Source organism: Cucumis melo, chromosome 8 (assembly GCF_025177605.1).
Source record: "Cucumis melo cultivar AY chromosome 8, USDA_Cmelo_AY_1.0, whole genome shotgun sequence".
NCBI lineage: Eukaryota > Viridiplantae > Streptophyta > Magnoliopsida > Cucurbitales > Cucurbitaceae > Cucumis > Cucumis melo.
The window spans coordinates 8,438,405-8,489,448 of NC_066864.1; the positions used below are offsets into that span (position 1 = coordinate 8,438,405).

The 51,044-nt window shown below is 34.3% G+C and overlaps 4 protein-coding genes and 1 non-coding gene across 19 annotated transcripts; 1 reads left to right on the forward strand and 4 right to left on the reverse strand.

The window, feature by feature from the left end:
- Window positions 1-2,624: 2,624 nt before the first annotated feature.
- LOC103500871 (protein ROS1C) lies at window positions 2,625-25,380 on the reverse strand. Of its 11 annotated transcripts, none has more exons than XM_017047406.2 (20): window positions 25,282-25,380; window positions 24,580-24,949; window positions 22,421-24,103; window positions 21,901-22,311; window positions 13,002-13,092; window positions 11,534-12,923; window positions 11,350-11,424; window positions 11,134-11,218; window positions 10,952-11,054; window positions 10,806-10,874; window positions 10,639-10,675; window positions 10,476-10,558; window positions 9,348-9,803; window positions 9,123-9,159; window positions 8,971-9,034; window positions 8,106-8,245; window positions 7,965-8,030; window positions 7,722-7,836; window positions 7,599-7,637; window positions 6,184-6,808 (listed from the first exon to the last, which is right to left on the reverse strand). In XM_017047406.2, the coding sequence occupies exons 2-20, from the start codon at window positions 24,857-24,859 to the stop codon at window positions 6,660-6,662; spliced, it is 5,373 nt and encodes a 1,790-aa protein (XP_016902895.1). In that variant the 5' UTR covers window positions 24,860-24,949; window positions 25,282-25,380; the 3' UTR covers window positions 6,184-6,659. The 11 variants fall into 11 exon arrangements, 10 of the variants coding, with proteins under 10 accessions (XP_016902889.1, XP_016902890.1, XP_016902895.1 ...); XM_017047404.2 differs by having other exon boundaries at window positions 25,195-25,343; XM_017047405.2 differs by lacking the exon at window positions 25,282-25,380 and adding an exon at window positions 25,152-25,279.
- Window positions 25,381-27,292: 1,912 nt separating this feature from the next.
- Window positions 27,293-30,398, reverse strand: LOC103500870 (splicing factor U2af small subunit B-like). Of its 4 annotated transcripts, none has more exons than XR_540160.3 (7): window positions 30,061-30,356; window positions 29,844-29,930; window positions 29,678-29,759; window positions 29,116-29,242; window positions 28,563-29,019; window positions 28,337-28,443; window positions 27,293-27,586 (listed from the first exon to the last, which is right to left on the reverse strand). XR_540160.3 is itself a non-coding variant. In XM_008464310.3 (6 exons), exons 1-5 carry the CDS (start codon window positions 30,295-30,297, stop codon window positions 28,605-28,607), a joined length of 948 nt encoding a protein of 315 aa, XP_008462532.1. In that variant the 5' UTR covers window positions 30,298-30,398; the 3' UTR covers window positions 27,293-27,586; window positions 28,563-28,604. The 4 variants fall into 4 exon arrangements, 2 of the variants coding, with proteins under 2 accessions (XP_008462532.1, XP_008462533.1); XR_007823213.1 differs by having other exon boundaries at window positions 27,293-27,649; XM_008464310.3 differs by lacking the exon at window positions 28,337-28,443 and having other exon boundaries at window positions 30,061-30,398.
- A 29-nt stretch (window positions 30,399-30,427) lies between these two features.
- On the forward strand, window positions 30,428-30,510 carry TRNAL-UAA (transfer RNA leucine (anticodon UAA)). Its single transcript has one exon. It is a non-coding gene; the product is annotated as a tRNA-Leu (tRNA).
- A 1,777-nt stretch (window positions 30,511-32,287) lies between these two features.
- Window positions 32,288-37,836, reverse strand: LOC103500869 (enolase). Its single transcript, XM_008464309.2, has 16 exons — window positions 36,745-37,836; window positions 36,373-36,436; window positions 36,079-36,143; window positions 35,941-35,988; window positions 35,662-35,748; window positions 35,469-35,549; window positions 35,091-35,192; window positions 34,922-35,002; window positions 34,320-34,394; window positions 34,124-34,186; window positions 33,958-34,035; window positions 33,281-33,475; window positions 33,019-33,158; window positions 32,881-32,932; window positions 32,744-32,800; window positions 32,288-32,638 (listed from the first exon to the last, which is right to left on the reverse strand). The coding sequence occupies exons 1-16, from the start codon at window positions 36,808-36,810 to the stop codon at window positions 32,558-32,560; spliced, it is 1,335 nt and encodes a 444-aa protein (XP_008462531.1). The 5' UTR covers window positions 36,811-37,836; the 3' UTR covers window positions 32,288-32,557.
- Window positions 37,837-44,157: 6,321 nt separating this feature from the next.
- On the reverse strand, window positions 44,158-49,680 carry LOC103500866 (glucomannan 4-beta-mannosyltransferase 9-like). Of its 2 annotated transcripts, XM_051089105.1 has the most exons (10): window positions 49,278-49,597; window positions 49,017-49,170; window positions 48,824-48,922; window positions 48,478-48,730; window positions 46,065-46,175; window positions 45,837-45,973; window positions 45,590-45,703; window positions 45,263-45,462; window positions 44,983-45,177; window positions 44,158-44,669 (listed from the first exon to the last, which is right to left on the reverse strand). In XM_051089105.1, the coding sequence occupies exons 2-10, from the start codon at window positions 49,161-49,163 to the stop codon at window positions 44,507-44,509; spliced, it is 1,419 nt and encodes a 472-aa protein (XP_050945062.1). In that variant the 5' UTR covers window positions 49,164-49,170; window positions 49,278-49,597; the 3' UTR covers window positions 44,158-44,506. The 2 variants fall into 2 exon arrangements, with proteins under 2 accessions (XP_050945062.1, XP_008462529.1); XM_008464307.3 differs by having other exon boundaries at window positions 49,017-49,680.
- Window positions 49,681-51,044: the final 1,364 nt, after the last annotated feature.

Genomic DNA, 51,044 nt, shown 5'->3' on the forward strand with positions numbered 1-51,044 from the left:
ATACATTACTTTGGGCGGAATGAGGAAAGGTGATTGGAGTGGCGGTGAAATTTGGAAAAGAAAAGGGTAAAAATGGAGTTGTAGTCAGTCAAGTCAATGGTTGGTTGCTTCGTTTTGTACAAACTTTTAGTCAAACTTTGAAGTTTTAATTAAAAGGATAAGAAATAACTCAGAAGGCACTGAATGGGCACTATAATTATACCACACCGAAAGTTGCAATTCCAATCTATTTTCCCCTCTGCTTACCTACCTACTTCTTCTACGACATATTTACAAACAAAGATATAGAGACGGTTTCTATCGTATCAATTATCATTGAATTAAATTTATTTTAATAAAATTAATGTAGAAAAATAATGATATTTAATAATATTTTTAAAAATAATATTTACTCCATTAAAGTGTTAAATCTAACTTGTGTTATATTTGAATTTTTTAAAATTTTATGAATAATGTTTAAATGTTGAAGTTTCATTAAAAGTTAGAGAAGATTATATTTAATAGATGAATAAAGTTATAAAATTTCATAGATAAAAACTGAAGACATTTGGAATTTATTAGTGCAAAAAGAAAAAAGAAAAAGAGAAATGGAATAAAGAGTTCACACCATGGCGGCGAAGGTGAGGGGTTTTGGTTACATGGGAACTTGTCGCCGCCGATTGCTTGCTTTAAACGGCACATAAAATTGTTTTCTCTCTCTTCTGGTCTGAAGCCACGGCTGAGGTGGTCGGGGGTACCACCGCCGAAACAGGGGCAAGCCTGTAATTTGAATTTGTTGTTTGTGTGTCATTCAAAGTAGACCGTCATCAAAACACTCGCCTTGTCTGTCTTGCATTATTACTCCATACTTTGCATCTCATTCCCTATCCCATACCGTCTTTTTACGGCGCCATTTCATGTTTTATATCCAAGTAAACACTTTAAGTTATTAAACTTGTAATTTTATATCAAAACTTTTGTCCTTTTAAAAACAAATGAAACTAATAAACCTACACAGTTACTATCAAACATGTTTTTTTTATATTCTATGTAGCTTTTCTTTTATTTGTTTAGTTTTGAGATGGTCAAAATAGGACGTAAATTAAAAGTTCAATATTAGACACTTTTAATATTTGGGAATCTCTTTAAACTATTTTAAAGCAAATGACCTACTAAACACTTTTTTAAACTCACATGGACTTTTTAGACTAATCTGAGAGAGTTCATACTAAATTTGTAATCAGTGTATAATTTAACACTTGCTTCAATTTCATATATTTATGAAAAAACTGCAAGAGATTATTGATATAAAGTTAAAATAACATTTTTAATTTTGTTCAATTTTATACCATTCACTTTATTTGTCCAATTTTCAATATTTTTTTATTATTTATTAGCTTTTTTGCTATACAATTTAAAATCAACTTCAAGATACTAAACTTAAGATTTATTAAAAATACGCATAAGTATTGCGATGAAAATAGCATTTTAAAACTTATATCAATGATTTTTCATTTGTCCGAAGTGTGTTAGGTTGTTTGTATCACAAAGATGGGATAAGTCGGATTCAAACAAGTTATAGTGAGATCATGTTGAAATGACATTGGACCAAACATGCAAAATATATCATAAGTAGAGTATATCCATTATTTTCGTATTGATCAAATTTTATATTGTTGGTGGGTGTACTCTATATAAGTTGTTTAGAAAGCTAACTTTTGTATTTTAATCCATTTTTCTATTGCTTGGTTGTTGCAATCTTGTTTGTTATAAGATTTTTGTACTTTTTCATTCTTTTTTGGGTTTTCTATGTACCCATTCCCATGATTAAATGATACGTTGAATCTAATCTATTGTACTTTTTATTTTGGGTTTGTTTGGCTGTACGTTTGATCTAAGGTTTGGAATTTACATATTAAGATTTTATTCGATTCTAAAATTTTCATATTTAATTATTGGTTCCTCAAGAGAAGAAAATTTCCCAATTGGCATTATACTATTATACTATTATTAGTTGGTTCCTACCATTACATATGGCTACATTATGTAGAAACAAAGACATCTATCCCTACATGATACCTTTTTTTTTTTTTCAATTAATTATAGTTTCTTGAAGGTTTTATTAGTAAACTTAAAAATATCAAAATGTGTAGGCAGTTTTTTTTTCTTAAATATTGATAATTGGTCACCTTAAACTAATGATAATAAAGAAGTTATTAGTTCATAGCTCCTAGGGTTCTATCTTTCTCATTCCAACTTTCTAAAAAAAAAGTTTGATTAATGATTTGCCCTGACAAGATCAGCATAATGTTGCGTTAACCTTTAAAACAGTTCTGACTTATTATGCTTACCTCACTTTGTCACATTACAATCTCCTCCTGTTATATTATTTCATTTACAATCACTTGGTCCTCAGTATTTTAGTACTAAAGCTGAAAGAAAATTTTGAGGTCGGAAATATCCCTCATGAATAACGAACATCCTTAGCAGTTCATATTTTTCACTCAACCACATGGTAAGTCCTTAGCTTTAACACCCTTGATCAATCATTCAAAGACTAGGACCATTAGCTGGGAGGTTTGGTCTCGCTTCGAGGGAAAGAAGACTCGTCATCTTTTTCTTGGTTTTAAAATAGAAATCTAATGTGATGATGCTAGAAGTAAATAGATTACCCAAACCGAAGGTAATTCATGTTATTGATACAGACTAAATTAATACAAAATACAACTTGATTAGATCTATTGCCAATTTCTACAGAGAAGCAGGTCACTATGGACTTTGCTGTCGAAGGGTAAGACAACGGATAGACAGTAAGATGATTGGTATAGAACACTCCTAATTTATGGGTTATGCTTTTTGACAAATTTACACAAGTTGATCTACTTACCGTCTGGGTTGTCTGTCTTACCTTTAATTCTAGTCATCTTGCTAGCTGGAAAATGTAATCTGGCTATCAGAGGACGAGGTGCCCTTGTTTTTTGATCAAAACCTCTTACACAAACGTAACCTGCAAATTGTCGTCACTCATTTGTGAGAAATACGAAATGTATTATCCTCTTCTGTATAGCTTCAGAGGAAGTCTTGAATTTAAGTAGACTTGAGGCAACTAGCTGTTTGGGTTGTGGAAAGTTTATACTTTTTATAAGGATGTTCCTCATACTTCTATCTTCTTCAAACTTATCTTTCCAATTTCTCGGATGTCAGTAAATTAACAGTTGTGATTCTGGTTAGAGAATGTGTTATTCCTTTTTTCTTTAATACCAAACGTTAAAGGTACTCGGATTTAGGCTGTTTCAATTCAGTCGTGCTTGGTTTATGTTATATTTTCATTTATTGAAGTTGGGTTGTTTATATATGAAAGAGGATGTATTAGGAATTGAGCGTGGATAGAAGAGTGGTGAATTTTTTTTTTTTTTTTCGGGGGGGGGGGGGGGGGGGGGGGGGGGGGGGGTGCTCTAATGTAATATCTATTTTCTGGCACACCAAGGTTTAGAGAAAGAAGGATTGGCCACTTCCAGGGCTATGCGCTTAGTGCTTCAGGTGATTCCAACATAATTTAATGGTCTCATGAAAACTCGAACATAACTCTATCAGTTAATTGATTCATTTGGCCTCATAACCAAAGTGACTCGGTTGAATTTGCAGCACATTTTTTCGTCTAGTTTTAAGTATCCAAGGTCAGCATTCAGACCATTTGCCCACTTTTTCGGGAACTAGAAACCTATTTTTGTGTGGGGATTCCCTGTTTAATTTACCAAACTCATATTTCTCCTCCACACTGATGTAGTTGTAGCTTGAATTAACTAAAGAGGCTCCCAATACTCAGCCACCCAATATCAGTCCCCTCAATACCTCTATCTTAGCCAACATGCATGGCTGATGTTAGCGTGTTAATACCCATCCTATATTATCTATATGTTGGACAATTAACGAAAACTTTATAGCAGAAACTGAAAAGATTCTCTTAAAAGTTCAAGCAGGCCAAAATGACCTCAACGTTTGGGAATCAAAATAGAAAATAGAATGATTTTAAGTTCATGAAACAAGATAAGATTTAAACCTAATTCTTTTTATAGGAAAATTTTCAAAGACAAAATATTTTACTATTGAAGCATAAAAAATAAACCTTGGAACCAATTGCGACTAGTTGGGTGCAAGGTTTTGTGGAGGTAGAAGGTAGAGTACAACTTACGAGAAAGGCCCATAGAAGGTGAAGATGATGGTTTATCAGTGAAAGTACATTAAGCTTGAGTTTTTCATGTGGTAGGTCTGCAGGAGCCTGAATGGATATGTTGACCTCCTTTTCTGTCAAATTTGATATCTCATGATCAAACTAGTCATTCTTTAACGCCTTCTCTTTTAGGATAAAAGCCTAAGGTCTTAGATTCTTTTTGTCTCATTTTTTCGGCTCTTTATGGTCGGAGGTTTCGCTAGACAACCACACCATTATGAGAATCTCAAATAAAAACGGCTGAGGAAGATGAAGAAGTTGATTTTGGCAGGAAGTAACCTATTTCGTTATTTTCCACTTTCAGGTTGACTTCCATGATATCCATCCGTTCAAGTCACCACGCTATGAACAGGAAAGTCGCAAACTTTGATCCATCCACTCTAGGAGGGTACTATTTGTAGTATTCATAGTGGTTTCAAGATGAGTAATGGAGTTGGTAGGATCCAACTTTTTGCCAACCATTGAATGATCCCAAGATCTTTGCTTTAACGTTCATTTGGATGGATGTAAGAATGCTGAACCCGTCATCGTGACAATTTTTCCTCCTTGGTACTGTTAGTGATATATAATTAAATTTTCCCTCAACCACAAGCTTAAGTTTTTGGGTGAATTGGTGGTTTAATATGGTATTAAAGAAGGTGGTCCAGGGGGAGGTCATGCGTTCAAATCCTTGCATTGTCGTTTCATCCCTGGAGAGTATATTAGTACACCTAAATTAAGAACAAAGAAGTAAAATTTTAGATAAGTATTTTAAACCAAGCGTTTTGAAGACTATTTGCAAAGTTCTGTTGTGAGTGTTTTCTTCTTAAATGTTTTTAAATGATTTCCGGTTCTTATTTATGTTTGATTTGAACTAATGATTTCCATTGCAAATGTTTTAAAGAGATGATTATGAATGGTTTCTAAACCATTGGTTACTTCCTTTTAATGAGCTATTTTTATGTGCCATAAAGAGTAAAGGTCACCATAGGTGTATGGGGCTACATGGTGATGAGATTCTGGTTAATACGTTGAAAGGAACGTGTTACACTTAGCAGCCTGGACAACAAGGACGAATTTGTATATCCTCAGATGCTGTTGTTACAGTAGTCTAAACGCAAAGTTACGTAACCTAGCGTAGAAGATGATTTAGGATCCTTGGCGAAAGGAATGTTGGTAACTAATGGGCGTTATACGAAATGAATGTTTATATATGAAATTGTGATGTTATATGTAAAGATGGATTTAAATGTTTTTGATTTGTTTGGCGAAATAAAGTTTATAAAAGATGTTTGCAAAAAGGATTTATTAAAAACCTCCCTCAGTCCATGGACTTATGTTTTAAAATTCATCTTTCAGGGAGCAGACGTTAAAGGCCAAGTAGGGAAAGTTGGGAGACTTGCTAGGCGAGAAGGTTGCCAAGGGGTTTTAGCTTAAGTTTTAAAATTGTTGTATTTATGTTTTTAAATGTAAAGCTGTTGTAATTACTTGGATAAAGATTAATAAAGTTTAGTTTGATTTATCTTCTCTACGTTTTGTTTGCATATCGCGTAAAGATTTTTTATAAGGTATAAGTTAGGTTTAAGATAGGTCATGAGGCAATTAAGCAAAGCTTAAGAAACTGAAGACTGAGTGTCTTTGACGTTTAGAAGCGTCAAGGATGCTCAAGTCGCACCATGTCTCGCATACCAAGCTAGGGCGTGTGTGGGGCGGGGTGTGACAGCTTTGTTCATCGGACTTCTCTTTGGTGGCATGTTTTGTTGAAGTAAAAGACACTAACTAGTCTGGAAGATTCGTGAAGTATCTAACGTAGTGTAATTACAAGACATTTCTAGATTTATCTAGAAGTATGTAAATAAATATATTATAAGAAATGTTCTAGAAATAACCTAGGATTTCTTTAGGATCCAAGGAATTAGAAGTCCTTTGGATAGTGATAATGACATTGGAGATATCTAGTATAGTATAGATCCAAGAGAAATTCAGAAAAATCCTTAGCTTAAACTCAAGATCTCGCACTTATGAATAGGAGTTGCATCTCCATTTGTAAAGAAAACGAGCAAAGAGAGGATGAAAGAAAAACAAGAGAGTCAGAGAGAAACTTAGAGTGAAAAATGGTCGAGTGTCTCAAGGTGTCGACCTTTGTAAATTCTTAATAAAAGTTTTGTTCTTTCAAAGAGATTCTCTCTTTCTTTTGTGCTGATTTCTTCCACATGTTACACTTTGGTATTAAGAACAACTTCCTTGTAGGTGGCTCTGTGACTGCCTTTAATGGGTGCTGCAACATTTAATTTGTAAAATATGGCAAGGCTCTTTCTTTGTTCTCCTGCAGGGACCAATATGTCCTTCCTTTGTTCACCTGTAGGGATCAATATGCTGACTGTTTCCATTGTAGACTTGTAGTCGAGCTTAATTAACTCTATTGAGTAGCCATTCTTGATTGTTTTTTTCGAGTCATGCAATATGATCATCAACTCTTCGTTCCTTGAAGAATTCTGTTTAAGTGGCAAAGTGCAAGAGAGGACTGAAAGTATCCATGATCATCGCTCTGAGCTCCAATGCAGTGAAATGGAGAAGGCTTTGTCTTTGGATGATTGGGTGAGTCTGACTCTAGAGCCCCTGGAAGTTTGATCAACTCGATCAAAAAAGTTTTCCTTTGGATGCTTGACACTCTACTTGGTTGTGGTTTAGTCAACGTGGAATTTGGGGGATTAAACAGTGGTGTGTTTCATTGGCCACAAGAAACTGTAGGTACAACAGTTGGAGTTGGCCAGATGAAACTGAAGTTAAAAGTACATATGATTCTATGAGAGGTGCTTTTTAAACAAAAGAACCAATTTTAGAAGTTATAGATTGAGAACCAAATATCATTTTAACACGTCAATGAGTTGTAAAACACAGATGTCGAATCATATTTTCATCAAAATTTTGAGACCTAAAAACAATCAAGAAATTACTTCTTCTTCTTTTTTTTCAACTTCCATTGAGGAAAATAAAATGAAGGAATACAAAGGCATAAATAAAAACAGCCCAACAAAACACCCCGAAAGGGGGTCCAACTAAAGGAAACGTTTCCTAAAGAATAATTACAAAGAAGCTTCGAAACCGAAGCTCAAAGAGATATTGAAATCTACCCAAATCCCAAAACTCCCAAGGAACTCTTTCCTCCCTCTAAACACCCTATCATTCCTCTCCCCCCAAATATCCCAACATATAGTTTAGGAACGATGTTAGAAAGAGAAGTGTAAGTTGTCAAATTAATCAACTAGTCTATAAGCATGTATGATGCATTGGAAACTTTGAGCTTCTTTCACTTTGTAGGAAATAAATTCAATGAATTTGATTAAATATCCTCCTAATTATCAAAAAAAGTTCCAAAAGACTCTTCTATAGACTTAGATATTGTTACCTTTCCAGAAGCAGCCTTGAATCTCTTCGGTCGATAAACCTAGTAAATGAAAAATGCATTTCTCAGAGACACTGACACTAAAAGAGAAATGATAAAGAAACCATAGCCTTTTACAATACACACCCTTGAATATTGTTGGTATGGATGTTCCAAAGTACACTGTCCGCCTTGAGAGCTTCCATAACCAACTCCTAGGAACATCAATTGGGTTAAGGCTAGAATCATGATCAGCAAATACCTGCATAAGGATGAGTTCACTGTTAGTTTGGCTTCACGTATCTACACAAACAACATTCATGCACATCGCAATACTTAAAGTTAGTGCTTCATGTGAAATAATAAAGCCATGTTAGAACTCCTTATTACCTCATTAACTTGAAAGTAAGTTCCATTAAGCGGAAAGCTTCCTCTCATTGCTGTTCGACATGGGATCTATCATTGCAATTGGTTAGCTATTAGCTTAGTCAGATATTATGGGGATAATTGTGTGTATTAGCGGCCCCTCACCAGAAGTGTTCCTCTAACCACTTCGGAATCAGCTTCTCTAACACTATTACATGAGAAACCTTCTTTTTCTCTGCACAGTCCACCACCTTCTTGAGAACTACAATGCGTATGTAGTTGTTCAACAGAATTTGCTGTCTCTCCTGATGAAACAACAACCATTTTATTTTATTGGGATAGAAAATGTATAAATAAATATATCCACACCAGCTAATCTGAGCATAACTTGGTGGATAAGGCACCAATTAACATCTTGATAATCGATGATTCCATCTCCACCTAATTGAACTCATTTCTTTTAATAATAATAAATATATATTCCATGCCGAAAAAAAAACTACCAACCTCAACTTTAGGGGTTGAGATGAACCATCACAAAAAAAAAAAAAAAAAAAAAAAAAAAAAAAAAAAAAAAAAAAAAAACTCTCTCTCTCTCTCTATATATATATATATATTAGAAAAACTACTTTCGTCAAGAAAAAATTGAAAGATTACATGGGCACAAAAAAAACAAGTCCACAAGAAAAGGGGAAGCTCTCTTTAGAAGGAGGGAGTCCAACTAAGTGAAATAAATCACAAGAAAAGGGGAAGCTCTCTTTTGAAGGGGGACTCCACCTAAGTGAGTTAAATCAATTTCAAGTAATCATGGAAAGGCCGTGGTAACAAAAGAAGTTCTTTAAATCCATGTATACCATTCACATAAGAAACCTTTTTGTTCCACTTGTCCTCAAAAAGTCTATTGAAATGAAGCAGAATTATTGTATACAATTGTTTGGTTAAAGTAGAGAACATTGATGAATAAGTTCAATATTCTTTTAATATCTTCTGACAGAGTCTGGACAGCATGTTAGTCAATTTTTATTTTTACCTGGTGTCCATATGGCAAGAAGGTAGAAGCATGGATCATCAGGTTCGCGCCGCTCCAATTGTAACTGTAATTACAGAGGAATTAAAACAATCAGACAATTTTAAGCACAGCATGAATCAACACTTCAGCTTCAAGATGTAGAAGTAACTAACCTTTTCTAGAAGAGGATGGGAGTCTGGAAGTTCATAACTGCATGATGGTAAAATACAATCATAGCCTGATTCAGGAATTGATAGTAATACTAGTAAATCTAACAATTGTTCTCCACATTCACAAAATATTTCAACACCATTTCGTTTCTCCAGTTACTCCTTTATCTGACAAGACATCTCCTGGTTAACGATTTTATCTTTTAGAACTTGGAATTGTGAACTTACACTTGATGCTCTGTTCTCAGTCGACTGATATTTTTAAGCTTAGGCATGGGAATTGATGCTGCTTCTGGACTTAAGAGGACAAGCGCCTTTGACATGCTACCTTCCTGAAGTTCCATATTTTCTTGCATGTAATTCTGTACGTGCTTAGTGAATGCTTCAATATTAAGCTTTATGGTAGGAATCTCATCAGGGTCTTCGTATAAAGTATCCTCAATGTCAATTTCAGAAATCTGTGGGCATTCTGGCTCCGGTGTCTCTGGTTCTTCAATAATAGGATCCTTGTTACTTCCTCCAGATTTCACGCTGATTAATTGCTGATTACTTTCAATTGGCTCTGATTCCTGAGTGAGAGCCAACGGTTGTTGATGAACAACTACGGCCTGGTTTATATCAGCTTTTCTTTCACTTGCATTGATCAAACTCTTTTCTTCTGGCGCTGGAAGTGAAAGCCTCGCACTGCATTAATGTCACTTAGTAACTTGATTTGTCAGTACTTATATTTTATATTGAGCAAGGATTTTCTCAACTACTTTTTTCTCCCAATTTTACTTGAATGGTTGTAAAGAGAAATTGAGCCAACAAGCTAAAATATAAACCTAAACTGAAAACGATGGTAAAACAAATGAAAAAAATAAGAAAAATGAGAGAACATAAGCTTGTAAACAACAGGCTGATAATAGCACCTGTGATTTATTGGAAGAGAAATAGAAAACCTTGAAACCTATATTGCAAAAGCCAAACCTTAAAACCTAATTTTATATTGATTTATTTAACATAATATGAGAAGAAAAAAAAGGAAAAGAAAAAAATAATTTCACATAAGATAAAATCAAAAGAATTTATCGCACCATTTAAAATTGGACACCACACAACATAGTTTTTTATTACTTGACCAACAAACAACTTTAACGCAACGACCATTTATAGCCATTTTCACACGTCAGGTCCTAAAGTGTGATTCTAAAACTTTAAGAAGCAAATAGACAATAACCTCAAAACCAAAATATATTTTGTCCAAAAAAATTACAAGTCGAGCACACTCAGGAAAAGGCTGGGAGAACTTGCCCATAACATTAAAACATCAAACAGGCTATATCTAACTCATCCAAAGAGGAGAGAATTGCAAACCTCGCAAAAGCACTGGCAAAATGCCTGCACTCTCCTCTCATTGGACAAGCATTGCAATTTGGTTTGCTTTTTGTGCAGAAGACCTATACCAGAGGATGCTGCTTGGTTCATCTCCAGTATGACAGACAACTTATCAGAAAACAATACACTGAAAAATAATTACCTTTCCAAAAGTAATCATTTGGTAATGCAGCTCATACCTATGACCATAACATTAAAGGTCAGTTAAGGGACCAGTATTGATGATCGATTTTTGTTCTATTGACGCCCCTGGAAAATCATAAAAAGAAATACAAATCTATCAAATAGGATATAAAGGGAATATCTTACAATGTTCTTTGGTCAAGCTTGCACAGTCGAGGCCAGAGATACTTTTGAATGGATTCAAGAACTGGGTATCTGCAAGGATACAAAACATTATTCAGTGTTCTAATAGCATACTACTTCTAAAACTTTTAAGACACAAGTTCTCATACTGATTACTGACAGCTCCAAAAGATGCAGTTGCAGTGATTCTGGCAGTGGCTGAAGAGGTACCCATCCTAATCTTACAGCTATGCGTCCAACATTGGTATCCACCTGTTGGGAGAAAGTAAAAAAACTGTAGGCCTTTACATCTGTTCTAGCAGCATTGTAAAAACCACTCATTTGGACTTACCGGAAAAGCAACTTGCTGCAGAGTAAGAAGGCGTACACACTCCACGCTTTTCAATCCCAATCCCCTTATGCTGAGTAAATACTCTCTATATGTTTGAAATAAAAAAGCCTAAAGAATTTAGTACCTTTCAAACAGTATTTTGCAATACGAAAGAAACAGTGTTCAAGAGTTCAGCTTCTTTCAATCTTAATTTAAAAACAAACAAGCTTACTTTACTTGATCAGGCGGAACATCCCTTAACCACTCAAGATCAGTGCTTCCATGATCTTTCACCAGACGGTCAAGAAAATCCTGCTCAAATTAGAATAATTTTAAGCCTAGTAACTAACTAACTGCAGTTTGAAAAGCTGAGATGCTTAGCCAAGGAATTTGAATTTCATTTTCATAGTTAAAGATGTACTTTAATTCTTTCTGCAAGCCTGTTGTTCATCCCTCGTTCTCTGATCGTGTAAGCAATGTCATCAATATCTGCACATCTTACGGCTTCCCAATCCAGTGAGTCCATTGTATTTGTAGTTCTCTCTCTCCTTCCAGTCGCCTCCACCTGTTTCCTAAGGCTGTCCCAATCAACGCCAACTCTTTTTTCCTTTTTAACTCGTTCTCTGTTTGGTTTAAGAATGTCTGATTTTGGATCATTGAACTCGCTACTAAGTGAATGATCATGCTTATTTTGAGCCGGTTCTCCTGTCTTCCAGCTGGTAGGATCAAGAGAATTATCTATCAAAGAATTTGGTAGAGTTTGATGTATGTTCCAGTGGCTCATTGAAGTCTGTGATTTGATGCCATGGGGTACTTGAATCAATCTTCCGTCAGACTGGAACATCACATTGTGATCACTTAATTGATCAAGACTGCACAATTCCCTACAACGTCTTTTTGCTTCAACATTGTTGGTGTTGACAACTGTAGTTTGGGATACCAAATTAAGTGTCTGTGAACGTTCATTAGTATGATATACATCCCGTCTTTTGTATACGTAAGAAAATGGAGTAACTTCTCTGCATAGTTTAAAGCACTCAACTTCTGTACCTCCTGAGTTTGAAATTTTCTGCAATTGATTACTTGATTGACTAGGGGATTCTTTTAAATGGTTTTTCGGAGAATCTGGAATTTCATCGTGTTCTCTTTGACAAACAGACTTCTCTTCAGACGTACTATCATCCGATGAGTCAGTAGCACCGGCAATTTTAAAGTCTGACTTAAGTTTATTTGTTTCTATAACCCGTTTGACCTCCACAGATGAAGCAGACCCATTGCCACATATATCTTTTGATGACAGATCTTTTCCACAGTTGCTTTTCAAGCAGGGTATTTTATCTTCAATTGATAGTGGACAAAGGGAATTTATAGAATGCTCAGGAACAACGGACATTTGAGATGATATAGCAGCATCTGCAGTCTTCTCATCTCCCGAAGAAAATGCTTCTACTGTCGTATTAATTTCTGTTGTCAATCTTCTATCTTCCAATTCGCCTATTTTTTTACTACTATAAGATGTAACTGAGCACTGGTATCCACGCATAGAGGTAACCCCAGCAGTATTACTTCCTGAAGAATCACTGCTGGTCAGAAAATTTTCTTCGGCTTGGTCAATTTCGCAAATGGTCGTGCAACTTTGTTTACAAATTGGTTGATCTGAAATCTGCTTTGCCCATATTACACTATCTTCTGCTTGGCGCAAATTAACTTGTGATTCGTTGAGGATTAAACTTGTCTGTTCATCAACACTTGACTTGTGGAGGCTATTGGATTTTAAGGGATAACGTGCAGCAAGTGACATAAATGCCGAGCTGTATGGAAGGAACAAGCAAACCTTCAGAAGATATTTTAAATATTCTGTTTTATTGCATGCTAAAACCATAGTTCACCTGGAAAGATGGTCTGAGACATTCTGAGTGAGAAAAACTCCGATTACCGAGTCTAAAACTGATCCTTTCCACTGGGAAAAGCCTCTGTCTCCTGTAAAATTATTGTGTGAATGTTAAAATTTTAAAAATTGAAGAACGATGAAAATGAGTATTTTTTCCCCTTGCAATTGGTTTACTCAAAAGGTACACCTTCTAATCTCTGAGCTTTTCTTTTTTCTAGCACATTCTTGATCAAGTTCTGCTGGCAGGGGCAGATGCAACTTATTAAATGGAGTCCTCCACACTCAAAAACACAAAAAAGGAAGAGAAGAAATATGGATCAAGACATTAGCTTCCTGCCAAGGAAGATTGAACTACGGATCAAGTGTGGGCCACACACTTCAGCCAGCAGCTGGGGCTTGCACTGGCACCAAAGGAGACGTGGAACCACAGCAACAAAGTACAGTGGGAAAAAATTGTGATATGATTACTGATGGGGTTTCGCTCTTTCAACAGGGACAGGGAGATTATGCTTTGTGTGAGAAAAAGTTATTGGTGGGCACAGATGCAAAAATAGGAAATTGTAGGTTTATCCAGCTTAGGAAGTAATGAAAGAGAAGAGAGAGAACCAGTTCTTGTGGGGAAGGCATGGAGAGGGGGAGACAGCCAAGTAGCAGAGCTGTCAAATGTCTATGAATTCCATCAATGGAATTACCTTTGCCCCACACAACAGAACAAACTGGAACTCTGAAGGGACGATTAGTCATTCAGATGATTGATTGTAGCGCTCCTCACAACTTTATGGCACAGTCTAGCTAATCCACGATGACCAGCTTCTTTGAAAGGGAATAATTAGCTGACATAACCTAGTTTAGAAGTTCTTGTGGATTTCATTCCCTGTGAACTTGGAAGCTATAAAATAATCCTTAGGATGTGAGACATGCAGTTAAGCAGCAAATCCGGAACACGTCCAAAGTTGGAGAGAAGGGAGGGACTACAAGGAAATCCCTCTGTTTGCACTCACTTGTGCCTCTAAAAGTAAGATGGTTAGTGCTATTTGCAAGGAAGGACAGGAGGTGACGCTAGAACATGGGGGCATTGACAGTACATAGACAGATGGAGACATACCTCAAGTGGAAGAATTGCTCAGCCGGAACCCCAAAAGTCGTTTTGTGCCCTCAAGGGCTGCCACCACAAAGAACAAACGACCATGCTGAAATCCTCAAAATAAGGTGCATCACCCATCAATGTTAGACCCTAGCCACCTAGGGATACCCACAAGCATAGAAAGATGAAATTAAATCATTAGTGTGGGATGATGGAGTGAAGGGTTCTTTCAGAACATCTATTTTATCATTTAATTTTTATCTGATTTTGTTTTCCTATTCAGGCTGGGTTTAGTCTCTAGTTACTTATCATTGAGTGCGACCAAAGTCCCATGTTGGCTAGATAAGAATGACCATGAGTATCTAAGTGAGACAACCATCTCCCATGGTATGAGGCTTTTTAGATGAAACCAAAATCAGAGCCATGAGGGTTTAAGCCCAAAATGTACTATACCATACCATTGTGGAGATATTTGAATGGTCATTCTCCCAAACAACAAACAAGTATTAGAGTCATGCTCCTGACTTAGCCATGTCTCTAGAATCCTTGAGCGCTGAACAAGGAAGTGGTGAACCTTAGAAGACGTAGTCGAGGTGGAGATTTGTGGGCAAAGCTCTAATGGACTATAGGAGTTGGCTTGGATAAAGCTAAACTGATAGATGACTATTTCAAAGAAGGCTCAACAGTCCCTTGTTCGAGGGGAATATTGTTGAAATGCAACCGAAGTCCATCCCTAGCTAGATAAGAGGATAATTGTGGATATATAAGTGAGGACAACTGTATCCAATGGTACAAAGCCTCTTTGATAAACCAAAAGAAAAATCAATATGGTTTTATGTCCATAGTGAATAGTAACATGCTATTGTAGAAATATTTGGAGGATATGTCTCCAAACATTGATGATAGGAGGATTTTTTACCACCCAATATACTTGATCTCCGTTGTTGGGTTTTATATATGCCAAGGACGCAGATGTACAACCTAAAGAACAGATCATGTTCAAGTAAGGTCGCCATATGCCACTCTCTCCTCTTCTTCATTTTCTGTTACTTCTTTCTAGGCTACCTCCATAAATGCTATTTGTCTTATTTGGGGACATTCATCAGGGCCTTTTTTGCCGCATATAAAGCATCCCCCAGCTGCAAATTTAGCATAAGGATTGGTTGTTTTGATTTTGGATGTGGAAGCTTCAAAAATTTTCCTTGTGTTCACTGTCCTTTTATATAATTTTCTCCTTTTCTTTTGCATGTATTTTCATCGGTTATCTCACACTGTGGTTCCCTTGCCCTCCAAAGATTATCATCCTATTTGGTGTGCTTGTGCTACCCCACTATTGCCTTCTTGTATTCTAATTTTCTTTGGTGAGACTTATTTATATGTTGTCCAATTGGTTGGACTACATACACAAGCATAAGTAGACTTGCAAAGTTGGAGGAGCTCCTCCTTCAACTTATTAAGTAATACACGAAGGAAGAAAGGAGGACCCTCCAACGAAAATACTATTCTTATTTTTATTGCATGGCTGATGCTTTTCTTCTTCCCGTCCTTTCATATACTATTGAAAGCAATTAACAACAACCCGAGACTTACGTGGAAACCCGAGAACCGGGAGAAAAACCACGATACTTTAGTTTTTATTATTTTTCTTATGAACTGAATACAATAGGTACAAAGGGAGAATAAATAAAGTACAATAGAAATAAGAAAGGAAAAGATCTAGAAAATATTTAGGAAATAAAATCTTATATATTATTCTTTCCAAAAATACTCTAGGACAAAACCCTGCTAACTCTAACACTCCCCCTCAAGTTGGGACGTAAATACAATGAGTCCCAACTTGCTAACGCAAAGGTCGAAGTGTGGTCTGAGAAGCCCCTTGGTAAGAACATCAGCAATCTGTTGGCTTGATGGAATGTACGGAATGCATATGCTTCCACTGTCAAGTCTTTCTTTGATGAAATGCCGATCAATCTCAACGTGTTTAGTTCTATCATGTTGAACTGGATTGTTAGCAATACTAATAGCGGCTTTGTTATCACAAAAAAGCTTCAATGGTGTCTCACATTCCTGATGAAGATCTGACAAGACTCTCTGGAGCCAAATTTCCTCACATATTCCCAGACTCATAGCTCTGTATTCAGCCTCAGCACTGCTCCTGGCCACAACACTTTGCTTCTTACTCCTCCAAGTTACAAGATTGCCCCAAACAAAGGTACAATAAGCGGACGTAGACTTTCTGTCAATAATAGATCCTACCCAATCTGAGTCAGTATATGCCTCAATGGTCTTTTTATTTGTTTTTCTACACATCAACCCTTTACCGGGTGTATTTTTCAAGTATCTCAGGATTCTGTTAACAGCTTCCATATGTTTCTCATAGGGAGCCTGCATAAACTGGCTGACAACACTCACAGCAAAGGAAATATCATGACGAGTATGGGATAAGTAAATTAATTTACCTACAAGGCGCTGATATTGTTCTTTATCAACTGGAACTTGATCATCAGAGTTTCCTAGTTTACAGTTGAATTCAATAGGAGTATCAGCAGGACGACATCCCAACATACCTGTCTCGGTTAGCAAATCAAGGGTGTATTTTCTCTGAGACACGGAAATACCTTCTTTAGATCTGGCCACCTCCATTCCAAGGAAATATTTCAGATTTCCCAAATCTTTGATTTCAAATTCATCACCCATTCTCTGCTTTAGTAGACTGATTCTGTTTGATCATCTCCAGTCAAAACAATGTCATCCACATAAACTATTAGAATAGCAATCTTCCCTGTCTTGGAAGCCTTTGTAAATAAAGTATGGTCAGAGTGCCCTTGACTGTACCCTTGGGACTTGACAAAGGTAGTGAATCTATCAAACCATGCTCTCGGAGACTGTTTCAGACCATATAGGGATTTTTGGAGTTTACACACATGCTGACCAAATTGGGCTTCAAATCCTGGTGGGGGGCTCATGTAGATTTCCTCCACAAGGTCTCCATTCAAAAAGGCATTCTTAACATCCAACTGGTATAGAGGTCAATCTTTGTTCACAGCAACAGATAGCAGGACTCTAACAGTATTCAATTTAGCAACTGGAGAAAAAGTTTTTGAATAGTCAATACCATAGGTTTAAGTGAATCCTTTTGCAACTAACCTTGCCTTGTGTCTATCAAGCGTACCATCTGCTTTGTATTTGAGAGAGAATACTCATTTGCATCCTACAATTTTATGTCCCTTGGGTAGAACACAGATCTCCCAAGTTCTATTCTTTTCAAGAGCCTTCATCTCTTCCATAACAGCATTCTTCCATTCAGGACACTCTAGAGCAGTGTAGATATTTTTCGGTATTATGGTAGAGTCAATGTTTGCTGTAAACGCTCTAAACTGTGGAGAGAGATTATCATAGGAAACATAGTTGCAAATGGGATGTTTAGTGCATGATCTGGTACCTTTTCTCAATGCAATTGGAATGTCAAGGGAGGGATCATACTCATCAAGTTTCCTTGTATGACTCTGTTCAGCTTCATCGTTACTGGTTTCTATTCTAACCTCAGTCTCATCCTCACGGTTCATTTCTTCCATATTTTCAAGAACAGCAACATCAGACTTGTCATTCTCACTCATTGTATTATCAGTACAAGGTTTTGTAGGGTTTTCCATACCTTGGTCTCAAGGAGGTTTGAAATCTTGGACTGGAGCCGGCGGTTGACTAGTAGGGGACCCAACTTCCTTTCTGAGACTCCTCCTGTAATATGTTTTCCAGAGAACTTGGTTTGTGGGTAAGATTATGGGATGAAGATCAATGCCAGACACGGTAATAGAAGTAGATTCAACGAATTCAAAGGTGCTGTTAGACTCTTCACTAACACTCTCCCCCTGAAGATGGCTAACGGGAAAGTAGGATCGGTTTTCACAGAAAGTAACGTCCATAGTGACAAAGTATTTCCTAGACGGCGGGTGAAAACATTTATAACCGCGTTGGTGAAGGGGATACCCAACAAACACACAGGCTTGAGCCCGAGGGGTAAATTTGGTTTGATTAGGGCCAAAATTATGGACATAAGCGGTGCACCCAAACACACGAAGAGGAACCTCAGAAACAAGACGAGTAGAGGGGTAAGACTCCTTAAGACAATCTAAGGGAGTCTGAAGGTGGAGGATACGAGAAGGCATTCTATTGATTAAGTGAGCGGCTGTAAGAATAGCATCTCCCCACATGTATGATGGAAGGGAAGTGGAAAGCATAAGTGAACGGGCTACTTCCACAAGGTGACGGTTTTTTTCGTTCGGCCACTCCATTTTGTTGAGGAGTGTAGGCACACGAGGTTTGGTGAACAATTCCTTTGGAGACTAGAAATTCACTAAGGTTATGATTTTGGAATTCCCGACCATTATCACTTTGAAGAATTGCAATTTTTGTATGAAATTGTGTTTTGATAGTATGATAGAAGTTTTGGAAAATGGATGGAACCTCGGATTTATCTGTGATAAGGTAGACCCAGGTAAGACGGGTATGGTCATCAATGAAAGTTACAAACCACCGCTTTCCCGAGGTGGTGGTGACCTTGGAAGGACCCCAAACGTCACTATGGATGAGGGTAAACGGTTGTGTAAGTTTATATGGTTGTGAGGGAAAAGAGACTCGATGTTGTTTAGCCCGGATACACACATCACAAGATAAAGAAGAGACATCAAGTTTAGAAAAAAGGTGGGGAAATAAATATTGCATATATGTAAAGTTTGGGTGGCCCAGTCGAAAATGCCACAACATACAGTCTTGTTCAGAAGTGCTAAAGTAGGATGACAGTAAACTAACCCTAGACAAACTACTACATGAGGTATCATCATCAAGGATGTAAAGCCCCATGCTATGCCGGGCAGTGCCAATCGTCCTCCCCGAGCTCATGTCCTGAAAATAAATTGATTCAGGTAAGAAAATAGCTTTACAATGCAACTCACGAGTGATCTTGCTTATAGATAACAAATTGTAAGACAGTTTAGGGACATGCAAAACATTCTGGAGAGCAAAACCGTCAAAGGAAACTATTTGTCCTTTGCCAACGATCGGAGCTAGAGAGCCATCGGCTATTCGGATTTTTTCATTACCGGCACACAAGGCATATGATATAAAGTGTTCCGAAGAACCTGTCAAGTGATCTGTAGCCCCCGAGTCTAAGATCCAGGGATTCTTCCCATCAACGCTAATAAGCCCAAGGGACTGGAGCATACCTGACTGAGCAATGGCACCCAGAGTCAGAGTCTTGATCTGGCTTGCAGTAGGATCAATTGATTGAGAAGTGCTAGCAAGGGTAGTCTCACTAATGTAGGCACGTCCTGAGTTCTGTTTCTCGTTGGAGGACCGTTTCTTACCTCCTAGGGGACGACCGTGAAGTTTCCAACACTGATCCTTGGTGTGCCATTGTTTCTTCCAGTGCTCACACACAGGAATTGACTTTCCATTATTCTTGTCACTGTCATGATTTGAGGACCGAGCGCTAAAGGCAGCGGAGTCAATAGTAGGGGTAGTCAATACACCTATGGCATTAGTGCGATCCTCTTCCAGGCGGACTTCAAAACAAACTTCCATTAGGGAGGGAAGAGATCTTTGTCCGAGTATACGACCACAAACATTATCAAATTTAGGATTAAGTCCTGCAAGGAAGTCATAAACACGGTCAGCCTCTTCAAGTTTAGCATATTGTGTACTGTCATTTGGTGTGTCCCAAACTGTCTCTCTGCACAAGTCCATCACTTGCCAAAGGAGAGAGAGCTTGTTAAAATAGGTAGTTATGTCCAGGGTCCCTTGTTTGCAATTATGGACCTGTTTTCGCAGTGTATATAACCGAGAGACATTCTGTCGTTTCAAGTAAAGGGTCTGAGTTGTATCCCATAAATCTTTTGTTCTGGCTGCATATAGTAGAGGCTTACCGATCTGTGGTTCCATACTATTAATCAGCATGGACCGAATAAGTGAGTCCTCTCCTTTCCAGAGTCGTTCCAAGGCGCCTCCTGGTGAAAGACGTACAGTCTCTCTAGTTAAGAAGTCGAACTGGTGTCGACCTTCGAGGAACATCTTTATTGATTGGGACCAAGAAAAATAATTTTGACCATTCAATTTTTCTCCTGAAAAATTCCCTGTAGACGAACCCAAAGAGCTAGTTATATAATTTGACGGTAAATTAGGGAACGAAGTTACAGGGTTCTTGGAATACATCGGCAACTTGGTTGGTTTGGAATGCGTCGAAGATTTGCCTGCTTCAATGTCCGATCTGTTCTGAGGTTGATCAATTATGTTACCAGAAAACAGCGGTTGCTGTAAAGAGTCAACGTACAGCGGATGCTTACTGTACAGATTTGACAGATTTACGGTTGAAGGTTGCTGTCCGGAGCTTATAGGCAGCGTGTGAGGATGCGGATGGCCAGAGGGGTTTGACGGTTGGACATCTGACGGCGCGTAGAAGGGAATGGGTTGGGCGGTGACGTGAAATGGCGGCGGCGCGTGCATCACCTTCTGGTCAGACGGCGGCACGTACGGCTGCGGAACCACTCCCATTGGGTAGATCGGCGGTTTCTGTAGGTTCTAGAGCAGTTTCTCCATGGCGGCGGCAGCAGTGACGGGTTCAGTTTCGATCTGGGTTTCTCCTAGGTTATTTTCTAGGGTTTCGTTATTGCTTTGCTCTGATACCATATTGAAAGCAATTAACAACAACCCGAGACTTACGTGGAAACCCGAGAACCGGGAGAAAAACCACGATACTTTAGTTTTTATTATTTTTCTTATGAACTGAATACAATAGGTACAAATGGAGAATAAATAGAGTACAATAGGAATAAGAAAGGAAAAGATCTAGTAAATATTTAGGAAATAAAATCTTATATATTATTCTTTCCAAAAATACTCTAGGGCAAAAACCCTACTAACTCTAACAATAACACTAGATGATAATTTTCTTAAAATCCACTCTGTAACCTCTATGTCAACTTGTTCTAATCGTTATTCTTACTTTCTCCATTGGTCTCCCACATAGAACTGGACTGACAGCAAACACGAGTAGGGGACAGGTGATGCTGTAGGCAGTCCATAGCTGCGGTTGTTCCAACATGATTTGTGTCTGGACCGATAATCTCCCTCTTTTGAGTGTGAACTACATCACCACCAGACACAATTCTAATTCCAGACTAGTGACTAATTATTATGAAACTAAACATTATTTGATTGATTTAAAAATGTACAAGGGAAGCCTTTTTATAGGTTAAACACAGAAGGCTTACAACAGGTTTAATGAGAGTTTAAAATTGGGTGATGTCAGAAACTAGGAATAGAGACTGTAAAAATCCATTTGAGAACCCTCCAAATCTCCAAAGTACCGGTGAAAAAGACAGTATAGGCAGTTGGGCTTGTCCATTCCAAGTCCTATTTTTTCTGTTTAAGAATAAAAAACAAAGTAGGGCCGTTTAGACTACCGTGCATTCAACGAGAAGTAGTGCAGGCCAGTCCTACATCTCAGTGATTGACAAGTTTCTTGAGAAGTACAATGCACAACATTATCCAATTGGGATTTGAAACCTAGCTATCAATCATGAAATTAAGAGGGCTGGGTTAGGGTTGGGAATGAAGGTGTTATACAAAGCTGTATTGGATAAAACTCTGCTCCTTTAGGTTCTCTTCGTCTACAGAATATATTAGATGGTGAATGATGCTTACATGCATGGAAATTTTCAGAATTTTGAATTTTATACAAATTGATTTCCAGTTAATTCCCTCACAAAGAAAAAACTTGAAACCTTGCAACATGTGGATGCTGAGTATGTAACTGTACCTTGTATTAGATGCATCTTTGCAATAAATGAGTCTGTTCGTCCAGAAAAAACACTTCTTTCTTCCTCCCACCATTTCTCCTTAGCTTCATCTGATCCGTCAACAAGTTCCTTATTGGAATTGTCCATTAATAGCTTCCAGACTCTAACTGTCTCTTCATCAAGATCAACTTTGGCATATCGTCTTCGTTTTTTGACAGGATCTAAAGAACCTTCAAATGGTACTATAGAGCCATCTCCTCTATACACAACAAGTGCATTGTGCTCTTGGTTCTGCATCTCGTAAGTTACAATTTCATTCTGTTTTTCATATAATGATATTTTTCCTTCTCTGTTAATGTCTAGCATCTTCATTTCCTCAACCATGGCATTGGTAGAAAGCTTCGATCCTGAATTTATTTCTGAAAGAGACCCTGTATGACACTGCAATTTATTAGGAAAAGTTCTTTCCCTTGAACTTTTTTTTTACAAAATGTATCAATAGTTGATATTGATGAATATATGGAGTTCTGATGAATGAACCTGGAGGAAATTGGGAAGTTTTGCGGTGACTGTATAAAGCAAGCTTTGGATGCTGCTCTGCTCCATCCATATTGTAAGAAGTAAGAGTTTTTTGTTTTTCCCTCAACACTGTTCCTTGCATCTTGATCTTGTCAACTTCGGCACCTGAGGATGGGTGATGTCTGTGAGAACTCTCAACTCTTTGAAGATCAGTAACTGCCAGTGGTTGTTTGTGGGAATATTTTGACTGCCTGTTGCAATGATGGGACCATGAATCCAAAGTCCAAACATGATCTTGAGCGTTGCATCTTGTGTGTGTCATCTTCATCTGGCCTGTGGCCAAGCTGGACTCAAAGGGTTGTAATTTATTGGGACTCGCTGATCCTTCATGTATCCTTGGGAATAAACTGTGGTTCTGAGGTCTAGGTAGCCAGTACTGTGCTTTTGATGTGCAAGAATTTTCCTTTAAGCTACTTACTTTGCATGTTTGTCCAGTAATATTAAAATATGTGCTAGATGGGCCAAAATTTTGCACCTTATCAGAATTCTCTTTAGGAAAGTACTCTGCTTGTGGCATCTGAGACCCATAAATCGAATAAAATTCCTCAAGTAAATCAAAACTCCTGGTATCATCTTGTTTGATATTTTGATACCATTTTCTCTTTAAACCCATTGCTTCTTTTCCCTCGCTTGAGATGGTTGTACTACTGCAGAATAGATTTTCTGAACTTGATAACAAATGATTAGTTGAACTGATCCTTCCCATCCCTCTCTCATTCTCATGGTAATTACTTTGAAGTTTTATCCAGGAAGAGCTATATTCAATTGGTATATCAACAATCGATGCCTGGCTTTCAGAAAAGCATTTCGAACCTTCTGGTTGGTGCTTCATTGAAGGATTTGGGTCATCAAACATGTCAGCTTGTCCATGGTTGAACACTGCGTCATTTTCATTGCAATGCTTCAGTACTGAATGTGATCGATAACTTCCAGTAGTTAAAATATGAGCCAAAGATTCTGAAGAGTTGGATGAAGATTCGAACAAAGAATTTTCATCTTTCTGTTTTCCTTCATTGTCAAATTTTAAACTCTTCCAACATTTTTTCCTACCCCGCTTTCGCTCTTCCATATCAGTCGATGCGCCTGTTTCTATTATGTTGACGCCACGCTTTCGAGTGTATGTCCTTAGACCTCTTGAATTTTCCAAAGAACCAGCTGGGGTGACTGGATCAAGAGTTCCTGGTTCAAGAGGGTTTTCCAGGGATTTGTTGGCTGCATTCTTTCGGACATATTTCCTTTTAGTTCTCACGTTTTCTTGAGAATTGGCAGCTCCCTGACTAGCTGGACTAGATGTTCTTGGTTTGCCTTCTTCCATTACCTTGGGCCTGTGCTTTCTTTTATGTTCCTTCAACTTGGTTATTTCTTTTACAGTGATATCAATATCTTTATTAGAGTTGTCAGTATTAATTGGTGTTAACACCGAAGCACAAGATGGATCCAAGACTAGCTCAAAAACATCCTGCTGGAGGCCATCCTCATCTGTTCTTCTACTGACAGTCTTACAATTTTGTTCTTGGCCTTCCTCATCTCTTGTTTCTCCTGCTAGTGTGCTTTGAACATCAACTACCTGTTTGAGCACCACATTTGTCCTCTTATCTGGTGTTGGGGGTACGAAATGGGGGATAGTCTTGCTAGAAAGTTCACCTGATATGATTTCATGGTCCAGAAAGAATGTCAAAAAAATATTCCGGACATCTAAAAAGGAAAAAGTATGTTTCTAATGAATCAAAAACATATTTAAGAAAAGGGCCATCCATTTCTGGTTCATTTTTGCTTCTGTAATCATGAATGAAACAATATAATTACATTACCTGAAAACATCAAATAGCAACACAAATCTACTGCACAGAAGCAGATTGATGAAAGAAATATTACCATGTCATAACTAATGATCCTAAAACAAACATTTCTGCTATGTTTATGTACAGTTGCGATAAGCCCAAGCCATTTCACCCACTAAAAATCCCTATGAATTGGGGTAAGGTCAATTTTAACTGCAATGATATTGGTTTAAGAATTCAAAATCACTCAGATAGTGATGTAACTTACCGAAGCTGAAATATCAATCAAAATCAAAAGTAATCAAGCCGAAGGATGATTCATTAATTAGCAAGACTTACCCTGTGAAATGGACTCTACTTTCTCCAAAGAAGAAGAACTAGAACAACAGTTTGCCTCATTCTGAACCCCTTTCATCTCACTCAAATCCACCACCAAAATTTCCCCATTGTCTAGAGTCACCAAATTAGGAGTATCTGAACATGCATTTATTTTTTCACCTTCAGCTTCAGTTTCTTCAATAGACCCATCTGATTTCTGTTGATTTTCTTCCTCATGCGATGGTCTTCTCAAAACGGCCTTTACCGGGGTCACAGGAACCCATGGATTTTCCACACTCATTTCCTCCAAACAAACTGATTCAAACAAAAACTCACAATTATTGCTCAGTTTGAAGCTGTAATTCAATGTTCCGTTCGCCCCTTTAAAATCCTGCAAAAATTTCGCACCATTTTTAGTACTGTTGCATGCAATCATCTTCTCGGTGAAAAATGAAACTCAAACAGAGGATTCTCCATTTTGCAGGATTTTTTTGGCCAAAAACAAAAATTAAAAGAGAAAATGAACAAAAGAAGCAAGAAAACAAAAACCCAAGATAATTAGAACATTAAACATGCTTTGCAAACATACATACATGATTAAGTATGATTATCAACGATAAAAGTAGTAGAAATTACAGTATTTGAAAGCACAGTTGATAGAGAAAGAAGAAACAATGAAGATAAAAAGAGAAAGGCAAAAGAGAGCTTTGTGAACTTTCACACTTTTCATTAACATGAACAGCTACTTTCCAGTTTCACCATTTTTAGTTTCTTTCACTCTGACCGACAACTTACTTTGCCGGTGAAATATATATAACTTTTGTTAGTCCCACTTATTCCTCCTCTACGGCTACAATTTTTTATACTCCCTCCATTCAATAATTTGTCCTGTGACAGTTAAATTAGTTTTAGATAACCACAAAGTCTGAGATCTATGAAAATATCGATAAAATGTCGAAATATGTTTTGAAAAAAATTATAAGACTTTTAAAATACACATTTAAATTAACATCTTTTATTTTAAAAATAAATTAGGAGGTTTATTATTTATGTATAATTTAAATATTAAAGAGATCAGTATTATCCATATATGTATATATAAATATTAGTATAATGTACGATATATTGTGATATTTATAAATATTTTAGTTTATTTTGTTATATAAAAATTATCATTTTTTTAGAAAGTTGTCAAATCTTTTTTTTTTAAAATTGACAAATAATATATCTACGTAGAAAAATGAGTGTAATGGATTTTGTATTTTAAAGATTTTTTTATATAATGTAAATAGGTTTTTTATTTATTTTTAAAAAACTAGTTCTTTATAATTTATATATAGAAACATTTTATTTACAGAATATTATTAACAAAAATTTAATTATACTTTGTAAATAGTTTCAATTTTGTTGGTAAATATTGATAGGACAATAAAAACACGGACTTATCAAAATGTAAAAATATGGATAAAAATTTAATACCAAAAGGATTTCTCTCGGCTTCCGTTTAGAATTTGATTGAACTTTGTTTTTATATAATGAATAATGAAAAAATTAGTCTTGTCACGAATTTCTTGTATTGAATGAAAATTAGAAAATTGAATTGAATGTTTATCATTAAATAATAATTACATTGAAAGTTGTTTCGGAGAAAAGGAAGAAAGTAAATTGTTGACATGGATGACTGGGGAGCTTTAAAAAAGTAAAAATAATTGCATGGGAAAAGGTGTCACACTTTTACTCGTATTCTAAAGTTTTATTTAGTGAAGAAATAGTGATAACGTTAAAGATGTACTGTCATATTTGTAATTTCAATGACTTTGTAGGGAATGGGATATTATCTTACAATAAATCTTATTTCTTATGTAGCTTCAAGCATTTACTGATTTATTGTGTCAATACTAGTACAACTCAGTTGTGATAAAGAATAAATCATTGACCAAAAGATAAGAATTTCAAATTCTCCACCCTAACTATTATCCAAACTCGGGCTAATTTGAACAAATTATAAATCTGTAATTTTCTTTACTATATATTTGGAATTGCAACGAGGGCAATTGATTACATAGCATTTTTTGTTATACAATTGTTAGCATTAAGCGTGCCTATCATTTTTTGGGGTAAGAGACTTTTTACATACATATATCTTATATCATCTTTTAAATTGAGACCATTTTTTAAGCATATTTATCGAAAAAAAAATAAATTAGAAATCTAGGTAAGAAAAAATTTAGTAGCCCCCAAAAAATTAAAGACCCACATCAAGATAATACACAAAAGAAAAATATAAACTATCTCATCGATAGTGTTAAGTAAAATTTTGTAAATATAAATAGATATGAAAAAAAAAATCATATTGATACACATACAAATTTATAAACATAGTTACCAATTTTACCCTCTACAACTTCTCTATATTTGCTCTTTACTCAATTTCTTCAGATGATGTGCTAGCTTTCTTGACTAAAAGAAATCAACAAATAAAAACAATTTTTAAAATTGTATCTGAAAAAAAAAAAAGAAAGAAAAAGAAAAAAAAACTACGCACCACAAACCAATTACTACCAAGATGAGGTTGAATTCCTATTTGGTTCACATGAAGATATTAACTTTAACAATTCCCTATAAAATGACATATTTTTACAGTTCAAAAGAGGTATAAGTTTAAGAGAATCCCATTCAAAATAGAAAACCTTAGCACACAAGGCAATACAAGTAAAATGGGGAGTCCAAGATATCAAGGCAACAAAAGGAAACTTCAACTATTATCGTAGGCAGCTCTCAATAGTATCTCTCTGAAAACGTCAATAAAATCTTGGAAATACAACACAATTCCAAACAAGGAAACGAGATTAAATCTACTTATGTCTCAGAAATCCTTTAACTTAGTTTCATTACGAGATGGGGAAAAATCAAACCTAACGAGGACATACATTTTTCAGCATTGCAGAAGTTGTGGAGAGAAGCTTCCTTCATGTTTCCAACGAAACATGACATCAAATCCTGCAAATCCTCCAGATAACAGCCAAACCTGTATTATGAATACGATGGTAAGCTGCCTAAGAAGTATTTGGGCAAGCAGGAAAACCTGAACCTGCAAAACTCGCAGAATATGTAAGAAACATAAAAGGAAATTTCAATATCCATAATCTGCATATAAAAAACAAAAAGCCATGACCACAACTGCAACTAATTCTATTTCTTCCTGTAAAGATGAGAGCATGAAAAGGGAATAACATTCTATTAGGATGACAACAAGCTCTACATCTGCTTTAGGTAAGGATGTCTACAAGAAGTTTTTAGAAAAATAATAGTTTAAAAATGTTAACTCAAGAAACCCAATTGGAGAAAATATCCAGTAAATTTTGAGGCATAGAAAATATTATGATAAAACGACAAACGTATTAAACATTTTTTTCCGTAGATTAACCTGTATAATTAAGAAAGTCGTAAACATCAGCAAACATGAAGGCCGGTCCTAAAATCTTGGTCTTGCTTTTCATGTAAAAGTGATGAAAAGAAAGTTTAAGTAAAAAAAAAGTAAAGAAAAACTAAAAATGGTTTGTAAGAAACCTTTCCTCAAGACTTCTGCAGGTTAAGCACTACATACACTAGTCCTACTTTTAGGTGATATAAAGTTTTATTTCATCCTGTAATTCCCATAAACATGGGGAAACACATTCCAACTAAGATGAACGACCAAAGAAAAAAGAATGAGGATGGCTGTGACCAATTCAAAATGGCATGGAATATTGAAGAGTTTTCCAAGAGGGTTACTCACTAAAGATTATTTCTATCCTATTTATTTTCATTTTTAGGGTGAAGGGATGAGGTTAACAAAACTGGAATTCACATTCAATAACACGTGACAGGGAACCTGTCCTCCACCTGCACAGTGGAAATGGGCAGTGAGCTACTTCTTTTAGAGAATGGGCTGTTTTATTAATAAAGGGGAAAGCATTCTACTATGGCCCCTACATTGAACAAATAAAAGGACAGAAGCAAACCAGAAAATTTTTCTCAGGCAAGCACCGCATCCACCATTTTCTCTAGAACTGCTTAGAAGGATCAAATTCATCTTCATTTTGTACTAGGTCATTGCTTCCACCAACATCCTTGACATCCTGATGATTACTACCATTATCTGCCTTTTCCCTGTCCCTGTTCCACTGTTCAATCTTAGCCCTTCTTTCAGCACTACTTTCCCTAACTGGACTTCTATTTCTCCTCCCTCCAGGGCTTCTACTCCGTCCCCCTCTATGCCTAGGGCTACGGCTTCTAGGCCTCCTGCTTCTATCAAGATACCGAGGGTCCTTTTCTCCATCTCTTCTACTAGACCCACGTCCACGACCACCACCATGGGAACGTTCTTCATATCCATGATGTTTGTGGGGGCTTTGACTTCGGCTTCGGCTTCGGCTACGCCTGCGCCTGCTCCTCCCAAATAAGCGCCTTCTCAACTCTCTAAAATCACATGGAAAATCACAACGATAAGCAGGTGGATCATTAGCTAACTAATACATTTTCAGGAAAAACAAAGAAATCATGCTGATAATGTACCTGCTTATCTTCTTCAGATGCATAAAGTTACAATAGCCACCACGGTTACATACATTTTCCTCATACTGCCTGCAAGTAGCTTCTCGAAAATCCGTCACAGGAGAGAAGTCAACAATGATGGGTCGACCTATCAAAATTTTGAAAAATAAGACCTAGTAACTACATACACCTGGGCCATCTTACACACAAACAAATAACGAAGAGTGTAAAGCAACCATATTTTTTCTATTAGCAACCATTGATCGAGAGTATATCCGTTGATATCATAATAGAACAGAACATATAAATTTTGAAAGATACAGTTAATCCAAGTTTACAGTTAACTCCCTTTGGGAAAGCTCCATTAAACCTCCAAAAAAACACTGGCAACGTCATTATTGATTTAAAAATTGCACATCAGAATCGTAATAGTACAACTACATTATCAGCATTGAACAAACCAATCACTGATGTACACGAAGCTTCATTTCATTGCTATGGCACCCACAAGATTCATTTCATTGTAAAAAGAAAACCCTCAGCGATAAAGAAAATAAACAAAAAAAAGTATCGGACATCAAACCTGCATAAAAGCGTCCATTAAGATTGTGAAGCGCATTTGCAGCTTGTTCTTCTTCTCTAAACTGAACATAGACATTGCCCACCTGTCCATGGATTTAAAGCCAAACTAGTCAGAGTAACACAGATCCAAATATACCCTTCAATTTAAAACGCGAGAGTAAACATACCATATGGTCAGCCAGATTATCACAAATATTTAAACTTTCAAGATCTCCATATTTGCTCAACTCCTCAAATAGATCTTCATAAAAGTCCTACATTCCAGATTGCAAAAAAGAAGGAAAGGGAGAAAACCGTTTCAGCGTTGAAAAGATTCAAGGTTATAAAATCCATGAAACAAATGCCAATCAACGAAAAGAAAGAGAAACAGCAGAGAGTTCATACCTCAAAGTGATCCTGAACCTTGCGAGGGTCAAGAGCTTGGCCTTGAGGGTCGACGCCGGGGGTGATCATATCAGGTCTCTGATACATATTAGAGAGGAGGAGTGTAGGGCTGATGCTGGGCTTAGTGTGAAGCCTAGAGCACCGATCACCATGTCTACAGGCGCCAATCTTGAAGTAGAAAGGGCAGTTAACCCTATCCTTCTCCGTTCCGAAAATTGAAGCCAAGTGTTCCGCCATTTTCTTGTGCTCGAGACCGGCAAAGTCTTGCTTTCCTTCTCCTCCTGATCTGGATTTATCGATTAGGTTTTTAGCTTTCAAAAGATATAAAAGGTTATATTTTATTGATACAAAGCCCTAATATCAAACGGCAGGTTTGCCCGAGAGGTTAAGGGGGAAGACTTAAGATCTTCTGCACATAAGTGCGCGTGGGTTCGAACCCCACAGCCTGCATTATTAAATTTTGCTTCTTTTATCTTCTTTTTGGGAAATTTTCATTTACGTCCTTATTCTATTTATCAATTAAATCATTAATAATAAATCTTCATTCTATTTATCAATTACCCACATAAATGAAGTTGAAGTTAAAGAGATTGATTATGGTAATGTTGTGCTTTCTAAAAACTAACACAAATCTTCTCAACTAACACAGCTAGACTTGGTTTGTTTGTGTGAAGTGGGTTGAGATGCATCATTTTTTTTTTCTTTTTTTAAGTTACTTGGAGCAAGGAAGATCAATAAGTTGTCTCGGACAAAATCTAAGGTGGAAAGGCAATACACGACTCTCTTATATAAGTTTGAGAAGAGATAGTATGTCAAGCTCAATGTTTGACTATTCAAGAAAGACTTCATTTGGTTTTAAATACGTGAAAGATCAACTATATATTTAATTTATATCAATGGTGAAGTGGAAATAATTAATCTTATAGACAAATTATTTTGCCTGCATTTAAGCTCTCTTTGGCGATGGATTTGTGAATGTCTAAATTTGGTTGTAATTAATTAAACATGATTTTAAGGATTTAATAACGTAACTATTTCACCATTGTTGTTCGTTGAAACTAATTATATTTTTGTAGCAAGTCATCCGTGGCAAAGATCAAAATGAGGTTATGAAAATGGATTTTTTTAATAATATCATTTTAATAAATAATGACAAAAATAATGGAGAACAAAAAATATTGACAAAAATAGGTATTGAAATCGTTGATCTAAAATAATGGACATGGTCCACAATTTCCACCCACACAATGACACGTCTCACATTATATGGAACTTGTGGACCACATCCACGATTTCCATATAGAATTTAAAATCTTTACCTAATAAGTAGCGTCATTCGTGGCATTTTGCCCTCAATTGGTTTTTTCTTTTCAAATTTATGTAGTATTTAATTCTTTTTCCAAATAAAGTATAGATTGATTAATATATATATATATATATATATATATATATATATATATATATATATATATATATATATATATATATATATATATATATTATGTTTATAAAACATTAAAAACATGTATCAAAACACCTAATAAGAAAAATTATTAATCAAACTGAAATATTTAACTTTTAAAAAAAAAAATTAATTAGAGTTTTATTAAAGAGTCTAAACATTGTTTACAAAATATACCAGAATCAAATTCTCTTTTTTAAATATGATTTAAACTTTTTTTAGTCAAACCATTATAGTCAAATCAAATTATATTTTTTAAAAATATATATCTAATCAAATTATATTTTTTAAAAATATATATCTAATCAAATTATATTTTAAAAGATATATATCAAGAAACTCAGGGAATTGAATCCAATTTGTAAGATGGGACATAAATCAAAGCAAAAAATCACTTATATGAAAACCGTGCCTAGTCCACGAGTTCCTTCTCTAATGGGACAGTAGGGCTAAACCATGTGTAGACACCAATTTATGTCAATACTCTCCATCTTGCCTTATTTGTCATTTATTTATTTTTTCAGTCATTTTCATAATAAATTAGCTCTAGTGACCCTGTTATTTTTATTATCCCTATTAAGCTATATTACTTTTAGGATTAACCTTAACAAAGTGGGCATGATTTGTAAAGGGATCGGCGATTTGTTAAGACTTACTTATGATGTGTTCTGTGATGCCATTATAATAACACAGGACGAGGATTCACGGCCAAACAAACGACATTTAGAAAGAACATTGAAGCATTCACAAGAAAAAGGTCCAATATAAGATTTGGAAAGGCACTCATTCATTCGTTCATTCATTAAAAATTAAGTCTATGCAACTACCGATGGATCAGACATGTCAATATCATGTCTTCCTACTAAAACTTCTCGAAACTATGGTTCAACCTCTCAGAACAAAACTTTTCTGAAATTATTAAGGGGAAAAAGGGATCTCTGAATTCGACAAAACAACCAGTCCCGCAACACTTATTCACTGCATTACTGAGATCGATTGAAAACCTTCACCACTCCTCCGGTCCAGTGTGACCTCCTAGTACGGTGCAACAGGCTTGCGGAAGTTAACTCCAGCATAGACTGCTGCTGAGCCAAGCTCCTCTTCGATACGCAACAGCTGTGCATAAATGACAATAGACAACATATTATCAGAATTTTATATAGTTCGGGATAGACATTGTGCTTAAGGAATTGTTTGTTTGGCCTAGACAATAATATCAACCTGGTTGTACTTAGCAAGACGTTCTGATCTGCATGGAGCACCAGTTTTGATTTGGCCCTGCAATGGAAGTGGGGAATTTAATGGATGGACGAGATCAACTACAGATCTGAGATTAATAGTGAAGCGTGAAACTTTACCGTTGCCAAGCCAACAGAGAGATCAGCAATGAAAGTATCCTCTGTCTCTCCACTGCAACCAAGAAGAAACTCAATTCTATTAGCCACTAAAACTCATAACCGGAAAACACAAAAAGGATAGAATTAGAGAACCCCAACCTTCGGTGGCTGGCCATTACTCCCCAACCAGCACGTTTGGACATTTTTACAGCCTCAATACTCTCCGTGACAGATCCAATTTGGTTAACCTTGAGAAGAAGGGCATTGCAAGTCTTTTCCTTGATTGCCTTTTCCACTCTCTGTGGGAAAGAAAACCAGAGAAGTATATTTTAACTCACACGAAAGGAATTCATAAAAGGGTTTTGAAAACTATGAAATGGGGTTTATGTCTCTCCTTCCACCGAAAAAAGAGCCTATTTACCTTGGGGTTGGTGACCAAGAGATCATCTCCCACAATTTGTACTTTGTCTCCAATTTCGCTGGTCATCTTTGAGTAGTGCTCCCAGTCATCTTGGTCAAATGGATCTTCGATAGACACAATAGGATATTCGGAGGCAAAGGACTTGTAGAGGTCCTTGAGAGCATCTCCTGAAATCTTCTGTGACCCATCATTGTTCTGCACCAACAAAATACCACGAAAATAAGACAAACCACCCAGATGACCTTAGCAAAATAATTAATAATACACATGCCCACATGATGATAAATTACTCAAGTTTGAAAGTTGAAACTGCAAATACTGGGCATGGCTATATTCCAAAACTATTAGAAGTCAATTTACACATTCTTTGAAATGACTTTTTTCCCAACCAAGAAACTTCTATAGTTTATCATTCAGTTTGACTTCCTTGAGTTCACAAACATGGACCAATCATTTGAGCTAAAAACTAACAATTCTGTAATTTAAAAGAGAGCATTCATATTTGTTGCATACAGGCCAAACCCTTCAGCTACACACACACACACACACATCCATGCATATATCGTGAGCGTGAAATCTGATCCAACTTACTGCTGCATTATGAAACTTGAGACAGCTTGATTAGCACTAACCCAACTTTAAGGATAAAAAAGTCCACAAGTAATAAGAAAAACTACCTCCTCTTTGAAGTTCAAATCGTAGGTCTTGTCTGATCCGTAAAATTCAGATGCAGCAACATCCATTCCAATAACGACCTAATATAAGAAGAGAACAGACGTGTTATTCTCCTCCTTTAATGGATTAGATAGGTCACCAAGAACAGAAAAGGTGGAAGGAACTAACCTGGCTAGTATAACCAGCTTTGGCAATGGCAGTTTTTAGCAATTCAAGACCTTCCTTGTTTTCCTGTTGATTATGTAGCAATAATGTAAATAAATAAAAGAAAGGTGCCGAAAAGCCTCGGAGGAAAAATCAAAGAGAAAAGATATATTTAAACACATAGATCAACAGCATGATATTTTCTTGAGGATCTGGCTACCTGAATGTTAGGAGCGAATCCACCTTCATCACCAACATTTGTTGCGTCCTGCCCATACTTCTTCTTGATGACAGACTGCAATTATGCACATAAACCTTACAACACAAGTATTGAACACGAAAATAATACTAATATGTGTACTTCAAATTGATATTAATGACACAAAAGCTACATACAACCAAGAAGAACTGTGGCATGCAATAAGATAGCAGGTGCATATAACATGAATATTGTAGGGCAAAAAGAGACAAAACAAGTTTGAGGAGAGATGGTCTAAAAGACCCAAAACCCAAATTCTTGAACAGTAGTTTTCATTTCAAAGGGTGGATTGCTAATCCAACCCTTTAAAGCATTGCAAAAATAAACCACGCACAAAAATTGAACACTGCCTGGAAGAAATATCACTTCAAAAGATCATCAGCTCCAGTCTCCAATTATATTTTTTTAAATTATTGCATGAACAAACCCAGTGTTCGATGTAGAAGAATTATTTTGATTCATGAATACCATATAACCGGGACCCAAAAACCAACCCCCACAACTACAAGTAGAAAATCTTCCAATAATCAAAGGCACAATAGGAAAAGAAAACTATAATCAACCTTCAAATTGTGGTAAACTTCCACTCCCATCTTCATGGCCTCTTTGAATGAAGAAGCTCCAATTGGTAAAATCATGAACTCCTGTAGATATGACATGTTAGTAACGATATAGATATGTTGATGCATAAACAAATAGATTGGAAAATATTACAGAAGTAAGAAATTATGCCTGCATTGCAAGCTTGTTTCCTGCATGCGATCCTCCATTAATGACATTGAATGCAGGTACGGGAAGAACCAACTGGCTGTTACCAGCAAGGTTGGCGATGTGCTGCATCAAAGATAAAACAGTATATGAATAATGAACTCATCTGACCTCTCAGGAGTAGTACAGAAATACATCTTATAGAGTCGCTTAAGAAGACTAGTATGAGAATTCAAAAAGCAACATGATATACCAATCTTCATTCCCTACTACCTAGAAAACCACAATTAATAAATCCTTATCTTAAAATTAAAATCCCATCAATTAACAAACATAGAGGAATTCAAAAGAATGTACGCGTCAAGAGTCATTGTTGTTCTGACTCTTCTAAAAATTAGCTACCTGGTAAAGAGGAATTTTCTTCACGCTAGCACCAGCTTTGCAGACAGCAAGAGACACAGCGAGTATGGCATTTGCACCAAGCTGAAAATTGAAAGGTACATCATTCACAGAAATTAATTCAGTTTCTTTAAAAAAAGAAAACGATGCATGACATGAAGAACACTATATTTACAAAGAAAGGCCAACCAAATACCTTTTGCTTGCACCATCCCCACTCGTTAACGGTTCCATCGAGTTGTTGAACCATGTAGTTGTCAATCTGAGCCTGCTCAGTTGGGTCCTGCAAAGAGAAATTAGGAAAATAAATCTGTCGTTAACATATTGAACAAAAACAAATACTATGTTAATGACAACATTAAGCTTGCTTTACCAATATGTTAAAAAAATAGCTTGACAAAGAAAATTAGTGCACAAGGATATGTAGTAAGGTAATAAAATGATAACCAATCAGAAGGATCAGAAATCAACAAACCTTTCCAACCAATGCAGGGCCAATAATAGCATTGACATTCTCAACAGCCTACATAAGAAGACAAGCAAAGAGTTAAATGGGAAGACACAGATACAAACACCTACTGCATCTCGATCAAAATTATTGATGATTGACTACCTTCGAAACACCTTTGCCGAGGTAGTCAGATCCTCCATCTCTCAACTCAAGTGCCTCGTAAATACCTTCGGGAACAAAAGATTATGTAAGAGATGCGCATCTACTAAACTCATCGAATACATCGAAAAAACACTTAAATGAAAAACGCATCAATACTACAATATAGATCGTAAAGCTTCAATCTTTACACACACCCAACTTTCTCTAAGTAGAATTAGATGAGAAAAACCAATTAGAAATTAAAAATATAAACAGACCACGGAACGAACTGGGAGGATAATAAGAATAACTCACCAGTAGATGCACCGCTCGGAACAGCTGCTCTGGCCAAGGTTCCATCAGACAACACGATATCGACCTAAAATAAACATCATGGAAATACAAAACAAGAAATCATCAAACTCACCCTGAGTTCAAATTTAGAACATAAACATCACATCATTTCCAAAGAAAAATTGTGAATCTCGTTACAATCGAGAAGAAAATTTAGCATGCCCAAAAACTGAATTGAGTTCTAATGATCTATATCTAACAACCCATCAGAGGATCGGAGTGAGTGTAACCGAAAATCTTGAGAAGTGAATGAAGATACGATAAGATAAGAAATGGGAGAGCAAGAGAGAGAGAGATCGGCGATGTGAAGTAGAAAGGGATAGAGATGAGTACCTCGACGGTGGGATTTCCACGGCTGTCGAAGATCTGCCTAGCCTTGACGGATTGGATTGTAGCCATTTGGAATGAGATAAAAGTTTTAGATCTACAGAAATGGGGAGCAGCAGCAGATCAGTAGAGAGAGTTGTGGTTTGATTGCAATTGTGTGGAATGACAAGAGGCCTCGTATTAGTAGAAGCCTTTGGATAATTTCAGCCGTTCGATGCAAATTAGGTTTTTTAACTGCGCCCCTTCCTTCCATTTAAACCACACAAATAGTTTTTAATTTTTTAAACTATTTTATGTATATAGTATAACTGAGATTATGATTTAATTAACAATTTATTTGCCAATAACCCCTGCCATGTTGCCATTAGACTACGAAATTGAAGGTTAAGTTCCACAACTTTCATAAATATATAAGTATAATATCAAGTTTGAAGTTAAAAAGTTGGATCTTCCTCCTTAGTTATTCAAAAATAACAATCATAGACAGTTGAAAACGAAAATTTTACACTAAACTATTTTGTTCTTCAATCTTTATTATATGTCTACTCTCTTGCTTTGACTATTGAGTATTGAAGTTATAATTATAATCTAAGAAAGGAAGCAAAATGATATCATCCAAACGGTGATGAAAGCACTCATTCGGCACGCCTACCTCTTGAGCATCACCAATGCATCTAAATATAAAATACAAATTATATTTTCTTTTAATATATACAAATTAAGAGTCTAACTTCAAATTGTTTTCAGTGACGAAAATAATAATTATTATAAAGTCAAACACATTTGTAAAGTTTATATAAAACAGCGTGTAGTTAGACAATTAAATGGACTTCCTAAGACAAAATATATTAAAATTTATTTCATTGGAATATGCTTTTGATTAGCGTAATGTTTTTGTTTGTTTTTCATGCTTTTAATGTGTACTTAAAATTTGAACTATAAAACAAGTTTGTTTTGAGAGAGTAAAAAGGTGGGCGTAGAAATGTAAGGGGAAAAGGATTTGGAGAAAGTGGACAAAAAGGAAGCATATTGGAATATCCAAAACAAAAGTCAAGAAGAAGAGGTAAGAAAAATTATGGGCATTTAAGAAAGGTGTATAAATGAATGATAGATATGATGTGAGAGTTGGTGACTTTTTAAATCTAAAATTAAACTCTTTTGTTGAGCCAACGGAGAAGTCGAGCCGAGTGTATTATTATTCAATGGGCGGCCAAAACTACGTGCCATCGGCAAACACGAGGCCATCAAACCTTCTACTTTTGTCCCATCAAAAAGTTTCATACACCATTTTTTACACACAACCTTTTGACATGTGTTAAAGGCTCATGAGTTATGACTCAGACCATTGTGTTTTTACTTTATTTTTATCTTTCCCAAAAAGAGAAACAAAAAACAAACTATACTTTCCTCATCCAAATACCACCACAATTATGATTATATCTTTGAATTTTCACGTAATTGAAAAAATCGTAACAATTAAATGTATTCAAGTGTTCAACTTTTTCATTTTAAATTTGAAGCTAAATTTCTGCCACTGACATAAATTTTAGGATTTAATTTCAACGCTTATAGAAATTTATAGTCAAACTTTTCGATTGAAAATTTTAGTAATGTAATTAGGGAAAAACACCATATTTCATAGTAAAATAGGTCATTTTTTTATCATTTACCTCTGTTTAAAATAATCATTTGTATCCTAAATCAAATCTTTATAAAAAAAAAATAGTTTTCAGAATTATTGTTTTAGTTTTCAATCTTTTAACTTGCTTTTAAAAAAAATAGCAAAACTAAAAATAACTATTTGAAACAAAGACAAGTTTTTAATAACTTGAGAATCATGATAGTCTAAAAATTATTATAGTAAGCGTTTGAAGTAGCAAAGTGAAGCAATTATTTTAATCAAAATCTACGTTTGGAGAATGAATTAAGTAAGAGGAATTAGTGTTATATTACTCCTCTTATTTTACACCGAAATTCTTACTACACACTGTTCCTTCCGACTGGGAGCACCATCGTTATAAGTTAGTTTTAAAAATGTTAAAATAAAAATAAATAAAAAACAAAAATGATAAATGTTTTTTCCTTATAAAAAATCATAGATAGATGGAGAGTTTGATATAAACAATAAAAGTTTAATCGATATCTCAAATATTTATATTCTTATTGATTAATAAAAAAAAAAAAAAAAACTTTTTAAGTCCACTCATTTCAATGTAGACTTAGAAACAAATTAATTATTGTCGATTTAAATAATTTTCTCAAGTTACAAAAATATTGGTTGACAATATGGAATAGAAAATTAGAGGAGAGGCATTAATGTGGGGGGATCCTTTGTTCTTTATTTATTGACAAAAGTATTAAAGTGGGACATATCTACACAGATTGGATTCCTTTTGTTATTTTCTTCTTTTTCTTGTTGCTCAAGTTATATGCCTTTTTTTCTTCTTCTTAAATATATACATGGATGGTCCATGGTCCATATATGACCATCCATATATCATATCAAATATGTTGCCTTTTCTTTTTCTTCTCCTTTTTGTCAATTTTTTATGCATTTAATTGGTATAGGTGTATCTCCATATAATCTATGTTTAGCCTCCATTCTATATCTTCATCTCTAAAAACAGTTTTTAGTCCAATCGATCGTTATCCTTCTATTAAGGTGATTTGATAATCATTTTACTTGTTGTTTTTGTTTTTGTTTTTTAAATAGTATTGATGCATACGTGTATATCTATCTTTGTGCATCTCATTAAATTGTTTTATTATTGTTTAGTTTTTAAAATACTAGTGTATTACCACGTATACTTTCACGTGTATGTTTGTGTCAATACAATTGCACATTTAGTCCTCTAATAAATATTTAAATTAGAAATGCTAATAAATTTATGCAATACATTAATTGGTAATGAATATGGTACATTTTAAAAAAAAAAATAGTATAACTTTTTTTTTTTTAAATCTTGGATGACATTTTGTCTACTACTCTAAATATTTGAACGATAAATCTACATGAGATGGTTTTAACATTTTTTTCAATGTTACAGGAGTTGTCAAAAATTGAAAAATATTAAAGCATATATTTAAGAAACTAATTAAATTAAAAAAATTATATAGTAATTTAGAATTACATTTAACTTTTTTTTATGATGACTAAACTAAAAATATATATTATTTTGACGTGTTTTTATTTTAAAGTTTACGTATTTCTAAAATATAGATATGCAATGTAATTAATTTAAGTAACTATTTTGATACTAAAATTTATTATATGAAAATTGATAGTATAATATATTGATTACTTTTTAGGAATTTCAAGAATTCTTGTGAAAAAAAATTTCAACGTTTGAACGAATTAACTGAACTTTAAAAAAAATGTCGAGAAAAAAACAATACCATTAATTTCATATAGCAATGAATTAAAATAAATACATTATATTATTTAATTACGAGGAAAACTAACAAAATACAAAATTATTTACGGTGCAAAGCCCATAAAGTTAGTCATTTTTTAAATATTTCAAGTTTGTCATTTCATATTTCTTCTCTTCATCTAATGCAATCGTCTTGCAATTTCTTTCATCGTCTTTCTTTTTCATTTTTTCTGCTATTTCTTTCCTTATCTTTCTTATTTTTCAATTCTTTATTTACATCGTTTAATATGTTTTCCTTATTTTTCTCTTCTTTTTTTCTATTTCTTTCCATCGTTTTTTTACTTTTTCTTTTATTTTTTTCGTTGCGATTTCTTTCCATTGTCTCTCTTCTTTTAGTCAACCAAATAACTGTGTCCAGAAAAAATAATAAAATCTAAAAGATAGTATATAAAAAATCTTGAAAAAAAATCATTTAAATTGGAGTAACCAAATGTAAACTATGGTGTAAAAAAGATAAAAGATTGAATAGCCAAATGTAAACAATATTTTAAAAAGGTAAACGATCGGGTAAAAAAAATTATGTATAAAGAATATTAAAAAAAAATCGGATTGGAGCAGCCAAAACTAAACGATGTAAAAAAAGTAAATAAATTATGTAAAAAACATAAATCATTGCTCTAAACGATCTAATACAAAAGAATTAAAAAATCTACCAAATTTTGAAAAGAAAAAAAAATTGGATCTCAAATCTAAATCTAATGTAACCAAATTTAAAAGTAACCAAATTAAACAGTTGTAAAAAAAGTAAAAGATCGTCTATAAAGAGTATTTTAAAAATCATTTGGATTGGAATAGCAAATGTAAACGATTGCTTAAAAAAAAGTAAACGCATAAAAAAAAACAAATCATCCTTTAAAGAAATAGTTTAGCAAATTTGTTTATAAATAAATTATTTAATGACAAAATTAAAGGATAAAATTGAAAAGATAAATTATAGTCATATCTAAACAATTTTGTATCAAACAATAACCAAATCTAAACAATAAAAAATATATTATGCTGACGGAGTACTTTTGCTATTTTACACGGTGAATCTATTGACTTTTTTTCGTTTTCGAAATGGTTCAATACTTTACCGGTTTAAATGATTTTATTGATTTATTTAGAAAAAAAAAGATACTATGAGTAAGTGTTTGTATTCACACATTTTAATTATTAATAATACATACAAATAAATTTATAAATTATTTTTATACATAACTTTTAATATATAACATTAAATATGCAACGATTTTAAAATATAGCATCAACAACAATAATAATAAGTATATTGTTAATGGTTATTTTATTTAATGATTTGGTACCAAAATTCAATTAACTATAACTAAACTAAAGTTGATAGAATAAGTCTCATACGATGAAGTACAATTATTGGTTGGGTGCTTTGAAGGGAGGATATATTTGGAATCAATTAAAAGTTGAGAAGGTTAAATTGCCCTATAATATTTTGCCAATGTTGTTGCTCTTTCATATATATATATATATATATACCTTACCTTTGCCAACCAAATTATTAAACATAATCTTAAATTAAAATTTTAATTAAAAAATAATTTATTACTTTAATACAAAAAAAAAAAAATTAGATTTAAATCTTGTGGCTATTTAAATGAATGCAACCTTTTCGTCTTAAACAAAAATACAAAAATAAAAGGAAAAAAAAGTAAATTTTCTAAAAATAAAATTAAATAGTACTATTTTTTATTATCATTCTTAAAGTTTATTTTTTCTTCCACATCATCGTCTTTATTTATTGGGCTTATTTCATATTATCATCCTTCAATATTTAATCTCATTTTTTAGTACAAATTGAGAGTGGAGAGATTTAACCTGAAACCCAAATATATATAATATTAATTTCTCAATCTTATAATATTTTTTCGTTATATATATAGACAATAAAAAAATAGTAAAACTTTCTTAGCAATCTCTAAAACCCTATTTTGTCTCTCAAACCTCCACTCTTCCATGAAGACATGCGTTCAATCGGTAAAGACGGTCAGTAACGATATAATTGAGTTGATCCACGACATGATATTATTATAATGGATCAGAAGCAAAGATGATCCACGACATGTTAATTTTCTTTTTCATGTGTAATCAAATATTAAATTTGTAATTTTAGAAGGTCACATGCAAAATAGTCAATATGACACAACCATGTGATGTTTGTCTCGTATATACTATAATACTTAAGTTAGATCTTAGCACAAAGATCATAACAAGTAGTGTAAAGAAAAATATGAACTTACTTGATGTCGAACTATCGTTTTTAATTATAGTGAAATTAATTAAGTTGAGGGACTTCCTCATCTCTTTAAGATCAATATATTATATCCTTTATATTTTTGGAATAGGATACTCAAGAGTTGAAATCAACGAATGTTGTTCTAGAGATAGAGGGTTAATTGTAATGGATTTCAATTAGGGACACACGTAGGCTCAACCTCGACCTCAAAGGTCGAGGCGGTTTTATTGGGTAATAAAACCCAATTTTTCTTTCCTCAATTATGTGAAAATTCTCCCGGCCATTGTTTCTTGCCAATCTCAAAGATTTGGGATAAGGTAAGCTTCCTTAATTTCTACTTTATCTTGGATTTCGTTTTTTGTCCAAACTTAAATGTGTTAGTAAATTGTTTAATGAAAGCTATATAAGGGTTAAAATATCATATTTTGATTCTTTGTGCGGTTTTTTCAATTTTAATCTTCAATTTTAATCCAAATATCTTAAAAATTGGTCGATCATTATCGTCCTTTTTTTTTTTTTTTTTTTTTTAATCTTATCTTCATCATTAATTTATATTATCGATGTGTTTTTTCAAGACATTTTATCATCTATTAATGTTGTTATTAAAATTTTCAAAAAGAAAAAATTTGACATGGTGGATTATAATGTATGAAAATTGTTGTAATTAATTGTTTATCTAATTTTGGTATTAAAAAAAGAAACCAGAGACTAAATTCAAAATTTGTTAATCAAACCACAGATATTAAAATAAAACATGTGAAGTTTTAGGAAGTAAATTTAAACCAATTTCATAATACAAAGACAAAACAATTTATTCCTATATATATATATATATATATTAGGTTATTCAAAAGTAGTGGAAATGAAATTTGGTGTGGAATATGTTAAATTTAATAATTGGGCATATCAGATATATGAAGAACCCTCGTGAATTTACACCAAATCGAATCACGTGAAGTTCAAGTTTGTTGCTTTCTTTGTCTTTTTAGTCAAGTCATATTGTCGATACAAAACATTGTGAGCCCTATGGCATGGAATGAAGTCCTGTGTCTTTCTTTCCAACCCATAGTATGTATATTACTTAGATATATTTAGTTTGATAATTGATACTTTAGGATTTGTTTGGATTTTCTCCATCAAAGTGTTCAAAGTTTAAAATAAAAATGAACTCTGAATTGTTACGACATTCCATTTAAACACACTTTCATTGGTTGAATTATTTTATTTTATTTTTTTAAAAGCACATCATTTTTCTAATAGGTTAGTAGCATTTGTCATTGGAATCAATCGATTATAGTTGGTAAAAATTAAGTTGGTTTTGTTGGAGTTGGCCATCATGTCAGAGATGATCTTTGGTGGTTGTCGAGTCATGAAAGTGATCGATAGAGACAACGAAGCTAGACATTAATCAACAAAGTATTAGAAGATAAATTAGGTCTCACATCTAAAATATGAAATAATTTTATGATTTAATTTGAAATAATTCCCGTTTGAAATTGAAATCTAACATTTTTTTTTATTAGTTGACTACCAAATACTTTGTTATTTTAATCCTAGACTAAGGTATAAAGCAAATGAAACAAATGTATTGCCTTTTAAAAAGTGAGGACGATGATGGTTAGTCGTGGGAGCAGAAGCCCAAAATATGAGCCCAACTTACTACTATTACTTCACTTTCACAACTTCAAACTACACTTCCAAAATATTCAAAAATAAATAAATAACAATGGAGAGAGATTGGTGGTAAATTGTTGAGTATTCCTTTCACACAAATATATTCACATACACTTCCTCAACTTATCTATTTTTTATGTAAAAAAATAAAATAAATAAATAAATAAACTAAAAAGAAAAAGAAAACCATACTTTTTTCTTCCCTTTTTCTTTTCCTCTCTTTACAAACATATTAATGAAAAGACTGTTGGGCAACGAATTTTGGGTAGTGGAAAAAAAACACATTATACATGATAATTAAAATATAATGAAAATGAAATATGGAGGAATAATTATAGAGGGAAGTATGGCAGCAAAATAAGGGAAAAGAAATTTATGCGGTGGCAGTGACGGTGGCGGTGGCGGAGTCCGATCAAAAAGAAGAAACATGGGTGCCAACGAATCCAAATCCGACGATGCAGAAGGCTATGGCTTGAAGGAAGAGGAAAATGAAGTATTGGTTTTTGCCAAAGAAAATGTCGTAAATGCCACATATGAACAAATATGCTCCCACTCCAAGTTCCCACATCAGAACCCTATCATTGTCAATATAATTTATAATTACTAAATCACATATAATTTGTTTAATCAATAAACATATTGCATTTTTGCATTATATTTGACTGATAGTACGAAGTCCACTTGATTTTTATTACAACGTAACATAAGACTCTTAACATCTTAATGTTAGATCAACGGTGACTGCATCGTTCTAGTCACCGCCAACTACACCACTTTGATGTTTCAATTTTTGTGTGACATTCTAATAAATTATTTTCGGTATACTTGGTTAATGATAAAATTGCTACTTTGGAATGAAAAGAAGCAAAATGGAAAGAAATTGCATACCTTTCCCCAATCCAAAATCGTGTCTTTTTAGGGGTTTTAGCAGCAAGTTTAGGCTTGGAGGCATCGCCTAATTTCTCAGTTACAATCCATTCGTTTACTCTGCTTGCCTCCAACAACCCAATGATTGTGCCCTTTGTTCTATGCATTGCCATTACATTCTCAAACAGAATCCAATACACCAATAAATGTAATGACCTGTAATTTCAAATAATAATAATTTTAATCAAATTCAAGCCCAAGAATTTGAAATTGAAACTAAAACTAGAGCAGTGAAGTAGACCTTGGAGTGCCAACAGCATTGAGAAGGGTAATGATGGAAGGAATGTAAACAGATCCCCATTTGGGAACCTCAACTTCCGGTACCAATACGGTGGCCGGTAATACAAGGCAGTAAAAGACGAAGGTGTTTATATGTGCTACCACTTTTCTCACAAAGAAGAAACTGTAAATTACATGCACTTTCTTCCATGCTGACACTTTCTGCCAACCACAACAAAATTACATTAATTAATCATATCGAATTATGGACTATGGATTATGGAGAAGTAGTTTTTTTTTTTTTTTTTTTTTTTTTTTTAAATTTTGGGTTTATATCAAATTTAATTACCTTGTTAGTGATGATTTCCATTATCATCTTTCTCAATAGATTGGCAGGCCCGCATGACCATCTGTGTTGTTGGTAACGGTAGGCTTTCAATGAACTGGGCAATTCATTTTTCACCTACAAACACGTAAAAATAAACATTAATATAGTTGTGTGTGTGTGTGTGTGAATTTTAATTGTTTGATTTATATATTTGGTTCTAATGATCTCCTGTCGTCTATGTACTATAAATAAGAAAAATATGATTAACCTTAAGGTCTCCAAGATACAAGAATTTCCAGCCTTTGAGACTGGCGCGTACGGCCAAGTCCATGTCTTCGACAGTGGTGCGGTCTTTCCACCCACCTGCCTCGTTGAGTGCCGCAATTCTCCAAACACCTGCCGTCCCTGTTTTCATTTTCAAACTTTACTTTGTTTTTTAGAGAAAAAAATTAGGCCAATCCTTGGGGTGGGGGAGGAGGTAATCCAAATTATTTACCATTGAAGCCGAAGAAGGCATATGTGGATGAGCCCACTTCTTGCTCCACGGTGAAATGATAATCCAATGACATTTCTTGCATCCTTGTCAAAAAGCACTCATTTGCATTCACTGCACAATAAAAAGAAAATTCATTTGCATTCACTAGCATCCAACCACTCTCACTTTAAATCATAGAATTAGTCTTCGCCCCACAAAAACAAAGGGGGACCCGATTGCGGTCCACTATTCTACTCCGTAGTCCTTGGCACATGCCATTCCCCCCAAATAACGTCACATTTATTTTTTACTTCCTTAAATTATAATTTTCCAACTTTATATTTATTTTGGGGAAATAACCAAATTTTGGACCATACGAAATTATCATAAAGTGGGTCTGCATTTTTTTAATTGAATACAACATTTCAATACAATTGGCCCATTACATGATATGGAATAGAATTGATGTTCTTTCTTTTACACCTAATTTACACAACACAAACATTACCTCTATTATTATTATTATTACCATTATTATTTTTATTATTTGTTTCCACCCCCACAATCTCTTATCTTCTTGACATTTTGCCTAGATTTCCTGTCGGGTTTTTCTCTTTTGTCCACTACCTCTGTTTTTCTATTCACCAATGTTATGTCCCAATTTATTATTATTATTATTATTATTATTATTTCCTTCCCCCACATTCTTCTCTTCGTATAAATGTTTCCTTTACTTACTAATATTTTATAATGTATGTATAAATTCACTCATTGTCTCACCTCATATGTTCTCTATCGAATATGGACTTCTTTTTTGTCCCCTATACTCATTATTAATACTTTCTACCTTCATAACGGGAGAATTGATCGGTGTATAAGGTTGAACAACTTCCTTCCATCTAAAATTTGTGACTAGAAACTACATTTATTTTAAAAACATCAAATCCTCGTTACTTTCATAAGCCCGATAAGTTGTAGCTAACAAGTTATTTAGATCATGATTGAATTCAAGAATTTTCAATTTTTTAATTTGAGTTAATTTCTTTTTTGAAAGAAAAGAAAAGGATAGGTTTTTTTTTTCTTTTTTCTTTTTTGAAATTGTGAGGAAAGGTCAATAAATTTTAAAAAATCGAAAATGGAAAATAGAGTGGTTAAGTTATAATAAGTTTTCAATTTTTATTTTGAAAAGTGGGATAATAAAATCTATATTAAGATGGGGATGTTTTTTACATGTGTCATGCCAAACATTTCTTTATTTAAAGAATTTAAGAGCTTCATTTACTCACTTTGACCAAATTTGTTCTCACCCAATATAATTTACTCTTATATACCTGCACACAACTTCCTAGGGACCTCTCCATCTAATAATTCTACCTCTTATTTAACTCATTCTCATCATAAATGCCTCAAATACAATCTCATCAAAAAAAAAAAAAATATATATATATATATATATTTCTTAAACATTTGGACTTTAATATTTTGCTGTCTCAAAAACACCAAATCTAATAAGATTTGAAAACATGTGGTCTGATTAAGGCATAGGAGGAATGTAAGGGGCATTATAGGAAATAAAAAGAAACGATGGTGGAAGTGGACCTTTTGGCAATAAAGGAACTTTCCCACCAAAATAGAGGGCATGAGGAACCCCAAGGAATTCCAATTTATTATGTAGTAAATCTTTTATCATTAAATGAATTAATTAATTTAAACAAGAGTCAAGTTTTGTTGTTTGAAAATAAAGAAAATTGAAAGGAAAAAGAAAAGAAAAGAAAAGAAAAGAAAAGAAAAGAAAAGAAACTTCAGATTTGGCCAAGCAAATCCTAACAACGTGGAAAATTCAAGTGATAAAATACAAATTAGCCTACCTTTGATTTTCCTTTCTCTTAGAAAAATAAAAAGTTTTCAAAATGCGTTCAATAGGTTTGGTCACCTGCCCGGTGGGTCCTGCCCCCAAAAAGCTTAGTGTAGGAAAAAAAAACCTAAAGTTTTGGTCTTAAACTCTTTATTAATTCAACAAAACTCAAATTACAAGGACAAAAATGGAATTTTAAACAAAGATCACACGTGTTAAATCCAGCGACCACCACGTGGATCATAGTGAGATTTAGTTCGTTAAGAAAAGCCATTGGCTTGGCTGGGTTGTGTTCTATAGATAATCAAACCCGCCGACACTTTTAAACTATGTTAATCCCCACCTAATTTCCCTCCAATTATTAGTTTTAACTGTTTCATAATCTTATTCACGACCCAAGAAAAAAAGAAAAAAAAAAAAAAAAAAAAGAGAACATTTAATAGATCATTAACTTCACTAAATTAGTATCTACATCTTAAATTCGGTAAAATAAATTCCTAGACACATCCAACCAACCAAATTTAGTATCTTAAAATATGATAATTCAGTGAATGTTTTGAGATTGAAATAGAAACTTACCAAATTTCCAGCGAGCTTGAACAAGAGCAATATTGGGGTTATGAAGAAGAAAAGGAACAGTTCGCCAAAGAAAATCGGGTTCGGGTTGAAAATCGGCATCGAAAATAGCAACAAAATCACATTGCTTCACATAGCTTCTTTTTAAGCCTTCCTTGAGAGCCCCAGCCTTGTATCCATTTCTATTGTCTCTTATTTCGTACTTTATGTTTATTCCTTTGCTGGCCCATCTTTGGCATTCCATTTCCACTAAATCCTACATTTTTTTTAATTGTTATTTACATTTATTCCCTCAAACATTCCTTCAATCACATTCTAAAGAGAAGTTCAAAAATTAAAATTATCGTACCTTGATTATTGGGTCTGTGGAATCGTCAAGAACTTGAATAATGATTCGATCCGACGGCCATGAGAGTCCACATGCAGCCCCAATCGACAGTTGATACACCTATACACAAAGAAGAAAAGGAAAAAGAAAAGATAATTACAAAAACAAGAACTAATTAAGTTTAATTAAAGAGTTGAAAATAGTTAAAAATTACCTCTTTTTCGTTGTACATTGGGATTTGAATTAAAACCATAGGATAAACAGAGTTACCAAGCTCGATATCGTCTTTCATGGGCTCCCATTTGTAACGCTTCTCTGGTTTTCTTCCAAAGAGTTTGACAAAAGAAATGACAATTCCCATATAAACCCTTTCCACGAACAGCATTAACGACATTATTAGGCAAAGGAAAACCGAGAGTCGGAGCAGGGGAACCACAAGGGGAGCTCTGATCGTATCCCAAGGCAATGAACTTACTTGGAACGACATGTCGTCGATTGTTCCTTCAAATGCTGTCTCTGTAGGGAGAAGAGTTGCCGATGAAATCCTCTCCATTTTTTTCTCGGGAAAAAAAAATAAAAACAAAAGAGAAAAGGAGAATATTTTGTTGCTTTGGATTGACGCAAAAAAAAAAGAAAAAAAGAAAAAAAGAAAAAGAAAAAAGAAAAATTGTAACGAAACCCCAAAGATTTAAAAGTGATATATGAAAATAAAATTAGAAAAAAGAGTTCTGGGAATTTTGCTTTCTGCTTCTGCTGCAGAGGAAAAGGAAGCAGAAGCAGAGCTTGGAAGTGGGATGTAATAAATGAAGAAGAAAAGTGTGGGGTTTATATAAGCTTTTTTTAATTGTTTTATGGAAGTAATAATATTGTTGTTATTATTAAATGGGGTGTTGTTTTTTCTTTATTATTGTACAAATCTTTTTTTTGTATTAGCAATGGACGCTGTGTTTTGTAGTGTTCTCAACCATAAATATTGTTGGGCTAAAATATAAATTGAAAAAGGAAATGTAAAAAAGAAAAAAAGAAAAAAGCAAAGATTTTTATTTATTTTGAGTGTGTATTAGGCAACCGACATTGCTGAGGGTGTGATCTTGTAAAAGCTTTTTATCCTCCTTGTGGTCGTCCCTATGGCTGATTTGGAACTTTATTCTCTTTTAATATTGTTGTTTTACATTTATGATTAAATTACTCATTTACTCTATTTGGTCTTACAGTTTATAAGCCCATTTGAATAGTCTTAAAGTTTGCATGCTACCATCCTTGCTGTGGACACTTAATTCTATTGGTAACTTTGCTTTGGTTTAGTCTCTTTTTCTAAGTTAATTTATATGAAGGTATTAATATAGGTTGTTCACGAGTCCACCACACTCGACCTTTTAGTTAATACATGAAGTGTATATTCAAAAAAGTACAAAGAAATGATGTTTTAGAGTTTTCTTACTTTTTTATAAGGGAGTGTTAGAATGAAATTATTTATATTGCTCTCTCTTTGATAATCGTCTATGCTTATGTGTGATACCAACGAGGTTAGGGTGGTTTTGGTCCTCTAGACTGTAAAGCTTTTAAAGTCAAGTTTGGTTTGATTTTTTTTATTAATGTAGTTATTTGACTTGCAACAAGTCAATCAAAAATTTAAGGGTTCTATTTTCTTTCTTTTGTGACGTTTATTTTTCCTCTTATTGTCTCTCAACTTTTTTTGGTTTGTTATGAACCTTTCACGTGACAACTCTAATTAAAAAAAAAACTTATATAATTTTTTTTTTGTTTTAGAAAAGTATTGTGTATCTTTATACGTTGTTGTTTAAGCATTCTTGTAGAATGTTATTTTGTGAATGAACAACTACAAAGTAGGTACTACGTTTTCGTCCATTCAAATATTACTATTTATTTTTATTCATTCCCAACTCTAATATAATCATCTAATATTGTAACAAAAAACAACCTTCTTACGTGAAAAGAAATTTTTTGTTGAGTTTGAATAAATCATATGCACCCAATTGAAACTTTGAAACCATAGGAAATAAATTAAAACTTAATCCTACACAGGATCATATTAGGGACTATAATATAAAATCATGGAGAGTAACTTCATGATTTAACCATAATATATATGCCTATTTATAACCTTTAAAATCATCACGAAGACCAACATCATGATTGAACCTTTATATGTCTATTTATTTATTTATTTAACCTAACATCTTTAATTTTTCCTTTATTCATTAAGCTCACAGTCCTCTAA

Excerpts from the sequence above, each read along its gene's own strand:
- LOC103500866 (XM_008464307.3), bottom strand. The coding sequence starts at position 49,355 with ATGGAGAGGATTTCATCGGCAACTCTTCTCCCTACAGAGACAGCATTT. Across the intron at positions 45,974-46,064 it reads TGCCTTCTTCGGCTTCAATG|GGACGGCAGGTGTTTGGAGA; the intron begins GTAAATAATTTG and ends AAATGAAAACAG. Across the intron at positions 45,178-45,262 it reads AATGCTGTTGGCACTCCAAG|GTCATTACATTTATTGGTGT; the intron begins GTCTACTTCACT and ends TTGAAATTACAG.
- LOC103500871 (XM_017047398.2), bottom strand. The coding sequence starts at position 24,994 with ATGATTGCATGCAACAGTACTAAAAATGGTGCGAAATTTTTGCAGGAT. Across the intron at positions 13,093-21,900 it reads AAAGATGCATCTAATACAAG|GAGACAGAGGCTTTTCCCAG; the intron begins GTACAGTTACAT and ends ATAATTTTACAG. Across the intron at positions 9,160-9,347 it reads CTGAGAACAGAGCATCAAGT|TTATGAACTTCCAGACTCCC; the intron begins GTAAGTTCACAA and ends ACCATCATGCAG.
- LOC103500869 (XM_008464309.2), bottom strand. The coding sequence starts at position 36,810 with ATGGCTACAATCCAATCCGTCAAGGCTAGGCAGATCTTCGACAGCCGT. Across the intron at positions 34,187-34,319 it reads GATTCGCTCCTAACATTCAG|GAAAACAAGGAAGGTCTTGA; the intron begins GTAGCCAGATCC and ends CATAATCAACAG. Across the intron at positions 32,801-32,880 it reads TCTCTGTTGGCTTGGCAACG|GGCCAAATCAAAACTGGTGC; the intron begins GTAAAGTTTCAC and ends CTTCCATTGCAG.
- LOC103500870 (XM_008464310.3), bottom strand. The coding sequence starts at position 30,297 with ATGGCGGAACACTTGGCTTCAATTTTCGGAACGGAGAAGGATAGGGTT. Across the intron at positions 29,931-30,060 it reads AGGTTCAGGATCACTTTGAG|GACTTTTATGAAGATCTATT; the intron begins GTATGAACTCTC and ends TCTGGAATGTAG. Across the intron at positions 29,243-29,677 it reads TAATGGACGCTTTTATGCAG|GTCGACCCATCATTGTTGAC; the intron begins GTTTGATGTCCG and ends AAATTTTGATAG.